Source organism: Lacerta agilis, chromosome 5, assembly GCF_009819535.1.
Source record: "Lacerta agilis isolate rLacAgi1 chromosome 5, rLacAgi1.pri, whole genome shotgun sequence".
NCBI lineage: Eukaryota > Metazoa > Chordata > Lepidosauria > Squamata > Lacertidae > Lacerta > Lacerta agilis.
Window position 1 is genome coordinate 90,190,826 of NC_046316.1, and position 72,089 is coordinate 90,262,914.

General features: G+C 42.9%; 2 protein-coding genes across 2 annotated transcripts; one reads left to right on the plus strand and one right to left on the minus strand.

The window, feature by feature from the left end:
* Positions 1-1,040: 1,040 nt before the first annotated feature.
* LOC117047556 (cytochrome P450 2J5-like) lies at positions 1,041-26,737 on the minus strand. The gene is made up of 9 exons (XM_033150832.1): positions 26,495-26,737; positions 17,539-17,695; positions 12,052-12,201; positions 11,558-11,718; positions 8,316-8,492; positions 6,872-7,013; positions 5,114-5,301; positions 4,018-4,159; positions 1,041-1,584 (listed from the first exon to the last, which is right to left on the minus strand). The coding sequence occupies exons 1-9, from the start codon at positions 26,660-26,662 to the stop codon at positions 1,397-1,399; spliced, it is 1,473 nt and encodes a 490-aa protein (XP_033006723.1). The 5' UTR covers positions 26,663-26,737; the 3' UTR covers positions 1,041-1,396.
* Positions 26,738-51,739: 25,002 nt separating this feature from the next.
* On the plus strand, positions 51,740-70,014 carry LOC117047557 (cytochrome P450 2J5-like). The gene is made up of 9 exons (XM_033150833.1): positions 51,740-51,977; positions 55,530-55,686; positions 59,681-59,830; positions 60,176-60,336; positions 62,356-62,532; positions 62,822-62,963; positions 64,538-64,725; positions 65,817-65,958; positions 69,797-70,014. Exons 1-9 carry the CDS (start codon positions 51,810-51,812, stop codon positions 69,982-69,984), a joined length of 1,473 nt encoding a protein of 490 aa, XP_033006724.1. The 5' UTR covers positions 51,740-51,809; the 3' UTR covers positions 69,985-70,014.
* The last annotated feature ends 2,075 nt before the right edge of the window (positions 70,015-72,089 follow it).

Sequence of the window (72,089 nt, forward strand, 5' to 3'; positions counted from 1 at the left end):
CTTTCAAACAGAGGATTTTAATGTGAGGTCATATGTCCATCCTGCCCATGAGGAAAGAAAACAAACTTTTTGAAGTCAAACTAAACAAACCTATCCTTTATTAGCACTAGGACAGGTAATTGCAGGATAAAATTGTACTCTTTTTTTAAGAACAAAAGAAAAGCCCACATCACCACATTTGCTTTTAAGAAATAAATCTTTCATGCTTCTTTTGAAGTTTCTGTATAAAAGCATAAACTTAGTAAACTTTTATATCCTTTAACGAATTTAAATATTTTGTGATTTGAAAAAAATAATAATTTTATTTACATATTTAGCATTTGATAAATAACCATGCCTACTTATCATACAGCAAAAGGTAGAGGAGAAGACCTTTTCCATGATAATTGTTTCTCCCTGGTGAGTGGTTCAAGTTTCTAGTATTTAGTTCCATGGGAAAGTTTTTTTCTAAGCAAGAAACAATGGGCAGGAGAGATGTTAGTTACCCAAGAAGAAGGTTAAATGTTCAGGCTACTGTTTAATTCAAACGACTTCAACTGATGGCAGTGAGAATTAAGTCATTGTCTAGGAGAGGTTGTAGATCTCTGATGATGCATTGAACTGTTTTAACTTGGGAGCTGTATGTGATCAATTGTGGTGTTCTGTTATTTTCTCTCTGGGTATCAGTCTGGCTTTGTTGATCTGTTGTTTAACTTCATCAGTCGGGTATTTTAGTTCCTAAAAGGTGTACTGTAGATCTCTTAGGTGAGAATCCCGGTGTGTAGAGTTGGAACAGATGCGGCTGTAACGTAGAACCTGACTATGTGCAACTGATTGTTTGGTATGTTTGTTATGGTAGCTGAAAGCATGTAGATATGTTTGCCAGTCAGTTGGTTTTCAGTATAAGGTGGTGTCTATGCGTCCATCCTGTATTTTTATAGTAGTGTCCAGAAAATGTATTTCTTGCATAGATTGGTCCATTGTTAGGTTGATGGTGGGGTGAAAGTTATTGAATGTCTGGTGGAAGGTGTCCAAGGTATGCTGACTATGTGTCCAGATAATAAAAATATTGTTACTGTATCGCAGGTACAAGAGAGGTAGAATAGTTGATGATTAACTATTGTTTTTGTTCTCTGCTACCTAACACGTGAGTGTTTAACCTTAGATTACTTAAGAGGTTTTGAATTACAAAATTGCCATCTTGGAAGGGTGTTGGCTGATTTTTTGATCTCATGCTTTGTGAGATTAAGGGTGCACAGCCTCAGGCAAAAGGGAGGTATGTCTTATAGGTCTGTTTAGAATTATCTTTTATTTCTAAGATGCTAGACGTTACAATATATTCTATGTGTCAGGAATGGCAAAGAGTTTGGCAAGTAGAGGAAGCATGAGTGCAGCCCCCTGGAACTTTCCTATTTTATTACGCCTTGCAGCGGGGAACAGCACAGAGTTTATAAGGATGGGGATGTGTTGTACCCCCTGGTATAGCCTCTAGATTGACTTCTTTCACTCCTTCTGGCAGCTGGAAGCGGAACATTCTCAGCAGGCTGGTCAGGAAGATGAATATTTCAATCTTTGCTAGCTGCATTCCCAAACACATGCGAGACCCTAGGAGGAGACAAGGGGAAAGCAACAAGTGAGCAATAATTTACTTTCCAGTGTCCATTTCTTTGTACTCTACATAATACTTTGGTGAACTAGACATAGTTAGGATAGGGAAATAATCAAGGCTGTTGTCAATTCCCTAGCCTGCTGAGTGCCAACATTTCATGGTTGATTATGAAAGACAAAATTTGGTCAACTGCCCTGAGCAACAGCAGGGATAAGTCACAAGCCCAGATTGAAAGAAACTGAGAGATGGGAAGGGAGGGAGTAGAAGTTGTAGTAGCCGATTACCCTGTGCTTGCAGCCCTGGTTTCGGTGTAAAGGTTTCTGGGTCTCTTTGTTTATTTGGTGCTCGACAGAAAGAGAGCTGCAAGGCTTTTTAAAAAATACTCAACTGCCTCTGCACAATCTCCAAGGGTGATGTTCTATGAACTTGATAGTCTTCTTCTAGAGTATAGCATTGTGCAAGGTCCAGCACAGGGCTAATCATTAAAAAAAAATCGTAGTTTTCTGAATTCGCTCTTCCCTCCCTCCCACACAACAGCATAAAATGTTTGGAAGGGTATATTGCTGGGAGGCAGGGACGATAAGGAAAGCACCATACAGTGGTACACCAGGTTAAGAACTTAATTCGTTCTGGAGGTCCGTTCTTAACCTGAAACTGTTCTTAACCTGAGGTACCACTTCAGCTAATGGGGCCTCCTGCTGCCGCTGCGCCGCCACTGTGCAATTTCTGTTCTCATCCTGAAGCAAAGTTCTTAACCCAAAGTACTATTTCTGGGTTAGTGGAGTCTGTAACCTGAAGCCTCTGTAACCCGAGGTACCACTGTATAATATTTGCAAATTTAATATTCCAAGGGCAGCTCATAGAACGTCTATTTGGAGCATCACAATGTCTCTGCCTGAGAGCTTCTGTGAGTCAGAGGTGACACTATAAGATTCAGTAAAATAACTCTTTGCTGTCTTATGGAAAAAGAAGAAAACTCATTACCTCTAAGATGAATACATTAGACACATGTATTTGCCTTTCAACTGTTTCATCATCATAGTCTTAGAATACGACAAGATTATAAGTGTAATATGAGAATTATGACTCAACAAAACCCAGCATTAACAATGCAGTCGAGTGTACAGTATACATGGACCCAGGTCCTTATACCCAGTGCTATTTTTCTAGAAAAAGAGGTCCTAAAACTTACCACAAATACCTTTTATAATGGCAATATCACCCACCTGACAGGGGCTGGAACTGAGTTTCTTTGAGTTCCAGCTTGAAAATAGCCCTGCTAACACCAATAATTTAGGAACTTTCAGCACTGTATCTAAGTCAAGTTTTACTGCCTGTGCAATGTTTTCTGAATGCTGTGTGGAAAAGCACAGGACTCTGACCTTTGGAGAGTTTGTATGTGAACCATTATAAACTTACCAAATGTGTGTTCTTTTTCCTCCTCTGGGGAAGAGCGAGACTTTGAAAAGAACTCACAAGGGCATATATGAAAGGTCTAGCAGCCTATATTTCCACACTTTACTTTGCTGCATGTTTTTTTATTTAAAATCTTTGCTGGGATGTTCTCACCAAAGAGTACTTGCCCCAAACCTGGATCTTGGAATTCTCCTTTCTATATACCAGGCATGTCCAACAGGTAGATCATGACACCTCTGGTAGATCACTGATAGATCACTGGCTCCCCCCAAAGAAGCTCAACAGCTTTGACCTGAACCCAAAAAAACAGGGCTTTCCTTCCTAAAAAAAACACTCAGCAACTTTGACCTGAACCCCCCAAAAGGGATCACTGCCAGTTTTTAACTCTGTGAGTAGATCGCTGTCGCTTGGGAGTTGGCCACCCCTGCTATATACCTATTTTTTTCCCTGACAACCAACCAGAAGAACCTGTAAAACCATTCTATATAATCATAAAAAAATGGCTGTCTCATCTTTACTTTAAAACATCACCATCAACAATTGAATAGGCATAATTATTTGTATAGAAAGGATAAGAGATGTTTGGAAGTTACCAATGAGAATGTCTGCTGAATTTCTGCAGGAACAATATTTTGCAGCATGCGGCAGATGATACTAAAAGCCCAGCTCCTGACAGATATATTCCTTTGTTCTTTGAAAATGGAAAACTGACACATACCCCAATCTCCTATAGAGCTCAGGATGAAAGAAATAGGAAGTGGCGTGATTTCATTGCAGACTCAGTTCTGAGTGTGGTTTCAGACCAGGCTAAATTATGTCCCAGGAAAAGATGCAGGGAAGCTTTAGCCTAAATGTGCCGCTGCCTTGCAATGTTCTGCTGCCCAGCAGCGCTACTCCTGCCAGAAGGATGTTACCTCTGCTCAGCCTCCCGTGGTGCTGCTGTTCTCATTTCCTGGAATCTCCCCAATAAGCATACCTACAAATAACATCATAGCTTGGACATTGGCATTTACCTGCACCAAATGGCAGATATTCTTCTCTAGCCACATATTGTCCGTTCTTGTCCAAAAAATGATTTGGGTTGAACTCTGTTGGTGTCTCCCATCGTGTGGGATCAAGAAGAACAGAACGCAGATCGGGAATAATAGCTGTCCCCTGCAAAGAAGAAACAATTGAATGGGAATGCACTCAGAGCAATACGTTTCCTTCACTGCCCTAGGGATAATATTTCTGAAATTGAAACTGAATTTAAACTGGGTGGGGTTTTTGTGGGGAGAGTGGCATTTCATCTCTAACTTTTTCCCATTTAAAAGCTCCCTTTTTTGGCAGTCGAGAGGACGGCCTCATTCTCTCCATCCCTCTTTTAAAAGGGAAGACCCAAAACTAGAGGAAGACTTCTGGTCTCCATATTTTCCTCCTCTTGATACAGGAATAATAGAATTTTAGAGCTGGAAGGACTTCAAAGGTCATTGAGTCCAATCACCTGCAATACAGGAATCTCAACTAAAGCTTAAATTACAGAAGACCATTCAACCTCTGCTTTGAAATCTCCAATGAAGGGAATTCCACAACAGCTCTGTCAGAAAGTTCTTCCTGATGTTTAGTTGGAATCTCCTTTCTTGTAACTTGAAGCCATTGGTTTAGGTCCTGCCCTCTAGAGCAGGAGAAAACAAGCTTTCTCCATTTTCCATGTGACAGCCCTTGAGATATTTGAAGATGACTATCATATCTTCTCTCAGCCTCCCTTTCCCCCAGGTTTTAGCATAACCAGCTTCCTCAACCATTTCTCATAAAGCTTAATTTCCATACCCTTTATAATCTTGCTCACCCTCCTCTGCAAAGGTTCCAGCTTGTCAATATCCTTCTTAAACTGTGGTGCCCAGAACAGGACACAGGAGTCCACATGTGGTCTGACCAAAGTAGAATAGAGCACTACTATTACTTCCCTTGCTCTAGACACTATACTTCTGTTGATGCAGCCTCGTATAGCATTAGCTCTTTTTGATGCTGCATCACACTGTTGACACTATACTCCACACACACAAAAATGTCCCTGTCATACTGTTTGTTCTTGGGATACAGGAGTGCAGTTGTATCATGCTTCTATACCTTGGGAATGAGGAAACCATGAATCTTCGCATCCTCTGTACATTGCCTGACAACCCCAAAAAGTAAGGCATATTTAAAGCGCTGTGTTTCATGAATCACAGCATTGATGTAGGGCAATTTCTTCTTATCTTGATAGCTGATTGAGTGAGCAGAACCTATGACATCTTCTATCTCCTTGTAGACTTTATCTGAAGAAAATGATGGAAAGATATGGTTTATTCTGAATATTGCTATGTTTTTTTATATGGGCATTTATTTCCCATGAATTTATTCCATACGATTCTGTGAATGATTCCCCATTTCTTACATTTATAGCCTACTTTTTTCTCCAAGGAGCTTATGTCAGTGTACATGGTTCTTCCCCACTCAAGATCCCAGGGGTGAAAAGGGGGAAAGTGAATCTCCTCTCAGCTGTTTCTGGTTACATGAACTGGCTGGATTTGCTGAAGGGCTGTGATCCAAGGCTTTCTGTTGTACACATTTTTGAAAAACATGCCCCCCACCCCTCAGTATTTCCTACGTTGTTTCATTAATCCTCTTCCTTACTTGATCTTGGCAAACATCAATCATGTAGTAGACCAAGGAGAAGCAGGGAGAGGGCTCTGGCACTTATTTCACAGCAGAGGCAATGATGGCATCTGCTGGGGACCTCTTGGCCAGTCCTCTGCATGGGATCCAACTGTTAGAGGTTGAGGTCCCTTTGCTCTCCCCCCCTAAAATATTTGAGGGTCCCGTACTTCCCAAAGTTGATGGATGTTACCATTCAAATTGGGGGGGGGTTGCCACATCTTGTAATCAATTATGTGGACTGGGGCTTACCTGCCCCCGAATAATTTATTCGATTTGGCACCCCTGCCTCTTTATAGCAGATAAATGAGCTTCTCTCAAAGAGAAAATCACTCGCTAAGCTGTGCAGAGGAAAAGGTGGCTTCATTGGCAATGTGTTAAACTGCCATTTATATTTCGAAAGATTCCAAAGTCCTTTTATCATGGCCAAATAAAATGCAAAGAGGGAGTGAGCGAGCCCACCAGAACTCTTCCAGGCTGAATGTTCAGCAAAGAGGGGGAGAGAGAGTAAGAAAACAGGTGGCTTGTTACTGGTCATAATCTGTGCATTGGTTAACATTTCATATTTGTTGCAGTTTTAGAAGGGGAATGGCTTGCGGGTTGTCATGAAGGTACCTGGACCTCTGGATTCATCACTATATTCACCCTGGCAAAAACAATGACCTCTTTATGCATCTTTCTTTCCCTTCTTTTGACCATGCCATTTCCCAATCTTCAAATTGTCTTCCCTCTTTTTGCACAGACATTCCTCTCCTTCAGAAAAACTTTCATTGACTCACTTAGCTTCATCCACTGCCCACAACCGCCTCCTGTTCCAACTTCTTTACACATTCAGACCCTCCATCTCTTCCTGTCCTAGTAATAATAGATTGGAAGCTTCCTTTGGGGACAGGCTATTCAGGGCATTTTACATTTCTGCTTCTGATGACCTTGATTTTAGGTTCCAGAAACTATGTAGGAAAATGTTGGAAGGGGGTCTTTCCAGATGTGTAAGTCAAAAGCATTTAACTTATTTTGATAACCCTTTGTCTTCCAAAACTTCCATCATAAACTCACTTACTTTTAACTATTTCTGTGCCTTTATGTTCCTTGTTTTAGCATCTCATTAGATATGTATGAAACCTTTAAAGAATTACAGTCCATTGTCAAGAGGTCAAGAAAAGCCCAGGCTCCCATAGCTCCCTCTCTCACCTTGGATATCTGGATGACTTGCCAGGAGGAGAAGCGCCCATTTCAAAGAAATGGTGGTTGTGTCTGACCCTGCTATAAAGAGGTCAAAGATACACTGAGCCAAGTTTTCTTCATTATAGGTAGCCTCTGGGTCATTCCTGCTCTGATGTTGAAAATAGGGAAGGTGACATGTCATTTACATGCATTAGAATCTGTCCTTCAGCACTTACTTTATCTACTTTCTCCCAGTTATTACCATAACACCAGGAAATGCCTAATAAGGGGTCAAGGGTCCCATCACACCACCTGAAGTGAAATGGGAAGATGCCACCACCACTGCCCTGATGCTGCTGCTTCCTCCCTTACCTGCATTGCACAGCAGTGCCTGCAAAGTGACAGCAGCAACAGTGGTATCCAATAAGATCCTGTGAGATTTTGATGAAATCTCAATGAAGCTGCCACCACTGCCAGCACTGCTTCTTCACCAGTGGTGGACTAGGTGGTGTGAAAAGGGATGTCTCCTGTTGGCATTCCACTGCCCAGGTCTGTTAGCAATTTCACCCCTCCCAACCTTCTTTTTAAACCTTTCTCAGTTTGTTATAATAATGTTATTGTTGTTGTTGTTGTTGTTTGAAAATAAACATTTTAAAAGCCTTAGCCCCACCCACAAAATTGCTTCAGGGATGGATCTAGAACAGGTGGTCCTGGGGGTGGCCTACAGAAAATTGGCCTGAATTGAGAGCCACAGATTGGGGCTACAAGGCAAACTGGGGGAATTGTATTCATTCCTAGGAAGGATGCACCAACATATCCTCCACTGAAGAAGAGTGAGATAAAAAATGAAATTGTTGAACCAGTCGAGCTTTTCTGTTGTCTCTGCCCATGTTTGAATGCAACATGAACACCAATCCAGAATAATTTATGCAAAGAAGCAGTGCTCCAAAGGGAAGACCCCTTACTTGACACACACAAATTTCCATGCATTCACACTCACATTGGGGGTTATGGAAATACAACGGTACCTCTGGTGAAGAACTTAATTCGTTCCGGAGATTCGTTCTTAACCTGAGACTGTTCTTAACCTGAGGTATCACTTTAGCTAATGTGGCCTCCTGCTGCTGCTGCGCTGCCACTGTGCGATTTCTGTTCTCATCCTGAAGCAAAGTTCTAAACCTGAAGTACTATTTCTGGGTTAGTGGAGTCTGTAACCTGAAGTGTCTGTAACCTGAGGTACCACTGTACCTGGCATTTCCTACCCATTTCAATACATGCTTATGGGTGGAAGTCAACCTACTTTAGCAACTAAAATGACTATGAGGGAAATTTGGGGAAACTCAATGTGCTTTTCAGCTGAGATTTGGAATAAAAATAATGGTGTCTTGGCAAGCGATTAGTATTCACATGTAAGAGGGAATATAATGACTCTTCGGATGAGCAATATTCAGGTTTCAAAGCAGGTACTTACTTTCTCCATCTCAAGCAGATAGAAATCAATGAAATCCTGTGGTTCATGCAGAGCCAGATTCTCCTTATGCTTCTCTATCTCTTCCTTTGCAAATGAAACTACCATTTCCATGCAGGACAAGGCCTTCTTGTGGGGCCCTGGGAGATGTTTCATAAGCCATGGGAATATTTCATACAGCTAGAGGAAAGATAGCAATAATGCTGTCATTACCATGAGGAAACTTGGCCACATGTTTCATGTTTTGGATTACCACTTTAATAATCTGCATAATTCTTCAGGGCTAGCATATGACTTTGAGTCTAACTGAGAAGAAGGAAGGTGTCTGCAACTTCTACTGAATCTCACAACAACTGGTTCTGGGAATTATCCGTAGCTGAAAATGTGAAAGAAAACTATTGCTCAATATATTTTCCAGCTCCCAGACTTCATTCCAAAACTGGGAATAATCCCAGGACTCCTTCTGGAACAATTGTGTAGTCTTTTTGCAGGAGGTGGGGATGGGTGGAGAATAAGTATTGGTGGGGGGTGGCATTCAAGTCAGTTCACATTTAAACATGAATTTGTCTAATATGCAAATTCAAACACAGCCATCCTTTTGAAATGTGCGCTTCTGCAATTTTTATTATTACTTATTTTATTTATTAAATTCCCCAGTTGCCCAGTCAAGTAATGCCCATCTTTCCTCTACAAAAAATCTTTTAAAAAGAAAACTTTTCCTTCTTCCTAGTTTTCGCATTAAATATCAATTGCATACCCTTTCTGAATACATTAGTCATATCTCGGGTTGCGATCGCTGCTGGTTGGGCGTTTTCAGGTTACGGATGCACCAAACCCGGATGTACCTGAATGGGTTACTTCTAGGTTTCGGCACTCATGCATGCACAGAAGCGCCAAATTGCGTCACTAAGCGTGCGCAAACGCAGTGCTGCGGGATATGGATGCTGCGGGTTGTGAACGTGCCTCCTTCACGGAGCACATTCACAACCCGAGCGTCCACTGTATGTGTATGTGTGTGTGTGTGTATACACAAACTTAAACAATAACAAAGAATGTCGTACATTTATGTCATTTGTTACAAGGGAAACAAAGCTTTTTTAAAAAAAAAAAACCTCATATATTCTAACAATAAATCTTAGTGTACATCTAACTTTCTGTCGTCTCCATACTTAGAATCATAGAGTTGGAAGAGACCACAAGGGCCATCCAGTCCAACCCCTGCCAAGCAGGAAACACCATCAAAGCATTCCTGACTTAGTATTTACTAACTTATTGCATAAACTTATCCTTTGATTTTATAATAAAGTATTATTTCTCCTATGTCCTTATTTCTTGCTTATTACAGCTACAGAGGATATTCAAAGGCTACAACAGAGTTCAAACAGCAACAACTGTTCTTAAGATACGTTTTTAAAACTTCCCATTTTTTGATACAGTGGTACCTCTGGTTATGAACTTCATTCATTCCGGATGTCTGTTCTTAAGCTGAAACCGTTCTTATCCTGAGGCACGCATTCGCTAATGACGCCTCCCGCTGCGTGCATGCCTCTGGCGCGCGGCTTCTGCTCGTATCCTGGGGCAACGTTCGCAACCAGGAGCAACTACGTCCGGATTACCGAAGCTCGTAACCCGAAGCGTGAGTAACCAGAAGCATTCGTAACCAGAGTTACCACTGTCAATATTTGTTTTGAATTATCTGTCTTTTCTTTCTTTCTTTCTTTCTTTCTTTCTTTCTTTCTTTTTGTTAATTTGGCTAGCGTATTCAACTAATTTTTGAAACCATTCTGACCTGAAAGGGATTTTATCACTCTTCCAACTAAGTCGCTATTAGGATTCTCGTGGTGATAGTGGCATATAAAAAAACTTATCTTACATTCCTCGGAACGTTTGGTCCTGTAATTCTGAGTAGAAATGCTTCTGGTTTTTTATGAATGAGACTTTAAATATTTTTTAAAGTTCTATATAGATGTCGTCCAAGAAGATCTTCAGGTCATAGAAATCTTTTGCCTTTTTTAACTTTTCTGAATACATGGAGGAACTAGAAATTGAAAGTTGGACTAATATAGGGTTGTCTGCCATGTCCCAGGTAAGTGGAAAAGGAAATACTATGGGCAGGTGTGCCTAGGAATGCATATATTGTTGAAAACAACACACAAACATGCAATTTGCTGCTTTGCAAAAATGTGAATATTAGGCAAACGTGTGCATTAAGAGAAATTAGCACTAAAATGCTGGTGAAATTTCATGAGAACTTTTTTTAAGATCAGAAATTGATGTAGAAATGAGAAGAACTGTATTTAAGGCAAGGAAAAATGAGAAAATGAAATTGACAGGTCTGCCCATACCCCCAGTTCAAAAGGGTTCAGTTGGGTCATACAGAAGGGAGCTACTTTTTGTAGTGGGAGAAACTATTTTAAAAAATCCAGGAAAGGTGGTGGCTGCAGGGGGCTCACAGAAGGCAAAATCATGACTGCCACTGCTAAATTCAACCTTCCCCCCCCCCATTCAAATCATCAAATTGATTTGCTCCCCCCCCCCCTTGGGAAAATCAGTGCACCTCTATTGAATTTAGGATTGGACTCTTCAACAGTTATTGTAGCACTCTTGAAACATGGGCATTTATGGCTCTCTTTAAATGTTTCCAAAATTAAGAGATGCTCACATGTTCCAATTGTGGGCCTTGCAGTGTAGAGCTTACAGATCCAGCCAGCCGTCCAGCCTTGCTGTCTTTCAGGATATCCCATTCTGTGCCTCCTTAGTCCCTGCTTTTCCAAGTTATTTCACCCACAGACTCTCAGGGTTCTGTGGCCATTGAATTTTGGGAGACAATATACCACATTAGGTCCCAGTGCCTCAGGAATATTTTGTCTTTCTTAAAACCTGAAGATCTTAAACGGGTCCACAATAGGGCTGCCAATATATTACCTCAGGCTCAGCACACAAGTCCCATGAGTCATGATATTCAGTGGGCAGAGAGAAAACAAATTTAATTCACTATGATGGCAACAAAACTATGTAATCCCCTTCTTGAGAAGATTATTATGCTAACCCCTGGACTCTAGATGACCTTTTTTGAAGGTCATTGTTCCATTTTTATCCCATCTTTCCCCCCAAGAGTCCCCTGTGGTTGGACATAGTCTCCTTATTCGTTTTTCCAAGCTAATGGATTCCAGAATGCTGAGTGGGGGACCTAAGACCCTGGGAGACCATACTCTGGCTCAGTAGGAATGAAAATGTCTACTCACAGAATGCTGGATGCTGCCTTGAAATTTTAGGGCAAAATCCATGGCTTCTATCAGCTTCCGGAACTGTTCATCTTCAAGAGCAAACCGGTGCCCAAAAGCCATAGCACATATCATGTTCGAGACTGAATTAGTGATGGGCATGGAGGGGTCAAGTGGTTGACCTGCAAAATAAAGTTATATTAATGTGACTTCAGCTGCTCCTGTTCATACTGAGAGTGGGATTTTATGATGGTCAAGAGAAACCGCTGTGATCTCCACCACAATGGGTCAGTGTGTCTCACAGAACGTTGGTGGTTCAAGCCCACCCAGGGACAGCTGTGTCAGGATTCCTGTATTGCAGAGGATTGGACTAGATGACTCTCTGGCTCCCTTCCAAGTCTACCATTCTGTGATTCTAAAGCATATCACTTTCCAAAATGGACAGAGGCAGTACACATAGATTTCTGCAGGCTGGAAAATAAGAAAACCCATCACCATCACCTAGGATCATGTACCCTTTGATTGTGCAATGACCTCCACAAGCTGACGGGCCTCCTCTGCTATCTTGTGCTCCATGCCTTTCTTCCCCAGTCCCAGCTTCCGCATAGTAACCACTCCAAGCCGTCTCTGTTGCTTCCAGACGTGACCATTTGATAATATAATACCTTTGGAAAATCATTGAGAAATGATTATTTACAGAAATTAATGTAAATAATTAAATTGCCAGCCTGGAAGAAACTATGTTCACTGAAGTTCATGTCCTTGAATTTAATAACTACTTGGTCTCTCTGAAGCCAAGAATTCCAAAGTGAAGGGGAATTTTCAATGAATACTCTTTGGGTTCTAGTTACAGATAGGTAGCCGTGTTGGTTTTCCCAGTAGTAATGTATGGAAGTGAGAGCTGGACCATAAAGGAGACTGATCGCCGAAGAATTGATGCTTTTGAATTATGGTGCTGGAGGAGACTCTTGAGAGTCCCATGGACTGAAAAAAGATCAAACTTATCTATCCTTAAAGAAATCAGCCCTGAGTGCTCACTGGACGGACAGATCCTGAAGTTGAGGCTCCAGTACTTTGGCCACCTCATGAGAAGAGAAGAGTCCCTAGAAAGGACCCTGATGTTGGGAAAGATGGAGGGCACAAGGAGAAGGGGACGACAGAGGATGAGATGGTTGGACAGTGTTCTCGAAGCAACTAGCATGAGTTTGGCCAAACTGCGAGAGGCAGTGAAAGATAGGCGTGCCTGGCGTGCTCTGGTCCATGGGGTCACGAAGAGTTGGACACGACTAAATGACTGAACAACAACAAAGCCGTGTTGGTCGGCCATAGTCAAAACAAAATAAAAAATAAAAAAATCCTTCTAAGCTGCTACTGGAAGGAATATTTTATTTTGTTTTGTCTTTAGGTTCTGTCAGTCATCCAGCTACAAATCCACCTAACAAGTACCTCATTCATCCCACATTTTAGCAACTTTCTTGCAATAATATAATGGGGGGGGTTGTCTTTGACTTCTGCAAATGAAATGGTCAGCAAGGCAATGGAGGAATTTGCCGGACCATACATTCTTGGCAGAGTTTGAGTTCCAATAGATATCAGGGAAATTGAAGTCTCCCATGACTCTCCTATTTGAATGTTTGGTAATCTGTTCTTGGAAGGGGAAGGTCTTTGGAAAGTGCCGAAAAGACAACAGGGGGGACACTGCCTACTATTCAAAGAGAGGGAACACAACACTAAAGGTCCCATGCCTACATTGTATGGAATGGGCCTCCCACGATGGTATCTGCAGGAGGCCCTCACCCACAGAGTGTGGTGATTGACTAGGTGTAGAAGGAATGAGATGCTCTTTTGAGTATCTGAATCCCAAGTTGTATATGCCTTTATACACCAAAACCAACATCATGAACTTATTCTGTGAGCAACTCCGAGATTTTTTGATGAAGGGCCGTATATAAATTTAATAAATAAAATAAAATAAACCCAGTAGCTAATTGGCAGCCAGTGGAAATCTTTCAACATGTTGGCTGTTCCTGCCCCCATGAGCAGTTGACCCATTGCATTATTCATCAGATGCGGCTTCTGGACTAACCTCAAGGGCAGCCCCAGATAACAAACATTGCAGTAATCCAGCCTGGAGGTTACTAGTGCATGAATGGCAGCAGTTAGGCTATCCATAAAGCACTTGCTAGAGGATTGGGTTGTATCTAGGTAAGTTTTATTCAGAGCAGACTCATGGAATTTAATAGACCTTCATTAGCCATGCACATTAATTACAATGGGTCTTCTGTAGGACTAGCATTGGCTCCCACAACCCATTTCATGCAGTTAATAGAGAAGCTTTGTTCTGATTATACAGACAGTGATTTAAATATAGGCAGGTAGCCGTGTTGGTCTGCCATAGTCAAAACAAAATAAAAAAATTCCTTCCAGTAGCACCTTAGAGACCAACTAAGTTTGTTATTTGTATGAGCCTTAGTTGTTCTCTAAGGTGCTAACACAGGTAGCGCTGTGGTCTCGAGAGGTGTGCTGTCTCCCCAGGGCCAAGATCAAAGATGTAACAGAACGGCTGCAAGGAATCATAAAACCCACTGACAAATATCCCTTCCTTTTGGTCCACGTGGGAACCAATGACACTGCAAGCCATAGCCTCCAGAAGATCAAAAGTGATTATGAAGCTCTTATCTCATCTGTCCTCCCAGTTGAATGACATGGCCCAGGGAGAGGGGGGGAAATAGGGGAAGTGAACAACTGGCTTCGCAAATGGTGCAAACAGGAACGGTTTGGATTTTTAGATCACGGTCTGCAGTTTCTTGAAGATGGACTTCTGGCAAGTGATGGGCTGCACCTCACAAGGGTTGGAAGGAATGTTTTTGCCATGAAACTATAAAACCTCATCAGGAGGGCTTTAAACTGACTTATGTGGGGGAGGGAGACAGTGGTCCTGAAGGTAAGAGTCTATCAAGTACTGAAGATGATCATCCAAATGTCAAGGACCAAATGGAGCAAACAGAACACAGACCTAGTGGTGGGAGGAAAATATCCTTAAATAAGAGCCATGGGGGAATGATCAATGGTCTTCAATGTCTGTATACTAATGCACAGAGCATGGGAATTAACAAGATGAACTTGAGCTCTTGGTACAGAAAATGAAATATGACATAATAGGCATCACGGAAACATGGTGGGATGAGTCTCATGATTGGAATGTAGTAATAGAGGGATACAATCTATTTCAGAGAAATAGACCAAACAGGAAAGGAGGAGGAGGAGCGTTATATGTCAGGGATGTGTATACCCGTGAAGAGATCCAGGATTTGAAACTCCAAAGCCAAGTTGAGAGTATCTGGGTCAAAATTAAGGGAGAGAAAAATAACAGAGATCTCACTGTGGGAGTTTACTATAGACCCCCAAGCCAAACTGAGGACACAGACGATGCCTTCCTGGAACTGATGGCCAAGCATTCAAAAGGAAGTGAGATAGTAGTACTAGGGGATTTCAACTACCCTGATATTTGTTGGATGTCAAACTCAGCCAAGAGCATAAGGTCGAACAGATTCCTCACTGGCCTTGCAGACACTTTAATTGTCCAGAAAGTGGGAGAAGCAACAAGAGGATCAGCCATTTTAGATCTGGTCCTAACCAATAGTGATGACCTGGTTAGTGGGGTAGAAGTGGCAGGATCATTAGGTGGGAGTGACCATGCTCTACTGGAGTTTATTATACAGTGGAAAGGAGCAACCAAGCATACTAAGACTCAAATTCTAGACCTTAAGAAAGCCGACTTCAGAAAACTTAGGGAAATGCTGGGTGAAATCCCATGGACAGAAATACTATAAGGGAAGGGAGTTCATGATGGTTGGGAGCTTGTTAAAAGGGTGATATTAAAAGCACAACTTCAGGCAATACCAGTGAGACGGAAACATGGAAGGTGCCTAAAGAAGCCAGGGTGGCTATCTAAAGAACTTTTAATTGAGTTAAGATTTAAAAGGGATATGTACAAAAAATGGAAAAAGGGGGAAACCACCAGAGAGGAATTCAAAAAAATAGCCAGCACATGTAGAGACAAAGTCAGAAAAGCTAAAGCACAGAATGAACTCAGGCTTGCTAGAGAGGTTAAAAACAACAAAAAGGGCTTTTTGGGGTATTTTTGTAGCAAAAAGAAGAACAAGGAAACAGTGGGGTCACTTAGAGGAGAAGATGGTGAAATGCGAACAGGAGACAGAGAAAGGGCAGAACTCCTCAATGCCTTCTTTGCCTCAGTCTTCTCCAAGAAAGAAAACAATGCCCGACCTGAAAAATATGGAACAGATGATTCAGCAGGGGAAACACAGCCCAGAATAAGTAAGGAGGTAGTACAGGAATACTTGGCTAATTTAGATGTATTCAAGTCTCCAGGGCCAGATGAACTACATCCAAGAGTATTAAAAGAACTGGCAGAGGTGATTTCAGAAGCACTGGCAGTAATCTTTGAGAATTCCTGGAGAACAGGCGAAGTGCCAGCAGACTGGAGGATTGCAAATGTGGTCCCAATTTTCAAAAAGGGGAAATAAGAGGACCCAAACAATTACCGCCCAGTCACCTTACATCAATACCAGGAAAGATTCTAGAGCAGATCATTAAGCAAACGGTCTGTGAGCACCTAGAAAGGAACACTGTGATAACTAAAAGTCAGCATGGGTTTCTGAAAAATAAGTCATGTCAGACTAACCTGATCTCATTTTTTTTACAGAATTATAAGCCTGGTAGATGAAGGGAATGCTGTGGATATAGCCTATCTTGATTTCAGCAAAGCCTTTGACAAGGTGACCCATGATATTCTTGTAAAGAAGCTGGTAAAATGTGGGCTAGACAATGCTACCATTCAGTGGATTTGTAACTGGCTGACTGACCGAACCCAAAGGGTGTTCATCAATGGCTCCTCTTCATCCTGGAGAGATGTGACTAGTGGGGTGCCACAGGGTTCTGTCTTGGGCCCAGTCTTATTCAACATCTTCATCAATGACTTGGATGATGGGCTTGAGGGCATCCTGATCAAGTTTGCAGATGACACCAAATTGGGAGGGGTGGCTAATACCCCAGAGGACACTTCAAAATGACCTTAACAGATTAGACAACTGGGCCAAAGCAAACAAGATGAATTTTAACAAGGAGAAATGTAAAGTACTACACTTGGGCAAAAATAATGAAAGGCACAAATACAGGATGGGTGACACCTGGCTTGAGAGCAGTACATGTGAAAAGGATCTAGGGGTCTTGGTAGACCACAAACTTGACATGAGTCAACAGTGTGATGCAGCAGCTAAAAAAGCCAATGCAATTCTGGGCTGCATCAATAGGAGTATAGCGTCTAGATCAAGGGAAGTAATAGTACCACTGTATTCCACTCTGGTCAGACCTCACCTGGAATACTGTGTCCAGTTCTGGGCACCACAGTTCAAGAAGGATACTGACAAGCTGGAACATGTCCAGAAGAGGGCAACCAAAATGGTCAAAGGCCTGGAACAGTGCCTTATTAGGAACGGCTTAGGGAGCTGGGTATGTTTAGCTTGGAGAAGAGAAGGTTTAGGGGTGATATGATAGCCATGTTCAAATAGATAAAAGGATGTCATATAGAGGAGGGTGAAAGGTTGTTTTCTGCTGCTCCGGAGAAGCGGACACAGAGCAATGGATTCAAACTACAAGAAAGAAGATTCCACCTGAACATTAGGAAGAACTTCCTGACAGTGAGAGCTGTTCGACAGTGGAATTTGCTACCAAGGAGTGTGGTGGAGTCTCCTTCTTTGGAGGTCTTTAAGCGGAGGCTTGACAGCCATCTGTCAGGAATGCTTTGAAGGTGTTTCCTGCTTGGCAGGGGGTTGGACTAGATGGCCCTTGTGGTCTCTTCCAACTCTATGATTCTATGATTCTATACTGGAAGGATTTATTATTATTATTTTGAGTCATTTACCGGTAAATGTTTTCTCTGGGGGAAATACCAGTAGATTGTCTCATTCTTCACCACTCACCCTTTCCTTTTGTTGTAAAGAAAGACATCACTGGTCGCTCCTCAAATTGTTCAGAGTGGTCAATGAGAGCTTCTTTCACTGCTTGGAATCCAGACAGGACTACAAAGGGTATATGTCCTGCCCAAATGGTGTAAACGTTTCCATATTCCTTTGCCATCTACCATTTGGGTCAGAAGAGAGGAGAGGAATGTTATGTTCAAAGTACACAGGAGGCTATTTCAACTTAACACATGAGCTCCAGCATTCCTTACCTCTACAGCTTCTCACAGCTTCTTTTGCCAGCATCTCCCTCCTTCCCTCCCTCCCTCCCTCCCTCCCTCCCTCCCTTCCTTCCTCCCTCCCTCCCTTCCCAACCCATTTGTTTTACTCTCTCTTGCACATTTTGTGCAGGGATGTGGAAACTGGAGCCCACCAGAGGCTGTAAAACTGCAACTCCCATCATCCCTGCCCATTGGCCATGATGGTTGGGGCAGATGGGCATTGTAGTCCAGAGGGCACCAGGTTTGCATAAGCTGGGCTAGAGCACTGGGTCAGGTTTCTGACCCACGGTGGGTCACAGCAGGACCATCGCCACCATACAAATATATGGTAAGGAATTAAAAAGAGGTCCCCCAATACATCTCTGGGCTAGAGATTATGACCAATTAGAGATGTTTTAAAAGTTATGTTCTTATCTGATGGCTAAGTAGTCTTGTATTCTTTGAATTGTTTTCTCTGAAAAAATGGCTTATAAATGGATTAAATAAACAAACAGATAAAAGAAAATATGGATTGACAAGGAGTGAATTCTTGCTGAGGAGGCAATGGAAAACTACCGGTTTTGATTTTCTCTTGTTCTATCTAGCTTAGATTGCTGCAATGTGTTATACATAAGGCTGCATCCAACGATAGTTCAGAAATTTCAGATACTGCAGAATTCAGTGGCAAGCTTGCTCATCAGGAGAAGACTGTTTGAGCATAATACGCCGATTCTGGTCTGACTGCATTGGCTGCCAATTAGTTTCTGGGCCCAATTAAAAGTGTTGGTTTTGATCTACAAAGCCTTAGGATCTCAATACCTCAAGGACTGCCTCTCCCCATATGATCTGATCAGGACCCTGCAATCATCAGCTGAGGCTCATCTTTGTGTGCCTTCTCTACAAGAGGTCTAGAGGATGGCAACACAAAAACTGGCATTTTCTGTAGTCTCTCCTTTTTGTGGAATGTTCTCCCAAGGGAGGTTCAGCTGGTGCCTTCATTATACACTTTTAGGTGTTTAAGACGAAACTCAGGGGCGTTGCTAGGGGGGCGGGGCGGCGGGCCGCCCTGGGTTCCAGGGGAGGGGGGATGACACTTGGGCCACAGCCCCACAAGCCGCCTTTTCACCTGGCAGGCTCGCAACATCACCGCAAAAGCAGTGGGGGCCCAGCCACGGAGTGCGCACGCGCAACATTTTGCGCGTGCACACTCAGTCCTGACATTGCGTCGTGACATCACAATGCAACGTCACGATGCCCCGCCCCCAGGGGGTGCCTCCTCCACGCTGCTGCCCCGGGCAGCGCGGAGCCTCCCTCCGCCCCTGACGAAACTGTTCCTATTCAACCAGTCCTCTTCCTGATTAATATCTTATACCTTTTCAAAATGTGTTTGTGGGAAGTGTTACTGGTTTGTTAGTTTTTTGTGACACACAGCGGGAATTATTTAATCAGAGTTTTCATTGAGACAAATAAAAACTTTTATTAAGTTTAAAATAAACTTCTTCATAGAAACAGATCACATATAGAATATAGGCTCTTCTCTATACTGGCACACACTCTGAGAGAAACTAGTCACCACAGTCAAGGTAAGTAACTCACAAAGCACTGACAGACAGTTACAGACTAGAATGGCAGTTACATCTTAGAATGACAGTTACAGCACTTAGGCATCAACAGCTGTTCCTGTTCTCATGCGTCTTTGTCACATGACACTCCCCCAAAGACCTAGAGAGCAGTAACATAAACATAAAAAAACAAACTTATTTATACACTTTATCCACAAGATTCAGCTTTGCAATCAATTCACCATGTTGTATCCTAGGGAACGCTTTTGTAAGTAAATCAGATAAATTATCCTGTGATTGACAATAAACTAACTTAAGCACATTATGTAGTCTTTAACACTGCAAAACTTAATTGCTACGTGTTTTGCACTTGCTGAAGTGTTCCCTGAATTAGCGATTATAATACAAGCTTGATTGTACATAGATTGTCACAGGCTGTTGCACCTTCTTAACCTAAATCATTTAATACCTGGTTGTACCATGTGACTTCGTTACACGCTTCAGATAATGCATAAAATTCTGCCTCACATGTAGATGTAGCAACAAAACCTTCCTTTTTGGATTTCCAACCAATTAGTGAATTTCTAAACATGACCACTAATCCACTGGTTGATTTTCTTGTGGATGGACAAATTGCGAAGTCACTGTCTACAAACACCTGCAAATCACTTGAATTAGATGAAGATAATTTTATACACTTATTTTGTGTACCCTTCACGTATCTCAAAATTCTCTTAACAGCAGCCCAATCATTTAAACTAGGCTTATTCACTTTTCTGCTTAGAATACCTACACAAAAAGAGATATCAGGCCTTGACCATTGGCTCAGATATAAAAGAGATCCTATTACTGATTGATATAAATCTGGTTGATCTAACAAAACATCACTTTCAGTCTTTTGAAAATCTACAGTCATAGGAGTTTGCACAGCATTACAATTCTGCATTTCTAGCTGTTCAAGCAGGCCTTTAATCTTTTGTTCTTGGCATATTAAAAAACTTCCATCTGCTTCTCTGCATATTTGAACCCCTAAATAGTGACTTATTGGTCCTAGATCTTTCACTTTGAAAAGTTTCCCCAACTGATTTGCAATCTTTTGAATTTTGCCTGTGGAACTACCTGACACCATCAAATCATCTACAAAGATCAAAACCAATATGTAATCATCGCCTGATGCTTTTGTATACAAGCAAGGATCAGCAACACTTCTTTTAAATCCAAGATTTAAGAGTTGTGTGCTTATACAATCGTTCCAGCATTCAGCACTTTGCTTAAGACGATAGACAGCTTTGTCTAATTTCCATACTAAATCATTCCCTTCCTCAAACCCTGGAGGTTGTCGCATGTATATCACCTGGTTCAGAAGAGCATTTAGATATGCAGAAGTAATATCATAATGACTCACTTTCAATTTCTTGTCAGCTTCAACAGACAAAACAAGCCTCACTGATTCTGCCTTGGCAGTGGGTGCAAAATGCTCATCATAGTGAATTCCTGGCTTTTGTGCAAAACCTTTTGCTACCAATCTAGCTTTAAAACGTGTATCACCTGATACCCGAGTCTTCCTTTTAAAGACCCACCTGCTAGAAATTAACTTTTCACCTGGTGGCAATTTGGCTAGTGTGTAAACCTTATATTCTTTGAATGATTCCAACCCTTCCTTCATGGCATCAAACCACTGTGTTTGTTCCTTAGAAGGTAGTTTCAGAACTTGAGCAAAATCCTGTGGCTCTGAACAATTAACATGACACACTTTTGTTGCACCAAACGTCAATTTATCAGGGGGAATGCCCTTGGTAGTCCTTGTGGACCTCCTAGGAATAACCACTGGACTTTCCTCCTCTTGTTGCTCCTCCAGCTCATCATTTTGCTGTTCCTCTGATTCACTGTTTGTGGCACTTTGCAAAGTGTCAGTGCCTGAGAGCAAATTTTCCCCACTTTCTAGCCTTTCCTCAGCAGCTGCCTGCCTGAGAGGCTCCTGTGGTTGTACTGATAGAGGAATTAAAATACTAGGATTGGCGTGAACCTGTTCCCACCTATCCTGTTCAGCAAATTCAGCATTTTGTGAAATGAGTACTCGGCCATGTGGCGTTATCTTCTCCTCATCCTCGTAGGACTCGTCGTTTCTCCTCCTAGGCCATCGTTTCCCACAGCCTTATCTGCTGGTTGTCAGGGGCAACAACCTTGGCACCATCTCTGACTCAACACTCGTTTTGCAAGTGGTTAGGGCTTCCGCACTTGAAACAACGCCTTGAAGCATAGGCTTTCATAGTGTCCTCAGACTTGCATGCACCCTCACTCCTGGGAGTACAGCCCATGGCTGTCTGGCCCCCTTCTTCCTCTGTCGTCATTGCTCAACAGTAGCCAAATGACCCGACAGAACATTGAGCCGATCTGGGGGCAGTGCTTCATCAGCCTCTTCTTCTGGTCCACCATGGACCCAGGCCAGCGCTTTCCACATCTCATATGCAGTAGCCAAATCACAGATGTGGTGGTGTTGGGACGCACCGACGCTCAGAGCAAGCAGCCCTCTGGCCTTCTGATCTCTGCGTCTAGCAGCAGCAGCGACAGCCTGTGCTGCACCATCTGCCCCACCCGGGGCTGGAGCTGGGGGTTGTAACGTGCCGTCCCACAACCCTTTGGCCTGTAGCCAAACTTCAACTCTCATAGCCCATTCTTGGTATTTGGCCCCATTCAGCCTTTCAAATGGAACACTATAACTCTCATGGGGTGGCTCCGCCATCTTCCCGGGTCTTAAGCTTACTCACGCATTACTCCAGGCTCCAAAGATGCAATGCCTTCACCAGCAAGGTGCCACTGCCTTTGCAGCACCTCAGAGCTGGGCTTCTCTGCTTTCAGCTCTGGCTGCAGTTTGCAAAACAGCCAAGCCTCTCAGCAGAATGCTGGCTGCTCCCACTGGCACACAAAGAGCTCCTGGGCTTTGCAACTCAGTCCCAGACCAGGGCAGCTCCTCTCAGCCTTGGCACACACGTTCTGGAAGCTTAACTCCTCTTCAGATCCAGGAAAACGTGGACGGTCCATAATCTGTACTGTTTTGAGTTGGAAAAGCCTCAAAACAAAATAGTACTTAGAAAATAGAGCCCAGCAGGCTTCTGTTGCGTACCTGCACTCCTGTGCTTCAGCAGAGTTTTGCAGACTTCTTCTGCGCAGCGGTTCGGTGTGCCTTGTGCCTCAGAGCCTTGCCAGCAATAAATTCACACAGTCCAGCTTGTTTCTAATCTACAAGCTTTATTTACAAGCAGCATAAATCACAGAAACCTCTGGGAGCTGTTTTAACCCTGTAAGCTCAGGATCCACTCACACAGCCCTTACCAAAGATGTCATGGGCTTTGAAGATGCTCAAACTCAAGACAAAAGGGAGAAATGTCATAAGAGGAAGGCACGCTTGGCAAACCCTCACTGTGATCAACTCCTGCCCAGAAACCTATGTCACCATCCTGGAAGGATGTGTGGATCCAGAATAGGCCTACACAGTCACTTACAGACTCACTGTTAAGTCCATGTTCATGGAAGACAATCTTGCTTGGCTATAAGTGATAGAAGAAGAAGAAGAAGAAGAAGAAGAAGAAGAAGAAGAAGGGAGGAGGAGAGGGGGAGGGGAGGAGCTCTTGGTGGGATTATTATCTGGAGATTAGTGTTTACTGCCAAGATCGATTAAGAATGATTTGCTGTTGTATTAAAAGTGGATTATTTACAAGCAGAGGGGATGGGCATGCAGAGGAACCATCAGAGGCAGTTTTAGAGTAGCATGACTGGTTCAGCCACACTGGGTGCCAGTGCATCAGGGGGCACCACAACAATGATGTATAACGGAGAGCAAGTGGTGGGTGGGCAGTGCTGAATTTTAGCACTGCACAGGGAGCCACTGAAATTCGAGAGCCCCAAATCCGCCTCTTCTTCCATCATTGTTCTATCAAACTTTGTTTTTTATTAACTTTATTGCATCAATACAGAAGAAAAAGGGGGAAAAACCCATTAAAATAGAAACATTAACATTAACTAAAGAAAAATAAAATTTAAAAGTAACAGATTGAATACTTCCTTAGGTAAAACTTCAAGATACATACAAATAATACAATCCAATATACCTAAATTAAAAATAATACAAAACCCACATAATAACATCCAATTCAATATTCAATATTCATATAAATCCATTTCTACTAACCTTTAGCAATACTTCTTTCTTCCGTTCTTCTGTCCATTCTTATCTATTTCTTTTATATATTATCTCCTCCTCCCTCATGGCTTCCACTTGTCATCATCCCAGGAAATCGATCTATCTCTTCTTTTTTTACTACTCTGATACTCTTTATAATCCCTCTATTCTATTTCCTTCTATCTTTCCTTTTTAACTTTTATTCACAATACAGAGTGTCTAGAAATGGAGCCAGCATTTCACAGTGGGGCATTGCTTTTTCAGGTATTCTCCAAATTTCCCCCAGTCTTCTTTGAATTTTTGATCACTACTTCCTCTAATTTTATCAGTTAATTTAGCCAGATCAATATAATTAAATAATTTTTCTTGCCAATCTTTAATTCCCGGCATTTCTTTCTTTTTCCAATATTGGGCTATCAAAGTTCTAGCCGCGGCTGTAGCGTAGTGGAAAAGTTTTTCATCTTGTTTGTTTATTTCTCCATCCAAAATTCCCAATAAAAATAATTCCAGATTTTTCTTTATATTATATTTCATCATTTTTTGAATTTCTTCTAAAACCTGGCTCCAAAATTTTTGAATCACCCCGCAATGCCACCACATGTGTAAGAAGGTCCCCTCTTCCTTTTGACATTTCCAGCAAGAGTTGCTTTTTGTTTTATACATTTTATGTATTTTACTTGGTGTCATATACCACCTGTAGAACATCTTAATCATGTTTTCCCTAATCCCCTCCGCCGCTGTAAACTTCCACGATTCTTTCCACAGTTTTTCCCATTTTTCCAATTCAATTATCTTCCCCAAGTCTCTCGCCCATTTAATCATAGTTTCTTTGACCATCTCGTCTTTGACCTCCCATTCCAGTAATATGTTGTACATGTTTGATATTACTTTGTTTCTGCTTTGTAACAGGTGTTTTTCTAATAAAGAAGGTTCATTTAAAAACCCTTTTTGTGTCCTGTCTTGATTGAATTTACTATTTATTTGATGATATTGGATCCAACCCGTTAAAAAGTGTTTGATATCATTATACTCTTTTATTTTTAATTTCCCGTCATTTTGTTCTATCAGATCTTTATATTTGCCCCAATTTCCGTTTGAATTTATTTTTTTAACTGTAATTATTTCGATTGGGGATATCCATTTAGGTGTTTTAGGTTCCAATAGTCTTTTGTGTTTTTCCAAAATTTTCAATAGAGACTTTTTAATGATATGGTTATTGAACCCTCTATGTGCTTTAGGTTTATTCTCCACCAGGTATGCATGCCAGCCAAATTTGTTCTCCAATCCCTCAAGGTCTAGCAATTCATGATTTTCTAATAATATCCACTCTTTTAGCCATAAAAAACCTGCCGCATCGTGATAGAGCTCTAAATCAGGTAGTGCCGAACGACCTCTGTCCTTGATATCAATCAATAATTTATATTTAAATCTTGCAGTCACTTCTTTCTTCCATTGTTTAAAGATGGTTGTGCATGTTCCTAGTATTGGTATCATTTGAAACAGGAACAGCATTTTTGGAAGGATGTTCATCTTTATAGTTGCAATTCTACCTAGGAGGGATAAATTTAGTCTGTTCCAAGTATCTAGTTCTTTCTTTATTTCCTTCCATGCCTTAATATAGTTGTCTTTAAATAAATTATTTGTATTGTTGGTAATCCAAATTCCCAAATATTTTGTTTTACTTATCACTTTCAATCCTACCTCTTTTTGCAATCTCTCAATTTCTTCTTTTGTCAAATTTTTGGTCAAGATATTAGTTTTGTTCTTATTTAAGCTAAGGCGAGCCAGACTTCCATATTCTTCCACTCTCTTTATACTTTGTTTAATACTTTCTATTGGTTCTTCTACCATAATAATGACATCATCAGCAAAAGCTTTGATCTTGTGAACATCTCTTCCATTCTTAATACCTTTGATTTTGTCATCATTTCACATATTTTCCAATAGAAATTCCAAACTTAATATAAAAAGTAATGGAGATAAAGGGCAACCCTGTCTGGTACCTCTTTGTATCTTTATTCCTCCCGTTATTTCACTATTTATTATAAGTTTTGCTCTTTGATTTTTATATATTGCCTCAACTGCATTTAAGAAATTTTTACCAAATCCTAATAATCCTACTGCACCTTTGAGAAATGGCCATGAAACTCTATCAAAGGCTTTCTCTGCATCCAATAATAGAAGAGCCGCTTTTTTCTCTTTCTTCACACTCAGGTACTCCAAAACATCAGTGACATTCCTCATATTGCTATGCATGTGTCTATTTGGCAGAAAGCCCGTCTGGTCCTTGTTTATCTTATCCCCCCATTATTTTCTTTAACCGATTTGCCATAATTCCAGTGAATAATTTATAATCATTATTTAAAAGGGAAATTGGTCTAAAGTTTTTAACCTGATTGTTGTCTGTTCCTTGCTTCGGGATAACTGAAATAAGTGCTTCTTCCCATGATTTTGGAATAATCCCTTTGTCATAGATTCCATTCATGACCATCCTCAAAGGTTCATTCCTTTGGTCTATCAAACTTTTAACTGCACGGCAGCTGCTGGGTCTACCTGTGTATGGCCTATATTAACATAGCAGCAATGGCAGGAATGAACAAAATCAGATTAACAGATTCACAAAATTGATTTTGTTTTGTTTTGTTTTGTTATTTATTTATGAGATTTGTTAGTTGCTTTTACTTGCCCTTATTACACCTGAAAGTAGTTTGTAAAAATTCTGGGTGACTTGAAAATGAATTAAGTTACTTTGGCAATGGAACCTTGGATGATATTTAATTAAATTCAGTTTTAATTTGAATTCAATGACTTTTAAGTGTAGGAGTTTCTTTGCATTCAATTGTGTATTAAATTGTGGCCCTTGCAGTTAGCATTTAAACCCATGGTACTGTTTAAGCTTAAATACCAGAATGGTTGGGGGGAATTGATAAAACAATTATTGACATTAGACTGAGTTATTACTAAGAAGTAAGTACCTTAATGAGAGTAGCTTCACGAAACTTCGTCCCGGATCGCCACAAACCTCCAATGAGAGGAAGCGGAAGAGGTCCTGGAGGATATTGCCTGCGTGACCAGAGTTGTTTCAGGAAGTGCAAAATCAGAAGAACCACCAGCAGAGCAATAAAAAATGCCCGTATCTCCATCCTTCTCTTGCTGTCTCTTTCACCTTGTTTCTTTCTAGGATGCCCAGTTAGGTTCAACTCTCCTTCTCCAAGAGCTTTTTGATTTCCTCCGAGACCTTGGCGTTTTTCTTTTTATATACTCCATAATGAAAAGCAATTAAGCAACAAAGCTTCTGACGTCCCACCCAAATAGCCCTGTAATGAGACCTCGAGGCACGCACCACAGCCAGACTCTATAATCATTCTTATGTGTGTCACTCAAATGTCAGGGGGTGTGTTTAATATGAATTGCAATTAGAATTCTACGTAGTGTAAGACTGATTGGTGCCACAAACATTTGGGGAAATGCATACCGTACATTCATGAAATTAAAAACATATGTGAGAAAAGGCCTGGTGGATCAGGCCAAAGTCCTATCAAGTGCAAGTGCCCATGGGAAGCCCTCAGGCACGACAAGAAGGCAATATCCCTCACTCACTATTGTTCTCCAATATTTGCAGCATCTGATCCTGGAAATCTGGCATTGTCCAAGGGTGCAATGGGAAGCCTGAACCCCCCCCCCCATATGCTGCCTCCTTGTTCATGAGGTGGTTCCCTTTTTTCTCCCTTGAAAAGAAAGGTAAAGGTACAGGGACCCCTGACCATTAGGCCCAGTTGTGTCCGACTCTGGGGTTGCAGCGCACATCTTGTGTTACTGGCAGAGGGAGACAGCGTACAGCTTTCGGGTCATGTGGCTAGCATGACAATGCCGCTTCTGGCGAAATCTGTGGTTTAAACCACAGCGCCACCCATGTCCCATCCCTTGAAAACTCCATAGGGTTAAAGGAGAAAGCTGGGACATGGAAAGTCTTTCCCACATCTTCTTTCTGCTCCATGTATAGTGGATCCAACTTTGAAGAAGAAGAAGTGTTTGGATTTGATACCCTGCTTTATCACTACCAGAAGGAGTCTCAAAGTGGTTAACATTCTCTTTTCCCTTCCTCCCCCACAACAAACACTCTGTGAGGTAAGTGGGGCTGAGAGACTTCAAAGAAGTGTGACTAGCCCAAGGTCACCCATCAGCTGCATGTAGAGGAGCGGAGACGCGAACCCGGTTCACCAGATTACGAGTCTACCGGTCTTAACCACTACACCACACTGGCTCTTTGGAAAAGCAAAGTGTGCATGAGCACATTCTCCTTCTCTCCTTCTCCTTTGGTGGTGGTGGTCTCTCCTTCTTGCTGCAACATTTGCCACACCCTCGTCTCCTGCAAGAAGAGGAGAGATGGACTCTCCCACATGGGTAATGTGGGCAACCAAATGGGGTGATTTGCCTCATAGGGGAGAAATGGAGATCAGACTATTTAAGCCCACTTTGTACCATACTGCACACTCACCTCTTCTCATTTTCTAGTGTGGGCTCTGCTGTTGACTTCTTTGAAGGGACTGAGTCGGAATATATATATGGAGGGGGGGGGGTGACACTAATTGGCCTGCATCACATCTTTTTTGCCTACTTCACATTGTTGAGTGTCATCTGTGTGACTGGAGCGGTGATTTGTTAGAATTTGGCTCCAGGTGGGTGAGCAGATTTTAGATAATATCTAACTAATATCATAGCCAGGGTAATGTTCAGGCCTCTCAGGTGCATCTGGGTGAAAGCTCACCAATGGGGCCACGTTGTGCAAGACAGGTTCATATAACAAATAAACAGGGAGCATGCAATAAACAGGGAGGGGTTTCCAAAGGTATTGAGTGGCTGGCAGCTAGCTCAGGAAGATAGGAGAGGTTAAATCCTTCCTTCAATCCACTCACCACCTGGACCTCATTGGTTTTGATTAATTTGGTTTAATTATTCCAATTGCAAATTCTATAGCTGTTATATTTTAATCCATTCCGGGAGTCCATTCAACTCCTGAAACCATTCGAAAACCAAAGAACAGCTACCAGTTGGCTGCAGGAGCTTCCTGCAGTCAAGCAAAAGTTGCATTGGACGTTCAGCTTCCCAAAAACATTCGCAAACCAGAACTTACTCCTGGGTTTGTGGCGTTCGGGAGCCAAAATGTATGAGTACCAAGGCGTCCAAGAACCAAGGTACAAATGTTCTTCAAAAGAACTGGGTATTAGTTATTTAGGAACAGCAGAATGAGGAGAGATGGTTTCAGGAAGCGGAGAAGGAATCTTGATTGGAGACCAAGATAGGCAGCATAGCAAAAAGGAGGCTGGCGATGCTACCTTAAGGCGCGTTCTGGGCTGCTGCTGCTGCTGCTGCTGCTGTGTGCCCCTCCACTGAATACTAAAGGTTGTATATATGTGTAAATTAAGCCATATATCTTAAAACACTACAGCCTCTGCCATGTCTCAACTCCCAACAGAAACATGACCCTGGGTGGGTCCCTGGAACCCTTGTGGCTGAATGATGAGGAGTGGTGGGAGGATCTAGCTGGAGAACCCCCTAGGGAAGCCTCAGAAGAGGCAAGCTTAGAGTCAGGGGAGTGGTGGTGGGACAGTGAAGACAGGTCAGAGGATGAAAGGGCAGCACAACAGTTGGATGCTGAACAAGCAACAGGCTTGAGTGAGAGATAGGAAGAGGAGACAGAAAGCACTGCAGACATAGGTCAGGCAGCTGAGGAGGACGATGAGGGGACAGAGGCTGCGACAGCTTCACAGGAGCCTGCCAGTCCTACTGTATTCCATTCTCTTCCTGTTTCCAAGGACATGGAGGGCCTTGCATGTAGCAGGGCCAATAGCACTGGGAGCACAGGACCCCCCCCCTCCCTGATGGAGTTTAAGACTGCTGGGAAAACATCCAGCCAAAGAGGAGACAGGGGGTGGAATAGGAGGCACAGTTTGTCCGTTATGGCAACTGCTTTACTGGGGCCAGTCTTGCCTGTAGGTTTTCTGTTTACATTCCGTTTCCTTGAATAAAGAATCAACTTCACTGCCGAGGGCCTTCTGGCGGTTCCCTCACTGCGAGAAGCAAAACTACAGTGAGAGCTTCCTGACAGTAAGAGCTGTTTGACAGTGGAATTTGCTGCCAAGGAGTGTGGTGGAGTCTCCTTCTTTGGAGGTCTTTAAGCGGAGGCTTGACAGCCATCTGTCAGGAATGCTTTGATGGTGTTTCCTGCTTGGCAGGGGGTTGGACTGGATGGCCCTTGTGGTCTCTTCCAACTCTATGATTCTATGATTCTATGATACAGGGAACCAGGCAGAAGGCCTTATTGGTAGTGTCGCCCGCCCTGTGGAACTCTCTCCCTGCAGATGTCAAAGAGATAGACAACTACCAGGCATTTAGAGGACATCTGAAGGCAGCCCTGTTTAGGGAAGCTTTTAATGTGTGATATTTTAATGTATTTTGATTTTTGCTGGAAGTGGCTGGGGAAATCCAGCCAGATGGGCGGGGTATAAATTATTATTATTATTATTATTATTATTATTATTATTATTATTATTATTATTATTATTATTATTATTATTATTATCTCTGAGTCTCTGTACTGACGTGCAACCGAACCAGCTCTGACATGCTGGAATCTTGCCTTCGCTTGGCAGAGATTGGGGGACTTGGCACCCAACCTTTCCAGCAACATATATACCACATCTTGGTGAAGGAGGAGTAAATAATAAGTGCATCTTTTCTGCTTTTAAACACTTAATTATAGGTGTCCCCCCCATAACTTTTAATTTATAGAGTTCCCTGGGGAATAGGATAGATTGTTAAAACTCTCTGGGAATTGTAACTCTATGAGGGAAATAGGGGACCTCTAACAACTCAAATGGACACGGGTGGCGCTGTGGTCTAAACCACTGAGTCTAGGGCTTGCTGATCAGAAGGTCAGTGGTTCAAATCCCCACAACGGGATGAGCTCCCATTGCTTGGTCCCAGCTCCTGCCAACCTAGCAGTTCGAAAGCACGTCAGAGTGCAAGTAGATAAATAGGTACCGCTCCAGGACAAAGGTAAACGGCATTTTCGTGCGCTGCTCTGGTTCGCCAGAAGTGGCTTAGTCATGCAGACAAACATTGGCTTCCTCGGCCAGTAACGCGAGATGAGCACTGCAACCCCAGAGTCGTTCACGACTGCACTTAACTGTCATGGGTCCTTTACCTTTACCTTTTTAACAACTCAACACCCTGAAGAAACTACACTTCCTATTATTCTCTGGGGGAAACCATGACTGTTGGTGCAGGTAGTGCCTGGTACTGAACTTGCACTTTATGAAGCTCATGAACCAACATTCTTCGCATGGATAAATGAGGAAGCATTTCCTTCTAGGCAGCGGAAACCAAACAGTGCGCACTTGAAGAACAATAAGTTGGTAGCATCAGATAGATAAGAAACCTGAGAATATTATAATTATACTATGATATCTGATGTGAATTGGCCTACAAATATGGCATGCAGGTAAAGCATGTTGTTAAACGCATGGATGACTCAAGACATAGCAAACCTCTCCAAACACAATGTCAGTGCAGGGTCATTGGCAGGCGCATAATGGCAGTGGCAAGTGAAGGGAGGGCCAGAATAATGAGACAGGAGAAAGGTATTGAGTTGTATTAGGCCACAACTTGATTGATTGCAGGAAAGAGTAGGTTTGGCTAAGGCACTGGGCACGTATCCTGCATAAGGCAGCCCGCCTGCTACCTGATAGGAACTTGTGTTGGGGAATCACCCCCAACATGAATTGAATGGCACAATCCCACACAGACTGCCATTGGGAGAGGTGTTTTGGTCCATTGGTCTCCCAGAGTCACCCCTCCTGGACCCCCCTAACTAGGTACCCCTATGACTAAGGGTGCAGCCCAATGCCTTCTTTGCCAAAGTTGTGAAGACCTACAAGCTGGCCAATTTGCTTGCAGGATAAAATTCCTCTCTGGCCCCAAATATGCCGACCAAATAAACCATAGCAAGGTCCATAGGCAACGTGCCCGCTTCCCCCTCAGGCAGCCCCCTAAGGACTGGGTGAGTGGAAAAATCCCACAATGATTGGCTAACAGGGCGGCCGACACCTGGCCACCCTCTTAAATAGGCTGGGGTGTGGGATGCTCACAGCCCCTGAACCCTAGCCTTCAATTGGCTGAGCAGGGCCCAATGCAGCCAGAGGTGAGCAGTGCCAGCCATCCCCTCCCCTGGCTGCGCCAGGAGATGGCAGCCTTCCTGAGCCCACCACGGCCGTGTCATGCAACAGTGGCTGCCCACCCGGAGTCTCAGGTGAGCGGATAGAATGGACTCTTGGAGACTCATTTGTCAGTTTTTTATTCAAGAATTAATGAATGAATACCAGTGTACAAATTTTATGAATACCAGTGTACAAATATTTTTAAAATATTTTTTCTTAAATAAAACATAATCATGATGAGAGTTTTCACATATTAAGTAGCCACCCCTAGGCTTGTGGATGGCAGTATCTAGAATCAGCCTACTTTGAAAGCAGTGTTTTGAGGACAAGCATGAACAATTCTAGATTGAGGGGAAATAAATAAATAAATAAAGTTTAATTAAAACATTGTTAGACCTCTGGGTCTTCTCTTGGCCCTGGGTCCCTGGCAAATGTCCCCAACTTGCCACCCTTTGAAGTTGGCCCTGGATTCTAAGGGAGCAAGATTTAAGAAGCTGCAGATCTGAGAGCCATATGTCATAAAAACCTAAAGAACTGGAATGTCAGTTTCAAATACCTGGGTATAACCTATCATTTTACTCAATAACAACTGTATGATTTTAGAAATGGTTTTATAGGGTGGTATACAAGCAAGTTTTACTCAGAAATGGCCCATTCAAATTAAGGGCCCTAAATCAGTCATGTCTATTAATTTCAATGGTTCTACTCTGAGTAAAACTTAATTGAATATCCTAGAGCAGTAATCCGCCAATGAATTTGGGATGTGGAACTGCAATGCCATGTGAGTGAGATGAATAAACACCCAGCAATAAAAGACAATGGGAGAGGATTTACCCCAGCAAATTATTTGTCAAAATTACAGATACCTAAAAACAGACGGTTGTTTACCCTTGCTATTTTCAACGTGCTGCCATCTGCCTTATTGCAGGGAAGATTCGAGGGTAAACCATATGCGGAACAAGTCTGCCCCTGCGGCTTGATGGAGGTAGAAACTGTCTCTCATACCTTCAAGTTCCAAAACGTTCCAAACACTCTGCACTTCAATCGGGAGAAACCTGCACTCGTAGAGCTCAGGTGATGCTGGATTTTGGCATCAATGTCGGCTCTTGTGGAAAGATAACTGCCTAGGTAGGAGAGGTGATTGACATTTTCCAACATTGCACCAATGAAATGGATTTATGGCACTGCATTCTTTTGTGCTTGTTGGTGCAGCTCTTTGGTTTTTTTGGAAAAGTCAAGCTTTTTGTAAGCTTCTACAAAGATATTTAGGATGGTTTGGAGGTCATCCTCTGAATGTGCACACACTACATTGTCATCAGCATACTGAAGCTCTATGATGGAAGTTATGGTAACCTTACTCTTTGCTTTTAGCCTGCTCAGATTAAAGAGCTTTCCATCTGTTCGATAAGTGATTTCTACTCCAGAGGGGAGTTTTGACAAAGTGTAGCGTGGGATCAATTTCAGTCTGTTACCTCCGAGGATGTGGACAGGCTGCTTGGACGAGTGAAACCAACCACCTGTCTCCTTGATCCTTGCCCATCCTGGCTTATAAAAGCTAGCCGGGAGGGGCTGGGCGATGGGCTGCGCGGGGTGGTGAATGCTTCCCTCTGTGAGGGAGCCTTCCCAGCCCCGCTGAAAGAGGCGGTCATTAAACCGCTTCTTAAAAAAACATCTTTAGACCCGGCCAATATGGCCAACTATCGCCCAGTCTCAAATCTACCATTCTTGGGCAAGGTGATTGAGAGGGTGGTTGCTGAACAACTCCAGGCACGCCTGGAAGAAGCGGACCATTTGGATCCCTTCCAATCGGGATTCAGGCCTCACCATGGGACTGAAACCGCCTTGGTCGCGCTGGTCGATGATCTCCGGCGGGCTAGGGACAAAGGTGAGAGCTGTTTCCTAGTTCTGCTGGATCTCTCAGCGGCCTTTGACACCATCGACCATAACATCCTTCTAGACCGGCTAGAGGGGTTGGGAGCTGGAGGCACTGTTATACAGTGGTTCCGCTCCTTCCTCCTGGGCCGTGTTCAGAAAGTGGTGGTGGGGGATGAGTGTTCAGACCCCTGGGCTCTCACTTGTGGGGTGCCTCAGGGTTCTGTCCTCTCCCCCATGCTTTTTAATATCTATATGAAGCCGCTGGGAGAGATCATCAGGGGGTTTGGGCTGGGTGTTCATCAGTATGCGGATGATACCCAGCTCTACCTCTCTTTCAAATCAGAACCAGTGAAGGCCGTGAAGGTCCTGTGTGAGTGCCTGGAGGCGGTTGGAGGATGGATGGCGGCTAACAGATTGAGGTTGAATCCTGACAAGACAGAAGTACTGTTCTTGGGGGACAGGAGGAGGGCAGGTGTGGAGGATTCCCTGGTCCTGAATGGGGTAACTGTGCCCCTGAAGGACCAGGTGCGCAGCCTGGGAGTCATTTTGGACTCACAGCTGTCCATGGAAGCGCAGGTTAATTCTGTATCCAGGGCAGCTGTCTACCAGCTCCACCTGGTACGCAGGCTGAGACCCTACCTGCCCGCGGACTGTCTCACCAAAGTGGTGCATGCTCTGGTTATCTCCCGCTTGGACTACTGCAATGCGCTCTATGTGGGGCTGCCTTTGAAGGTGACCCGGAAACTGCAATTAATCCAAAATGCGGCAGCTAGACTGGTGACTGGGAGTGGCCGCCGAGACCACATAACACCGGTCCTGAGAGATCTGCATTGGCTCCCAGTACGTTTCCGAGCACAATTCAAAGTGTTGGTGCTGACCTTTAAAGCCCTAAATGGCCTCGGTCCTGTATACCTGAAGGAGCGTCTCCACCCCCATCATTCAGCCCGGACACTGAGATCCAGCGCCGAGGGCCTTCTGTCTGTTCCCTCACTGCGAGAAGCAAAACTACAGGGAACCAGGCAGAGGGCCTTCTCGGTAGTGGCGCCCGCCCTGTGGAACGCCCTCCCATCACAGGTCAGGGAAATAAACAACTACCTGACATTCAGAAAAAACCTGAAGGCAGCCCTTTTTAGGGAAGTTTTTAATGTTTGATATTGTTGTATTTGGTTTCTGTTGGAAGCCGCCCAGAGTGGCTGGGGAAATCCAGCCAGATGGGCGGGGTACAAATAATAAATATTATTATTATTATTATTATTATAGCATCATGGCAATGAAAATAATGAATCTAGTTGGGGCAATAACACAACCCTGTTTAACACCTGATCCTACTGTGAATGGATCACCTTGAGAGCTATTGTTATCTGTGATTGTTGCTGTCATATTATCATGGAGGAGACGAATGATGTTCACAAATTTATCTGGGCAGCCACTTTTCAGAAGAACAGTCCACAGGGCATTATGATTTACAGTGTTGAAGGCCTTAGTCAGATCAATAAATGGCATATACGGGGGTTGGTTTTGCTCTCTGCATTTTTCTTGAAGCTGTTGAGCGGTGAAAATCATGTCCACTGTCCCCCTAGAAGGCCGAAAACCATTTTGGGATTCAGGAAGGGTTGCCTGAGATATTGTTAAGAGACAGTTTTTTAAAGATCTTTGCAATAATTTTGCTGGCTGCAGATAATAAAGAGAAGCCTCGAGATTGATAATTTTGGCAACCCAGTCTGCTGGGATCTCCTCTCTCTCCCAGATTTTTTCAGTGAACTTGCGAAGTTATTGTGTAATTTCATTTCCACCCACTTTGATGACTTTGGCAGGTATCCCATCAGGTCTGCTGGCCTTGTTGTTTTTCATGTGACTAATAGCTGTACACAACTCTCCCAGATTTGGAGATACTGCAATCTCATCTCCAACTTATTTTGCGGAGTTTGTGAGAGGACCTCAGCAGCTACAGGGGAGTTGCAGTTAAGGAGATGCTGGTAATATTCTTACCAGCATAGTGCAATAGCTTCTTTATCTTTTAGAAGTGTTGTACCGTCTGCTGAGCGTAGGGGGCATATGCCATGATTTATTGGCCCATAAATGGTCTTGGTGGTTTTAAAGAAACTCTGTGCATCATGAGTGTCAGCTAAGTGCTAGATCTCTTGAGTTTTTTTAATCCACCATGTGTTATTTAGTTCTCTGGTTCTTCTTTGAACCTAAGTCTTAGGGTCGCCATAGGTTTTTTATCTTAGTGGCACAGTTACTATCTCTTTGCCAGATCCAAAAGGCCTTCCTTTTCTTGTTAATAATGCCTTTAATTTCACTGTCATTTCCATCAAACCAGTCCTGGTGTTTCTTGGTTTTCTATCTAATAGTTTGTTTACAGGCTGCAATAATGAATGTTTTTAGCTTGGTCCAGTGTTCCTCAATGTTATCAAGGTATTCCAAAAGTACATGGTCCTAAAGAGTTGTTTGGAAGCTGTCCCACTTGATAGGCTCTTGAAGGACTTGAGTCTTCATTTTGCACCTTCATTTCCTTCCTTGAAGCCTGCATTGAGGTATAATCTTGATAGCCATCGTGGAATGTATTAATCAGTCCAGCAGTTGTCAGCACTTGTCATAGCTCTGGTAAGGAGCACATTATGGTGATCTTCAGATCGGAGAATTACAGTCTAAAAGGTGCCAGTGGTTTGGCCGAGGGTGCCTCCAAGATGTTTTAAATTTATTTTTTTGTTGAAAGGGTGTGCTTGTATTAACATGATTGTGCGCTGCACATATCGTCAAAATAGAACTTTAAATCTGGCAGGGAACCACCCCACCCCCTTTTACATCTGTAATATTTTGAATTTAATTCTGGGGTTTTTTCCCTGCCAGATAAATTTTGACAATATTTTTTTGCCATTCCTTGAAGCATTTCATGTTATCAACAATAGGTATAGCTTGGAATAAAAACAGGATCTTTGGCAATACATTCATCTTAATCTCAGAAATCCTACCCAGCAATGACAATTTCAGATTTGACCATATTTCTAAATCTCTTTATCTCATTCCATAATTTATTGTAATTATCTTTATACAAATTAAGGTTTTTATTTGTTATATTTACACCCAGCTACTTCACCTTTTAAACAAAATTCAGACCAGTTGCTTCTTCTAAACTTTTCTTTTCCTCAATTGATAATTTTTTGTCTAAAACCTTGGTTTTACTTTTATTTAACTTAAAACCAGCAACCTGCCCAAACTCTTGTATTATCTCCAGTGCCCTTATAGCACTGGATTCTGGATCCTGTAAAGTCAACACCAAGTCATCAGCAAAGGCTTTTAGTTTATATTGTTTTGATCCCACTGTTATGCCTTCCACCCCACCCCCAATCATTCCTTAACTTATTCAGCAACACCTCCAGGACCGAAATAAAAAGTAGGGGGGAAAGTGGGCACCCTTGCCTGGTTCCTTTTTCAATTTTTATTTCCTCTGAAACCACATTGTTAATTATTAATTTGGCTTTCTGCTCAGAATATATTCCTTTAATACCATTTATAAAACTATTCCCCATCTCCATATTCTCAAAATTCTTCTTCATAAAATTCCAGGAAACATTGTCAAAGGCTTTCTCTACATTTATAAACATTAAAATAGCTTTGCAATTCATTTTAGTTTGTAGTCTTTCCAAAATATCCACTACATTTCTTATATTATCTTTCATATGTCTCGCTGGCAGAAACCCTGCCTGATCTTTGTGTATATATTCATTCAGTACCTTCTTCAATCTAGATGCCAATATAATTGCAAAATTTTTATAATCCACATTCAATAGGGAGATGGATCTATAATTCTTTACATTGGATCTATCCTGATCTGATTTTGGAAGCAGAGTTATATAGGCTTCTTTCCAGGTTTCAGGTGCTTTGTCCCCCTTTAATATCTTGTTGCAAACTTCCATCAAAGGTTGTATAAGCCCCTCTTTTAAAACTTTGTAGTATTTTGCTGATAAACCATCTGGTCCTGGGGCCTTGCTGATTTGCATTTGGCTTATTGCCATCTCCACTTCTTGTGAGGTGATTGGTACATCCAGTATAATCTTTTTGTTGTCAAGGATTTTATGCAGTCCATTTGATTTCACATATTGTTCTATTTTGTCCATATTCTCTTTTTCTCTTTTATAAAGCTGTTTATAATATTTCTGGAAGCATCTTATCTCTGCTGGGTTCTCCACAGATTTCCCATCAGTCACAATATTAGTAATCGTATTTTGCTTCTGTCTCTTCTTTAACTGCCATGCCAATAATTTGCCACATTTATTTGCAGACTCAAAATTTCTTTGTTTCATCATCTTGATCTTCCACTCTATTTCTTGATTTATCACTTAAGAAAATTGTATTTGTAGAGCCTTAATTTCCTTCTGAATCTGCTGACTTTTGGGTTTAGATCATAATTCATTTTCTTTTTCTTTCAATTGAGACATTTTCCCCCCTTTCTTCATTCTGTGCCTTTCTTATTGAATTTTGTTGTATGAGGAACCCTCTCATCACCACTTTGCTTGCATCCCATACCACTCTTGTTTCCATTTCCAAATTCATATTTGTTACAAAATAGTCCTTTAAAGTGATTTGGGCTTTATTTATTATCTGTTGGTTCCTCAACAAACCATCATTCATTCTCCATCTGTAGGTTCCCTGTAGAGATAATTTTAGTTCCATCAGCACAGCATTAAGATCTGAGCAAGTCCTTGGACATATCTCTGACTTCATCACTCTGGGTACAAAGTCTCTGGGTATCCATAAATAATCTAGGCAGGAAAATGATTGATTAGCATCTGAATAAAATGTGAAGTCTCTTTCAGTTGGATTTCTTAATCTTCAGATGTCCATTAAATCAGTTATCAACCATTTAAAAAAAAAAAAAAAAAGTCTTAGGTAATCTCCCATCATTGGAAAATTTTTGTCTTTGAGATCTGTCCATAAATGTTGATGAGACTCCATTCAAATCCCCCATCAATATTATTTTGTAATACAAATATCCCAGAAGCTTTGTCTCCAAGTTCTTGAAGAATTCTTTTTTTGAGTCATTTGGAGCATAAATTCCCACCAGCAACATTTTCTCGCCTTCTGCTGTTATTTCTATAGCAATGTACCTTCCCTGCTCACCTTCAAACATCATTTTGGGATTCCATTTTTCTTTCACATAAAAAACCACGCCTCTTTTCTTTGCTTTATCCAATGAAATAAATTCCTGGCCAAGTCTTTTATTTTGTAAAATTTTCCTATGAACTCTTGTAACGTGTTTCTTGCAAGCAAATTATATCCAAATTTTCTTTTAATAGTACATGGTGCACTTGGTTTCTCTTCAGGCATGCGTTCAAGCTGTTCACATTCCATGAATATATCCTCAACGCGAGCTTGTTATATTATTATACTCATGCTCCTGCTCATGCTCCTGGTTTTGGTCCGGTTCTGTAGTCCAACTCCTTGGCGTACTTCTCCAGGAATCTTGTCTTCTCTTCCACCGTTCTTATACGTTCTTTCCTTCCTTGGAACTTGAATGAGAGGCCTTCTGAGAATTCCAACAGCTGCATGTGGAGGAGCGGAGACGCAAACCCGGTTCACCAGATTAAGCACTGACAACTGAGAAACACTGGCCTGCAAACGCTCCAATTGGAGAACAGCGTTTACCAAAGATGTCATGGGCTTTGAAGACAATGGAACTCAGGAAAAAAGGGAGAAACGTGCTAAGAGAAAGGCATGCTTGGTAAACCCTTACCGTCATTGAATCCCTTCTGGAAACCTACCATACTTTTCAATTTAGAAGGATAAAGGAAACCTGTGCCATCCAAGAAGGCCTGTAGCTGGTGCACAATACCTTAAATCAATATAGCAGATTATAATCTGATCTATAATATGTGAGGTCAGATGAACGAGGTGTAATAACATTATAAAAGCCTCTTTCAATTGCGGAAGTGCCACTTCACAGTAAAGCAGTACCGGTAATCATAGGCAAATCATAATAATCTTATTGACACTTACTGAACCACAAAGGGGAATGAGTCAAGCACATATGATGGGCACGAGTCCCTATGCCAGAGATTAACGAGGGTTTCAATGGCATAGCTGAATACGTCAGCCAGGCACTTACAAGGGCAGGTCTTAGCCACCTATACCCATGTAAATCAGCTTGGGCTTGAAGATGGCCTTAGAACCCCCAAGGCTTAGATGTTCTGCTCTCTAGTCTACACCACTAAGGTCAATCAGATTCATGAGTTTCAGTGACAAACGACCTTTTCAGTGGTGGCCCTCCGCTTGACTTACTTTCTTGCTACCCTTAAACAATCCTTGAAAACTGTTTTATCCCAGTAATCTTTAACAACAACAACAACAACAACAATAATTTATTTGTACCCTGCCCATCTGGCTGGGTTTCCCCAGCTACTCTGGGCGGCTTACAAAGAAGATTAAAAATACATTAAAATGCCAGGCATTAAAAACTTCCCTAAACAGGGCTGCCTTCAGATGTCTTCTAAACGTCAGATAGTTGTTTATCTCTTTGACATCTGATGGGAGGACGTTCCACAGGGTGGGCACCACTACTGAGAAGGCCCTCTGCCTGGTTCCCTGTAACTTCACTTCTCGCAGTGAGGGAACCGCCAGAAGGCCCTCGGTGCTGGACCTCAGTGTCTGGGCTGAATGATGGGGGTGGAGACGCTCCTTCAGGTATAATCAGTTTCATTCCCTTTATATGGTTTTATTTGATGCTGCTCTTCAATTTGTGTTTCTTCACTTGTTTTATTTTCAACATTTTTAGAGGCTGCCCAGAATCAGAAACTCTATCAAGGTTCCTGGTTGCAAGTGTCAGGACATTTTTCTGGATGCTGAAACAGATTATAATAGACAATTACACTTCCGACAATCACAGTTATAGCTTATTCCTTTCAATAAAATTCCAGTCCTTCAGGTTTTATTCAAGCCTTCCTCTTTCTCCATGTTGCACACCCCCAGTCACAGTTCTGCATTCCAGCAACTTACCCAGTCCCCACCCATAGTAGGGCGGAAGTTGGCGAATTTCCAACATATTTGAGCCAGAGCCTCAGTACCAGAGCTGCGTAACGCAAAGGCCTGGCTCATTATTTCCTTTCTGCTGCTGCAGCACAAAGCAGCTTTCAAATACACACTCAGTTATCAGAACAATTCCTAAAATATCATTAAGAAATATCATTAAGAAACTTAGTTGGTCTCTAAGGTGCTACTGGAAGGAATTTTTTTTATTTTGTTTGGACTACGGCAGACCAAAACGGCTACCTACCTGTATTAAGAAAGGACAAAACAACAGCATTTCAAAAAGCAATGACAAAACTTTCAAGAAGGATCTGTACACAGGCCCAAATCAGTACACAATATAACCGTTAACTGCCCCGTTTCTTCCTTGGCAGCCACAGAAACTGTTTAGCAACCATGCTTTCACAATATGTCCCACCAAATCCCAATGTTTCGAAGCAGGGCAATGTGATGTTACTGGAGACAAGACCTTCCTTGCTGCCTTTCCAACGCCAATAAAACACAATGGGTGGAAGGGTAAAAAGGTTTGTTTGATCCTGCAGCATACAAACTTGGTAGGATGTTTCCCAAAGACTGAGTGCTGACCTTTAATTTTTTTTTTTTATAAGATTTTATTATTTTCTATTAAAACAAAGGGAGAACATAACATAAACAACAACATTCACAATATAAAAATACAAAATACAATACATAAACACAATACAAAAACATAATCAAACAATCACAATAAAAAGAAACATATACAAACCTTTAAACTAACATTTATCCTCTTACTTTTCTTGTTACTATCTTCTCTATTTTGAGGGACTTCCCCCATTCCCTCCACTGTCTTCAAAATCATATATATCTTCAAGGTAGCTTTGTATCTTGTTCTATTCACATTAACTCAATTTTTAATACACTTTACTTTGCTTAATCATATCTTAACTTTAACACCAAATCTTAACACAATTCCTAACAATTAAATTTTTCACACAAAAAATATCTTACCAACAATTTTATCTAACATATATCTACTAAAGCCGCTATTCTATTTAATTCTGCTCAGATATTCAATTTTACTGTTTTGACTAAATAATCCTTAAATTTCTTCCAATCCCTTGACACCTTCTCCTCCCTCTGGTCTCGGATTCTGGCGGTCAGCTCTGCGAGTTCCATATATTCCATCATCTTCATCTGCCATTCTTCCACCGTTGGTATCTCTTCGCCTTTCCATGTTCTTGCCAATAAGATTCTAGCTGCTGTTGTGGCATACATAAAAAACACTCTATCCTGACTGGGTATCTCTTCATTGGTTATGCTCAGGAGAAATGCCTCTGGTTTCTTACAAAAGGTAACCTTCATTACCTTCTTGAGTTCGTTATAAATCTTATCCCAGAAAGCATTTACCGCTGGGCACAACCACCACATATGAAAAAAGGTACCTTTCGCATGTTTACATTTCCAACATACATCTGACATTTTGGTATTCATCCTGGCTATCTTAACTGGTGTCAAATACCATCTATAAACCATTTTCATTATGTTTTCTCTTAAACTATGACAAGCAGTAAATTTAATACCTTTTTGCCACAATCCCTCCCAGTCATCCATCATAATATTGTGTCCTATATCTTTCGCCCAATTTATCATTGACGATTTAACCAATTCATCTTTCGTATGCCACTCTAGCAAAAGATTATACATTTTGGAAAGGTTTTTAAAGTTCGATTCTATCAGTTCTGTTTCCAGTTTTGATTTTTCTACTTGAAAACCAACTTTTTTGTCCATTTTGAATGTTGACCTTTAAAGCCCTAAACAGCCTTTGTCCTGTATACCTGAAGGAGCGTCTCCACTCCCATCGTTCTACCCAGACACTGAGGTCCAGCACCAAGGGTCTTCTGTCAGTTCCCTCACTGTGAGCAGCGAAGTTTCAGGGAACCAGGCAGAGGACTTTCTCGGTAGTGGCGCCTGCCCTGTGGAACACCCTCCCATCAGATGTCAAAGAAATAAACAACTATATGACATTTAGAAGACATCTGAAGGCAGCCCTGTTTAGGGAAGTTTTTAATGACTGATGTTTTAATGTAATTTTAACCTTCTGTTGGAAGCCACCCAGAGTGGCTGGGGAAACCCAGCCAGATGGGCAGGGGAGAAAAAATAAATTATTATATTATTATTATGAAGACACAAAATACAAAAGCATTTATACTATCCTAGCAAGTGCACAAAAGCATAGTTTCTTCCTAATGGAACAGTGTTGAAGCAATGATTCTTCAACATCAACTTCGTTGGACTGGTCATGTTGTGCGGATGCTAATTTCAGGAAACGGCCTCTACTCACAAGTAGAACCCTGGCAGAGACACATGCCCGTCTGGCATGTTCCCTCCTTCCTGGGCAATCATTCAGGAGCTTCTCAGCTTCTTCTGCCCCCAGACATCTGCAGAGTTTTGCGCAGTTGCGTAATAGACCACAGCAACTCAGCATGTTGGCTAACCTACTTTATTACATATATACACAGTCGGAGCACTTCAGCATGGCTCCCTTTCTCTCTAGCATCAGACAGCAAAGAGATAGAACAATGGACAACAGTCCCACTTAAGGGACCACAGTAAGACACAACATCCTGTCTTCCGTCACTTCCCACTCCCCACTCCGTGGAAACAAAACACATACCCAGTCATGTGATAAACAATAAACCCATGACTGCACATGGGGAAATGAATCTCCCAACAACCTCCCCCGATTCATGCAATGTGCTGCAGTCAGCAGTCAGCAGTGTAACTGCAACAACCATACAGACATCATACACACAGTATACCTTTGTATCACCCGTTCCACCTTTGGAACTACCTGCAACTGGATTGGCCTTGGGCCTTACCATCTTGCACTTCTGACTAGTCTTGGTGTCATAACCCTTCTGACTGGGGAGACCCGGCCAGATGGGCGGGGTATAAATAATAAATTATCATTATTATTATTATTATTATTATTATTATTATGACTATCAGGAAATCTCACATCTGGCTTTATTGGGACTCGAACCCTAGCCCCGTTCCTCTCTGAGGAATCAGTGTTGGCACACATGGCCTCTGGACATGGTCCAGCTTCCTTCTCCAAGGAAACAGTGTCTACCCTCACAGCCTTTGGGCGTCGTTTTCTTCCCTCTTGGACAAACCCTGTAACTCTTTCAAGACTCTGGGTTTCAAGACCTTTGTCGAGCCACTAACCACAGTGAAAACATTAACAGCTGTGTTAGCAAACTCCTGAGCATACCTGGTGAGCCTTTCACCCTTTGTAGCTCCTCCTGAGTTGTGCCCCTGACTCATCTCCTCCACTGTATCAGCGGAACTCACCTCAGTGCACCTGCTGTTTATAACAGCAACAGACTTACTATCCAAGTCTCTGGCAACGGGGTTGCCTAGGAAAACACACAGATTTCCTCCCATTCTGCACTGCACTCAACATCCCTTGTGAGTAAAATCAGTTCAGTATGAGGCCTTAGTACTCTGTACATGCCTCCATACCACAGGAAGAAGTTACGCTTCCTGCCTCGTGACATCTCAACCCACATGTCAGACCCATCCAATGGCATCTTGGCTTTTTCTGGGTTTATCTTGTCACTGTCCCTATCCAGGGAAAAACCTTGCAAACTATGTTTGACAAGCGTAACGCTCTGTGACTTTGGAACCCACATGTCAGATCCAATCACTAGCATCTTGACTTTTTCTGGGTTCACTCTGTCACTGTGAACATCACAATCACCAAGAGAGTACCTGTGTGAGATACCCATCTCACCTCCCCTTTCTGCCTTGTCCTGAACACATTGGTACACCTGACCATCTTCGTGTCAGACATCAGACATCTGGGAGCTTCATACTTACAACCTGCATGGAAATGGTTAACAGACAAAACATCACATGTGTCTGCAATCTTCCCACCACCCCCCATGTTTACATAACAACATGGTAAAGAACAAGCCATTCATAATGTCGCCTCTCTTCTTTTCCTGAATGGTAGTGTTCTGTTTACAGCCTGAAACAGAACAAACACTTCGCGTTGGCTGGAAATCCATCAGCACGCTGCGAATCCGACCTGGAATGAAAAACACGTTAAACAACACAACGTTACAGCTTTTCCGTTCCACTGGTCCCAGGTGCTATACACCCCAAGGAGCGTCCACCCACTGGTGGATCAGTTCCTTGTGTCACAAAACTGTGCTCTTAGCAAAAGTTCCCTTGCTGAAACTCTGCTTCTCTGCTGCCAGTGCTTCTTGACATGCTGCAGCTGTCCAAACTTCCCAGGACAAACTTTCCACTGCTTCGACTTCAGCAGTGCCACCTGCAGGTTGCAGTGACGATTGAGATGACGTCACAAGTCAGTTCCGCTTCCGTTCTGTAGAGTCCTCCCCTCAAAACAGGAAACAGTTCTGTCTTCTTCCAAAATGCCTCCAAACACGGGTGGAGCCCTTGGCACGGGAACCTTGCCTCCCACCTCACGTGGGCGTCAGAAAGAGCAAAGTCCAGCCCTCCAATTTTCTCCGGCTTCCTAGGTAGCTTTTCACCATCTTGGAAAGTCCAAGCGTGTTGCAGATGAAATTCCTGCCGAAACACACACTGCGGCTGTCAGCCTCTCAGCACAGCAAACAAACTGGGAACAAAAAAGCACAGCTCCCCCCACATTCCCAGACTCATAGGGAACAACTCAGAAGAATCCTCTGTCTTCTTAAAGTGTGTGCCTGCTGCTTCTTGCAGCGTGGGGGGGGGGGGGGATAAACGCTAATAAATCAAGCTAGCTACACAGTCCTGGCACACAGCCTTGCCGCGGCTTAGAGCCAACTTTCGCTTTCACCGCTTTCAGCCTGCTCACAGGAAAAACGCTCCACAGGCATCAGGAAAAAGTCCTCCCTTCCGTAGCACACATAAATCAAGGCTACACTCCCGCATCGTAACTGCTCTCCTCCTTCCAAAACTCTTCTCCCAGCCGGTCCCTCCATGCAAACCTAGGGAAATCCATTCCTGCTCAATCTCTCCATTTCAGAGGTTACTCTGAGCTAGGAATCTTCCAGAAGAAACCATAAATCTTAGCTTCTGCGTCCAAGCGTCTTGGCAGCTTTACGCAAACATTCCAGACTGCCTTAGCTTACTTTCGCTTTTAGGCAGACAGTGTAATCACCGAGTCTCCGCAGCCTTTTCTCCCATCTCAGAAGAGCTGGCTCCACGCAGCACGCAGCCGATTCCAGGAGACTCCAACCTGTACAAAAACAACCAGGTCCCTCCTCTGCTGGCACTGGGTCTGTGGCCCCAATCCCTGGGCCCATAAGCGATGTCAGGAAACGGCCTCTACTCACAAGTAGAACCCTGTCAGAGGGTTCGTCGCAACTTTGGCGGTTTCATATTTCCTTGGGCGGAATATGCCAGCCAGGCTTCTATTCCTCCAGAGCCACTTTACCTGTGTAGGTGGGGGAAATGCCACCGTAAAGCAGGGAAAAGGAAATACTGGGGCAAGCTGTCACCTGGAAAAGAGCTTCCTAGGTGCTTCTCTCCGCTCCCTAGCAACAGCTTTACTTCTGCTTTAACCTACAAGTTTCCCTATCTCCCTGCCTGACAAGTGCGTTTAGTTTGGAATGATTCTAAAGGAGCAAGATTTAAGAAGCTGCAGATCTGAGAGCCATATGTCATAAAACCTGAAGGACTGGAATGTCAGTTTTAAATACCTGGGTATTTTACTCAACAACTGTATAATTTTAGAAAAGGTTTTATAGGGTGGTATAGAAGTAAGTTTTACGCAGAAATAGCCCATTCAAATTAAGGACCCTAATTCAGGCATGTCTATTAATTTCAATCGTTCTACTCTGAGTATAACTTAATTGAATATCGAGGGCCAACTTCAGAGGGTGGCAAGTTGGGGACATTTGCCAGGGACCCAGGGCCAAGAGAGGACCCAGAGGTCTAACAATGTTTTATTTAAACTTTATTTATTTAATATGTTTTCCCTCAAACCAGACTTGTTCATGCTTGTCATCAACACATTGCTTTCAAAGTAGGCTGATTCTAGATCCTGCCATCCACAAGCCTAGGGGTGGCTACTTAATATATGAAAACCCTCCTCCATGATGATGTTTTATTTAAGAAAAATATTTTTAAAAATATTTGTACACTGGTATTCATAAAATTTGCTGGTATTCATTCATTCATTCTTGAATAAAAAAAACCTGAATTATAAGTCTCCAAGTCTCCATTCTATCCGCTCACCTGAGACTCCGGGTGGGCAGCCACTGTCGCATGCACAGCCGTGGTGGGGTCAGGAAGGCTGCCATCTTCTGGCGCAGCCAGGGGAGGGGATGGCTGACACTGCTCACCTCTGGCTTCGTTGGGCCCTCAGGTAAGGTCGGGCATTGCCTGCTCAGCCAATTGAAGGCTAGGGTTCAGGGGCTGTGAGCATCCCACACCCCAGCCTATTTAAGGGGGTAGCCAGGTGTCGACCACCCTGTTAGCCAATCATTGTGGGATTTTTCCACCCACCCAGTCCTTAGGGGGCTGCCTGAGGGGGAAGCGGGCACGTTGCCTATGGACCTTGCTATGGTTTATTTGGTCGGCATATTTGGGGCCAGGGAGGAATTTTATCCTACAAGCAAATTGGGCAGCTTGTAGGTCTTCACAACTTTGGCAAAGAAGGCATTGGGCTGCACCCTTAGTCATAGGGGTACGTACCTAGTTAGAGGGGTCCAGGAGGGGTGACTCTGGGAGACCAATGGACCAAAACACCTCTCCCAATGGCAGCATGTGTGGGATTGTGCCATTCAATTCATGTTGGGGGTGACTCCCCAACACAAGTTCCTATCAGGTAGCAGGCGGGCTGCCTTATGCAGGATACGTGCCCAGTGCCTTAGCCAAACCTACTCTTTCCTGCAATCAATCAAGTTGTGGCCTAATACAACCCAATACCTTTCTCCTGTCTCATTATTCTGGCCCTCCCTTCACTTGCCACTGCCATTATGCGCCTGCCAATGACCCTGCACTGACATTGTGTTTGGAGAGGTTTGCTAGGTCTTGAGTCATCCATGCGTTTAACAACATGCTTTACCTGCATGCCATATTTGTAGGCCAATTCACATCAGATATCATAGTATAATTATAATATTCCCAGGTTTCTTATCTATCTGATGCTACCAACTTATTATTCTTCAAGTGCGCACTGTTTGGTTTCCGCTGCATAGAAGGAAATGCTTCCTTATTTATCTATGTGAAAGATGTTGGTTCATGAGCTGCATAAAGTGCAAGTTCAGTACCAGGCACTACCTGCACCAACAGTCATGGTTTCCCCCAGAGAATAATAGGAAGTGTAGTTTCTTCAGGTTGTTGAGTTGTTAAAAAGGTACAGGACCCATGACAGTTAAGTGCAGTCGTGAACAACTCTGGGGTTGCGGTGCTCATCTCGCGTTACTGGCCGAGGAATCATAGAATCATAGAGTTGGAAGAGACCACAAGGGCCATCCAGTCCGACCCCTTGCCAAGCAGGAAGCCAATGTTTGTCTGCATGACTAAGCCGCTTCTGGCGAACCAGAGCAGCGCACAAAAATGCCGTTTACCTTCCTCCTGGAGCGGTACCTATTTATCTACTTGCACTCTGACGTGCTTTCAAAGTGCTAGGTTGGCAGGAGCTGGGACCAAGCAATGGGAGTTCACCCCGTTGTGGGGATTTGAACCACTGACCTTCCAATCAGCAAGCCCTAGACTCAGTGGTTTAGACCACAGCGCCACCCGTGTCCATTTGAGTTGTTAGAGGTCCCCTATTTCCCACACAGAGTTACAATTCCCAGAGAGTTTTAACAATCTATCGTATTCCCCAGGGAACTCTATAAATTAAAAGTTATGGGGGGATGACACCTATAATTAAGTTTTTAAAAGCAGAAAAGATGCACTTATTTATTTACTCCTCCTTCACAAAGATGTGTTCTATATGTTGCTGCAAAGGTTGGGTGCCAAGTCCCCCAATCTCTGCCAAGCGAAGGCAAGATTCCAGCATGTCAGAGCTGGTTCGGTTGCAGGTCAGTACAGAGACTCAGAGATGAGCAGTGGAGTTGATTCTTTATTCAAGGAAACAGAATATAAACAGAAAACCTACAGGCAAGACTGGCCCCAGTAAAGCAGTTGCCGTAACTGACAAACTGTGCCTCCTATTTCCCCCCGTCTCCTCTTTGGCTGGATGTTTTCCCAGCAGTCTTAAACTCCATCAGGGAGGTGGGGGTCCTGTGCTCCCAGTGCTATTGGCCCTGCTACATGCAAAGCCCTCCATGTCATTGGAGACAACAGAGGAAGGGAATGAAATAGAGTAGGATTGCCAGGCTCCTGTGAAGCTGTCGCAGCCTCTGTCCCCTCATCGTCCTCCTCAGCTGCCTGACCGATGTCTGCAGTGCTTTCTGCCCCTTCTTTGTCTCTCTCACTCAAGCCTGTTGCTTTTTCAGCATCCAACTGTTCTGCTGCCCTTTTATCCTCTGACCTGTCTTCAGTGTCCCACCACCACTCCCCTGACTCTAAGCTTGCCTCTTCTGAGGCTTCCCTAGGGGGTTCTCCAGCTAGATCATCCCACCACTCCTCATCATTCAACCACAAGGGTTCCAGGGACCCACCCAGGGTCATGTTTCTGTTGGGAGTTGAGACATGGAGGAGGCTATAGTGTTTTAAGATATATGGCAGATCCTGAAGCTGAGGCTCCAGTACTTTGGCCACCTCATGAGAAGAGAAGACTCCCTAGAAAAGACCCTGATGTTGGGAAAGATGGAGGGCACAAGGAGAAGGGGACGACAGAGGATGAGATGCTTGGACAGTGTTCTCGAAGCTACTAACATGAGTTTGGCCAAACTGCGAGAGGCAGTGAAGGATAGGTGTGCCTGGCGTGCTCTGGTCCATGGGGTCACGAAGAGTCGGACACGACTGAACGACTGAACAACAACAACAACAATGAGGTCCAGGTGGTGAGTGGGTTGAAGGAAGGATTTAACCTCTCCCATCTTCCTGAGCTAGCTGCCAGCCGCTCAAGACCTTTGGAACCCCTCCCTGTTTATTGCATGCTCCCTGTTTATTTGTTATATGAACCTGTCTTGCACAACGTGGCCCCATTGGTGACCCAGATGCACCTGAGAGGCCTGAACATTACCCTGGCTATGATATTAGTTAGATATTATCTAAAATCTGCTCACCCACCTGGAGCCAAATTCTAACAAATCACCGCTCCAGTCACACAGATGACACTCAACAATGTGAAATAGGCAAAAAAAGATGTGATGTAGGCCAATTAGTGTCACACACACACCCATATATATATATTCCTACTCAGTCCCCTCAAAGAAGTCAACAGCAGAGCCCACACTTGAAAATGAGAAGAGGTGAGTGTGCAGTATGGTACAAAGTGGGCTTAAATAGTCTGATCTCCATTTCTCCCCTATGAGGCAAATCACCCCATTTGGTTGCCCACATTACCCATGTGGGAGAGTCCATCTCTCCTCATCTTGCAGGAGACGAGGGTGTGGCAAATGTTGCAGCAAGAAGGAGAGATCCCTGGCTTCTTCAGCAGCCTCCTTCATCTCTGCCTCTTGACCCTCCTCCTTTCCAGCCTCCACTTCTGCCTTCTGGACTGCTCCCTGCCATAGACCCCTTCCATTTCCTGTCCAGCTGTGTGCTGATGCCTCCTCTTCCCCATCTGCTCCCTTTTCTTCCTCTGCCCACTCATTGTAACCCACCACCAATCCCCTGACTCTCAGCCTTCTTTCCTTGAGGGTTCCCCAGCTGGTGCCTCCCACCACTCCTCTGCTTCCAGCCAGTCCATGACAGGTAAGATCTCGGCGATTTTTGCTGAGATCTCAGTCAAAAATCACCGAGATCCCAATGAAGATCTTATCCTTATGTCAGCACCACTTCTCTGCCATTGGCATGGGGGCGCCACCTCAAGGGCTTCCACCATCTGAGGAAATGGCCTCACCCCACCTAAAGGCTGTGCCAGCCCTGCCTGTATGCACTGTTTGGAAAACCAAGGCTATATGACAGGTACCTCAGACTTCCCTGAGCATTTGAGAGATGAAGCAGAGAAATCCATGGAAATAAAAAAGAAAGAAAGAAAACATTCACACAACCATGATGTTACCAATTTAAATGGCTTTAAAGGGATATTAGACAAGTTCGTGAAGGATATGCTACTAATGGACATCATTCATGATGATTCTCTTCCACTTCAGGAGGGATCACAAACCATTTTAGGCCCATGGACACCTTGGGAATTTGGGATTAGTGCTATGAGCACCATGCACTTGGCTCACTCTCCCAGATGAGCCCCACCACCACCAAAGGAGAAAGAGAGAAGGAGAATGTGCTCATGCACACTTTGCTTTTCCAAAGAGCCAGTGCTCTATAGTGGTTAAGAGCAGTAGACTCGTAATCTGGTGAACCGGGTTTGTGTCTCCACTCCGCCACATGCAGCTGCTGGGTGACCTTGGGATTGTCACACTTCTCTGAAGTCTCTTAGCCCCACTTACATCAGAGAAAGGAAAATGTTAGCAGCTTTGAGACTCCTTCGGGTAGTGATAAAGTGGGATGTCAAATCCAAACTCTTATACTGTCCATGTCCCAGCTTCCTCCTTTAGCTCTATGTACTTTTGAAGGGAGAAAAAAGGGAACCACCTCATGAACAAGGAGGCAGCAAGTTTGTGTGCGGGGGGGGGGGGGGGCTCGGGATTCCCATTGCACCCTTGGACAATGCCAGATTTCCAGGATCAGATGCTGCAACTACTGGAGAACCATAGTTTACATGATCCAGCAGGCATTTTCTCACATACGCTTTTAATTTCATGAATATATGGTATGCATTTCCCAAAATGTTTCTGGCACAAATCAGTCTTACCCTACCTAGAATTCTAATTGGAATTCATATTAAACACACCCCCTGACATTTGAGTGACACACATAAGAATGATTATAGAGTCCGTCTGTGGTGAGTGCCTTGAGGTCTCATTACAGGGCTATTTGGATGGGACGTCAAAACCTTTGTTGCTTAATTGCTTTTCATAATGGAGTATATAAAAAGGGAGAGGAATGCCGAGGTCTCTGAGGAAATAGAAAAGCTCTTGAAGAAGGAGAGTTGAACCTAACCAGGCATCCTAGAAAGAAACAAGGTGAAAGAGACAGCAAGAGAAGGATGGAGATACTGGCATTTTTGATTGCTCTGCTGGTGGTTCTTCTGATTCTGCACTTCCTGAAACAACTCCGGTCACGCAGGCAATATCCTCCAGGACCTTTTCCGCTTCCTCTCATTGGAGGTTTGTGGCGATCCGGGACGAAACTTCATGAAGATACTCTCATTAAGGTACTTACTTCTTTGTAGTAACTCAGTCTAATGTCAATAATTGTTTTATCAATTCCCCCCAACCATTCTGGTATTTAAGCTTAAAAAGTACCATGGGTTTAAATGCTAACTGCAAGGGCCACAATTTAATGCGCAATTGAATGCGAAGAAACTCCTACACTTAAAAGTCATTGAATTAAAATTAAAACTGAATTTAATTAAAAATCACCCAAGGTTCCATTGCCAAAGTAACTTAATTCATTTTCAAGTCACCCAGAATTTTTACAAACTACTTTCAGGTGTAATAAGGGCAAGTAACAGCAACTAACAAATTTAATAAATAAATAACAAAACAAAACAAAATCAATTCAGAGATTTTGGAATTAATTTAGTGAATCTGTTAATCTGATTTTGTTCATTCCTGCCATTGCTGCTGTGTTATATAGGCCATACACTGGAAGACCTAGCAACTGTCATGCAGATAAAGGTTTGATAGAACAATGATGAAAGAAGAGGCGGATTTGGGGCTCTTGAATTTCAGTGGCTCCCTGTGCAGCGCTAAAATTCAGCACTGCCCACCCACCACTTGCTCTCCATTATACATCATTGTTGTGGTACCCCCTGAGGCATTGGCACCCACAGTGCCCGAACCGGTCATGCTACCCAAAAACTGCCTCTGATGATTCCTCTGCATGTCCATCCCCTCTGCTTGTGCAGAACCTTTGGCCCTCCAGCCACTGCAGAACACAACTCCCAACTTCCATGGCCATCAGCTGATGGAAATTGTAGTTTATCAACTTCTGGAGGGCCACACTTAATGTAGTGGGTGTTGTAAGCAAGAAGAGGGGCAAAGCACCAAGGACAGTTGAACACAGCCAAGACAAGCTCTTGGTGCTTGAGGAGACTCTTGAGAGTCCCATGGACTGCAAAAAGATCAAACATAATGAAAATAAAAGCATCATCTCCCCACCCCACCCTCCCCTATCCGACCCACCTCCTTCCCCCTTCTCTCCCTAATGTCTCAACAACCAAAACTGATCTGTAAAAATGTTATATGGGAGGGGGGGGGAACGAGAGACATTACACACACTTCTGTAAACCAAGAAAATCTTTAATAAAAAAAAATGTTGTTGTTGTTCAGTCGTTCAGTCGTGTCCGACTCTTCGTGACCCCATGGACCAGAGCACGCCAGGCACGCCTATCCTTATGGAGAAAGCTAGAGAGTTCCAGAAAAACATCTACTTCTGCTTCATTGACTACGCAAAAGCATTTGACTGTGTCGACCACAGCAAACAATGGCAAGTTCTTAAAGAAATGGGAGTGCCGGATCACCTCATTTGTCTCCTGAGAAATCTCTATGGGGGACAAGAAGCTACAGTAAGAACTGGATATGGAACAACTGATTAGTTCAAAATTGGGAAAGGAGTACGACAAGGCTGTATATTGTCTCCCTGCTTATTTAATTTATATGCAGAATTCATCATGCAAAAGGCTGGACTGGATGAATCCCAAACCGGAATTAAGATTGCCGGAAAAAATATCAACAACCTCAGATATGCTGATGATACTACCTTGATGGCAGAAAGTGAGGAGGAATTAAAGAACCTTTTAATGAGGGTGAAAGAGGAAAGCGCAAGATATGGTCTGAAGCTCAACATCAAAAAAACTAAGATCATGGCCACTGGTCCCATCACCTCCTGGCAAATAGAAGGGGAAGAAATGGAGGCAGTGAGAGATTTCACTTTCTTGGGTTCCATGATCACTGCAGATGGTAACAGCAGTCACGAAATTAGAAGACGCCTGCTTCTTGGGAGAAAAGCAATGACAAACCTAGACAGCATCTTAAAAAGCAAAGACATCACCTTGCCGACAAAGGTCCGTATAGTTAAAGCTATGGTTTTCCCAGTTGTAATGTACGGAAGTGAGAGCTGGACCATAAAGAAGGCTGATCACCGTAGAATTGATGCTTTTGAATTATGGTGCTGGAGGAGACTCTTGAGAGTCCCATGGACTGCAAGAAGATCAAACCTATCCATTCTCAAAGAAATCAGCCCTGAGTGCTCACTAGAAGGACAGATCCTGAAGTTGAGGCTCCAGTACTTTGGCTACCTCATGAGAAGAGAAGACTCCCTAGAAAAGACCCTGATGTTGGGAAAGATGGAGGGCACAAGGAGAAGGGGACGACAGAGGATGAGATGGTTGGACAGTGTTCTCGAAGCTACTAACATGAGTTTGGCCAAACTGCGAGAGGCAGTGAAGGATAGGCGTGCCTGGCGTGCTCTGGTCCATGGGGTCACGAAGAGTCGGACACGACTGAACGACTGAACAACAACAACAACTAGGAGGTCGCAAGTGCTTGCAGATACATCTGTGAGGCACTTATTCATCCAAACGACTCACGCATCCTTCAGATTCAGCCTGGCGGACAACCCTCTTCACGGCGCGGTGTGAGCTGGGCTCCGGAATTACCGGCCGTCCTGTCCGCAGGCTTGGCCGGTGCCCGTGCAAGGACGCACATGAGGCGCTGGCCACAGATCCCCCAGCAACTGGTATCCCGTGTGCAGTTGACCTTGCCCTGCACGCGGGAAGCTCCAGCGAAGAATCCCCGCAAGCCCCCACAGGTTTAAATCTCAATATTGATTTTAGTCCTTATTTGTAAGCTGGGGAAACCTTTGTATACTAATTTGCTGTTATTTATACAAATCTATCATATATTTATATAGTCCCTGACAGCAATCATGATGCTCGGCCTATACAAGAATCTCTATAGGATTTCTAATAACCTTTTTATAAAGAAGTTGTTGAAAGTCTGTATATCATGTACTGATGTTTTTAATGGAGCTATATCTTTGAATGGAACTATATCTTTAAATATTTACATCAAGCATAGTAACAATAGTAATCTGCTCCTTTAAATGTTAGCCTGCCTGTAAGTATTTAACCTGGAGAAAGTTTGAGTCCGCATTAGCTATATTGGAATGATATAAGTCTGAGTCACTTTGAATAGCTTAGCTATGTTTAATATCCTAGTTCTGATTTGATGGTGAGTACATGAATCTTTATTAAGCCTTTTTATTGTATAATTGAACTCATATCTCTAGAAAAGTTGATGGTTTGTACTGTTGTTATCAAAGATAAAGTCTAGACCTTGACCAAACTGCTGGTGAAACGGGAAGATTTGAAGCTGGCCACCCGTCGGGAGGACATACCCACACATCTGAATGACTTTGTATAACCTCCAACGTTGGGAAGATAGACCCATACGCCTTATAGACTTTTGCATAACCATCTTTAACATTATATTGCACTTTGTATATTGCACTTTGAATCAGCACTTTGATGTTTTAAAGCATATATAGGCTTTGTCTCTGAGGAAATATCTATGTATACTTTTTGTACGATGATATTGTCAGTTTAGTTGCAATTAATACATTTCTATCCAGAGATATACACGGTTTTGTATTTTATCTGAGGTAGAGGTAAGGAAGGCTGGAGCTCGTGTGTTAAGTCAAAATAGCCAACTGTTTACTTTGAACATAACATTCCTCTACTCTCTTTTGACCCAAATGGTAGATGGCAAAGGAATATGGCAACGTTTACACCAATTGGGCAGGACATATACCCTTTGTGATGTTGTGTGGATTCCAAGCAGTGAAAGAAGCTCTCATTGACCAGTCTGAACAATTTGAGGAGCGACCAGTGATGTCTTTCTTTACAACAAAAGGAAAGGGTGAGTAGTGAAGAATGAGACAATCTACTGGTATTTCCCCCAGAGAAAACATTTACATGACTCAAAATAATAATAAATAATAAATCCTTCCAGTAGCACCTTAGAGACCAACTAAAGCTCATACCAATAACTTTTTTTTTTTTTTTTGTTTTGACTATGGCCGAACAACACGGCTACCTACCTATATTTAAATGACTGTCTGGATAAACAGAAAAAGCTTCTCTATTAACTGCAGGAAATGGGTTGTTGGAGCCAATGCTAGTCCTACAGAAGACCCATTGTAATTAATGTGCATGGCTAATGAAGGTCTATTAAATTCCTTGAGTCTACTCTGAGTAAAACTTACATAGATACAACCCAATCCTCTAGCAAGTGCTTTATGGATAGCCTAACTGCTGCCATTCATGCACTAGTAACCTCCAGGCTGGATTACTGCAATGTTTGTTATCTAGGGCTGCCCTTGAGGTTTGTCCAGAAGCCACATCTGGGTCAATTGCTCATGGGGTGAAATGCTCATGGGGGGCAGGAACAATGGGTCAAATGCTCATGGGGGCAGGAACACCCAACAAGTTACGCCACTGTTGAAAGAATTCCACTGGCTGCCAATTAGCTACTGGGTTTATTTTATTTTATTTATTAAATTTATATACGGCCCTTCATCAAAAAATCTCAGAGTTGTTCACAGAATAAGTTCATGATGTTGGTTTTGGTGTATAAAGGCATATTCAACTTGGGATTCAGATACTCAAAAGAGCATCTCATTCCTTATACACCTAGTCAATCACCACACTCTGTGGGTGAGGGCCTCCTGCAGATACCATCGTGGGAGGCCCATTCCATACAATGTAGGCATGGGCATAGTGTTGTGTTCCCTGCCCTTTGGAATTCCCTCCCTTTGAATAGTAGACAGGTGTCCCCTCTGTTGTCTTTTCAGCACTTTCCAAAGACCTTCCCCTTCCAAGAAGCATTGGAGAACTTTCCCAGTCTGCATCTGTATTTGAATTTTTAAAAAGATTTATTGTTATTGTGTTGCTTGTTGTTTGCAGTTGTGGATTCCTTTGGGAGAAAGAATGGGGTATAAATGTACTAATAAATGATTTTAAAAGTCATTAAATTTATGATGATGAGGGGTTTCAATAGCAAATCTTACTGGCTTGAAATCAGCAGGGTGCCAGATGACAGGTGCAGAATTTGAAAAGTAATGAGAGACAATAGCAGGGAAACTGAGGGGAGTATTTAAGAGGCACATAGGTATTTGTGTATAGCATAGTAACAGCTAAGCCATATTGCACCACATACAAGAATTCAAGTACATGTGGAAGGAGTATAGAGAGCAGCTGAGTTTGGTAGTACTGAACAACAATCCTACTTACGGTTGACCCAGTGGGCAGTCACCACCATCGTCACGTATTAATTTATTATTTATAAGATTTTTTATTTTTTGGCATAAGGAAAGAAAAACAATGCACATACACAAATACACATTAAAAAGAAAACATAACAAACAATTAAACAGAAAAATACAATAAACAAAAGAAAACTTATACCTACCTAAATAAACAAAAACATACATTAATCCTTATCTCTTCTAGTTTCGATCTTCTTTAACCGGGGACCTCCCCCGCACACTCGGCTGCATTCAAAATCAATATACTTTGGTAACTTTGTATCTTTTTTCCGTAAACATTAACCAAACTTCTTAAAATCTTTGGGGCAATTAATCACTTATAATTCTTCACTTAAACTACACATCCTAAAATTCTTAAACAATTAAATCGTTCATGACAATATTTCTTATACACAATTTTATCTAACATCATCTAGCTAAAGCCAATTCATCTAGCTAATTCTGCTCAAATATTCAATTTTACACACTTCTTTAAATAGTCTTTAAAGTTCCATAAAGTCCATCAGCTTCATCTGCCATTCTTCCACTGTTGGGATCTCTTCACCTTTCCAATTTCTTGCAAGTAGAATTCTAGCGGCTGTTGTGGCATACATAAAAAACACTCTATCCTGGCTGGGTATCTCACCATTAACCATGCTCAAAAGAAAAGCCTCTGGTTTCTTAATAAAGGTAACTTTCATTACCTTCTTGAGTTCATTATAAATCTTCTCCCAGAAGGCCTTTACCTTTGGACATGTCCACCACATGTGGTGGAAGGTACCTTCCACAGATTTACATTTCCAACACACATTGCTTGCTGCGGGATATATCTTAGCTATCTTAACTTGTGTCAGATACCACCTGTATATCATTTTCATAATGTTTTCTCTTAATACACTACAAGCAGTAAATTTAACACCTTCCTTCCACAACCTCTCCCAGTCCTCCATCATGATATTATGTCCCGTCACGTATTAATTTATTAATTGCCTTCTGCATGAATGTCTCACAGCAACTTAGACATATAAAAGTAGCTAAAATGGTTTTAAAACAGTGCAGAAACAACAACTAAATATGAGTCAAAAACAACAAAAAATATACACCTGTTGAAGAGACCTTGTGCAAGGAAAGCAGATTGAGACTATATGGGTAAAAATTGTGTGAGAGAGAAACATCAGTGACCTTACTGTGGGACTCTCCTATAGATTGCCAAACAAGACTGAAGACTTAGATGCTGCCTCCCTAGAACAGATTACAAAACATTCAAAAAGGAGAGTCATGGGAGACTTCCATTTCCCTGATATCTGTTGGAGCTCAAACTCTGCCAGGAATGTAAGGTCAGGCAAATTCCTCCATTTCCTCGCTGACAATTTCATATGCAGAAGTCAAAGACAAAACCTCCCATTATATTCTTGCAAGGAAGTTGCTAAAATGTGGGATGAATGATGTACTTGTTAGGTGGATTTGTAGCTGGATGGCTGACAGAACCCAAAGAGTATTCATTAATAGTTCCTCATCACTTTGGAAAGGGGGGGGGACAAGGGGGTGCCACAAGGTTCTGTCCTGGGCATTTTGTTCAGCCTATTTATAAATGACTTGGATGGAGGAATTGAGGGAATTCTAATCAAATTTGCAGATGACACCTGTCAGGGAAAGAGGGACTACTCAGGAGGAGCAGGGAGAGAGAGAGGAGCAAGCTAGAGCTGGGAGAGAAGATAGTGATTCATCCAGGAAGGGAGGGGGGTCGCTGGGTTATAGAGAACAGCCACCCATAATCTCTACAGATTCATCCTCCTCCTCCAGTCCCTGTCAGGAAATGTCTCTGGAAGAGAGTGAGATGCCAGGCTTGGGGATGACGGAACAGAGGCCCAGCACCGTCAGGCACAGACAGAAAGATGAGCCGGGGGGGGGGGAGAGATGCAGACGTCATTTTAGAGTGCCAAGCCGTTGGTTGTGTTGGTGGGCGTGAGAAGGCCCGCCACTGCGAGAAACTGAAACTGAGCAGTCATGGCTGCAGAGACTCTGAAATTACAACATGGACAATAAATAGTTTTAGCTTACCTAAAGGCTTGTCGTTACTCATGAGCAACATCCAAGGGAAGGAGCAACCCCTGACAACACCAATCTGGAAGGGATAGCGAATGCCACAGAAGGAGTTGGGTTTATCTTTATCAACACTGGTAGTTTGTGCAACAAAGACTGAACTTGCAGGTATCACCTGAGTTTTCCATAATTTTAAACGCCAGACAAAATCCCCCATTGTAGATACCACATGTCTGGAGAGCTCACATTTTTCTAATACTGTAAAGTGCAGGGACTTCTGGGACCACCTGCTTTCTGTTCTATTATCACACAATAATGAATAATGAATTTCTGAATGATGAAAGGCAATAGAACGTGAGGTTTTGTTATGCCAATATCGTAGAGATTCCCATATAATACTCTGAGAAGGATTCTGCATCATCTTCTAATTCTTGACTTCAGAGAGACCAAGTAGTTCTTAAATTCAAGGACATGAACTTCAGTGAACATAGTTTCTTCCAGGCTGGCAACTTAATTATTTACATTAATTTCTGTAAATAGTAATTTCTCAATGATTTTCCATAGGTATTATATTGTCAAATGGTCACGTCTGGAAGCAACAGAGACGGCTTGGAGTGATTACTATGCGGAAGCTGGGGCTGGGGAAGAAAGGCATGGAGCACAAGATAGCAGAGGAGGCCCGTCAGCTTGTGGAGGTCATTGCACAATCAAAGGGTACATGATCCTAGGTGATGGTGATGGTGATGGGTTTTCTTATTTTCCAGCCTGCAGAAATCTATGTGTACTGCCTCTGTCCATTTTGGAAGGGAATGTGATATGCTTTAGAATCACAGAATGGTAGACTTGGAAGGGGAGCCAGAGAGTCATCTAGTCCAATCCTATGCACTACAGGAATCCTGACACAGCTGTCCCTGGGTGGGCTTGAACCACCAACCTTCTGTGAGACACACTGACCCATTGTGGTGGAGATCACAGCGGTTTCTCTTGACAATCATAAAATCCCACTCTTAGTATGAACAGGAGCAGCTGAACTCACATTAGTATAACTTTATTTTGCAGGACAACCACTTGACCCCTCCATGCCCATCACTAATTCAGTCTCCAATGTGATATGTGCTATGGCTTTTGGGCACCGGTTTGCTCTTGAAGATGAACAGTTCCAGAAGCTGATAGAAGCCATGGATTTTGTCCTAAAATTCCAAGGCAGCATCCAGCATTCTGTGAGTAGACATTTTCATTCCTACTGAGCCAGAGTATGGTCTCCCAGGGGTTTTAGGTACCCCACTCAGCATTCTGGAATCCATTATGATAGAGGATAGAGTGTTAGAGAAGATAGATTAGGTTTAAATCTAATCTAAGATAAGGGCTATTTATGATCTCATAGCATAAATCATTTCTCAAGATTATTATAAAGATTGGAAAAACGAATAAGGAGACTATGTCGAACCACAAGGGACTCTTTGGAGGAAAGATGGCGTAAAAATGGAACAATGACCTTCAAAACAGACAAAAATGGGAAATGGCAGATAACCCTACATTAGTCCAACTTTCAATTTCTAGTTCCTCCATGTATTTAGAAAAGTTAAAAAAGGCGAAAAATTTATACGATCTGAAGATCTTCTGAGACTACATCTATATAGAACTTTAAAAATGTTTAAGTCTCATTCATAAAAAACCAGAAGCATTTCTACTCAGAATTACAGGACCAGACATTCCTAGGAATGTAAGAGAAGTTTTTTTTATATGCCATGAGAATCCTAATAGCGTCTAACTGGAAGAGTGATAAAATCCCTTTCAGATCAGATTGGTTACAAAAATTAGCTGAATATGCTAGCCAAATTAACCAAAAAAAGAAAAGAAAGATAATTCAAAACAAGTATTTACAGTGGTAACTCTGGTTATGAATGTTTCTGGTTACGAGCTCCGCTAATCCGGAAGTAGTTGCTCCTGGCTGTGAACTTCCCCAGGATACGAGTGGAAGTCGCACGCCAGAGACATGCGCACAGCGGGAGGTGGCATTAGCGAAAGCATATCTCAGGATAAGAATGGTTTCAGCTTAACAACGGACCTCTGGAATGAATTAAATTCATAACCAGAGGTACCACTGTATCGCAAAATTGGAAGTTTTAAAAAACATATCTTAAGAACAGTTGTTGCAGTTTGAACTCGGTCATAGCCTTTGAATATCCGCTGTAGCTGTATTAAGCAAGAAATAAGGACATAGGAGAAATAATACTTTATTATAAAATCAATGGATAAGTTTATGGAGACGATGGAAAGTTTGATGTACACTAAGAAGATTTATTGTTAGAATATATGAGGGTTTTTGTGAACTTTGTTTCCCTTGTAACAAACGACAAAAATGTACAACTTTTTTGTTATTGTTTAACATTTGTTTAAGTTTAAGTTTAAGTTTATATATATATATTGGTCACGGGTGGCGCTGTGGGTTAAACCACAGAGCCTAGGACATGCCGATCAGAAGGCTGGCGGTTCGAATCCCTGCGGCAGGGTGAGCTCCCGTGTGCTGCTCTGGTTTGCCAGAACTTGAAGTGGCTTAATCATGCTGGCCACATGACTTGGAAGCTGTACGTCGGCTCCCTTGGCCATAAAGCAAGATGAGCACCGCAACCCCAGAGTTGTCCGCACACACACAAACACACACACACACACATCAGAAAACTTATGCAATTGATCTTTAATGTGAAAACTAGGAAGGAGGAATAGTTTTCTATCTAAAAGATTTTTTTGTAGAGGAAAGATGGGCATTACTTGACTGGGCAACTAGGGAATTTAATAAAAATTGCAGAAGTGCACATTTCAAAGGATGGCTGTATTTGAATTTGCATATTAGACAAATTCATGTTTAAATGTGAACTGACTTGAATGCCCCCCCACCAATATTTATTCTCCACCCACCCCCACCTCCTGCGAAAAGACAACTCACTTGTTCCAGGAGGAGTCCTGGGATTATTCCCTGTTTTGGAATGAAGTCTGGGAGTTGGAAAATATATTGAGCAATAGTTTTCTTTCACATTTTCACCTAGGGATAATTCCCAGAACCAGTCGTTGTGAGATTCAGGAGAAGCTGCAGACACCTTCCTTCTTCTCAGTTAGACTCAAAGTCATATGCTAGCCCTGAAGAATTATGCAGATTATTAAAGTGCTAATCCAAAATATGAAACATGTGACCAAGCTTCTTCATGTTAATGACAGCATTTCTTCTATCTTTCCTTTAGCTTTATGAAATGTTCCCGTGGCTCATGAAACATCTTCCAGGGCGCCACAAGAAGGCCTTGTCCTGCATGGAGATGATGCTTTCATTTGCAAAGGAGGAGATAGAGAAGCATAAGGAGAATCTGGCTCTGCATGAACCACAGGATTTCATTGATTTCTATCTACTTCAGATGGAGAAAGTAAGTACCTGCTTTGAAACTGAATATTGCTCATCCAAAGAGTCATTTTATTCCCTCTTACATGTGAATACTAATCCCAAATTTGAGTGTGAATGAGTGGAAATTTGTGTGTGTCAAGTAAGGGGTCTTCTCTTTGGAGCATTGCTTCTGTGCATAAATTAATCTGGATTGGTTTTCATATCGCATTCAAACGTGGGCAGAGACAACAGAAAAGCTCGAAAAGTAAGTGCTGAAGGACAGATTGTAATGCATGTAAATGACATGTCACCTTCCCTATTTTCAACATCAGAGCAGGAATGACTCAGAGGCAACCTATAATGAAGAAAACTTGGCTCAGTGTATCTTTGACCTCTTTATAGCAGGGTCAGACACAACCACCATTTCTTTGAAATGGGCGCTTCTCCTCCTGGCAAGTCATCCAGATATCCAAGGTGAGAGAGGGAGCTATGGGAGCCTGGGCTTCTCTTGACCTCTTGACAGTGGACTGTAATTCTTTAAAGGTTTCATACATATCTGATGAGATGCTAAAACAAGGAACCTAAAGGCATGGAAATAGTTAAAAGTAAGTGAGTTTATGGTGGAAGTTTTGGAAGACAAAGGGTTATCAAAATAAGTTAAATGCATTTGACTTACACATCTAGAAAGAACCCTTTTCCCCACCAACATTTTCCTTCATAGTTTCTGGAACCTAAAATCAAGGTCATCAGAAGCAGAAATGTAAAATGCCCTGAATAGCCTGTCCCCATAGGAAGCTTCCAATCTATTATTACTAGGACAGGAAGAGATGGAGGGTCTGAATGCGTAAAGAAGTTGGAAGAGGAGGTGGTTGTTGGCAGTGGATGAAGCTAAGCGAGTCAATGAAAGTTTTTCTGAAGGGGAGTAATGGCTGTGCAAATAGAGGGAAGATAATTTGAAGACTGGGAAATAGCATGGTCAAAAGAAGGGAAATAAAGATGCATAAAGGGGTCATTTTTTTGCCAGGGTGAATATAGTGATGAATCCAGAGGTCCAGGTACCTTCATGACAACCCGCAAGCCATTCCCCTTCTAAAACTGCAACAAATATGAAATGTTAACCAATGCACAGATTATGACCAGTAACAAGCCACCTGTTTTCTGACTCTCTCTCCCCCTCTTTGCTGAACATTCAGCCTGGAAGAGTTCTGGTGGGCTCACTCACTCCCTCTTTGCATTTTATTTGGCCATGATAAAAGGACTTTGGAATCTTTCGAAATATAAATGGCAGTTTAACACATGGCCAATGAAGCCACCTTTTCCTCTGCACAGCTTAGCGAGTGATTTTCTCTTTGAGAGAAGCTCATTTATCTGCTATAAAGAGGCACGGGTGCCAAATCGAATAAATTATTCGGGGGCAGGTAAGCCCCAGTCCACATAATTGATTACAAGATGTGGCACCCCCCCCCCATTTGAATGGTAACATCCATCAACTTTGGGAAGTCTAGGACCCTCAAATATTTTAGGGGGGGAGAGCAAAGGGACCTCAACTCTAACAGTTGGATCCCATGCAGAGGACTGGCCAAGAGGTCCCCAGCAGATGCCATCATTGCCTCTGCTGTGAAATAAGTGCCTGAGCTCCCTCCCTGCCTATCCTTGGTCTACTACCGGTACATGATTGATGTTTGCCAAGATCAAGTAAGGAAGAGGATTAATGAAACAACGTAGGAAATATTGAGGGGTGGGGAATATGTTTTTTCACAAATGTGTACAACAGACAGCCTTGGATCACAGCCCTTCAGCAAATCCAGCCAGCTCATGTAACCAGAAACAGCTGAGAGGAGATTCACTTTCCCCCTTTTCACCCCTGGGATCTAGAGTGGGGAAGAACCACTGACATGAGCTCCTTGGAGGAAAAGGTGTGCTATAAATGTAAGAAGCGGGGAATCATTCTCAGAATCTTATGGAATAAATTCATGGGAAATAAATGTCCATCTGAAAAAACAATGCAATATTCAGAATAAACCATATCTTTCCATCATTTTCTTCAGATAAAGTCTACAAGGAGATAGAAGATGTCATAGGTTCTGCTCACTCAATCAGCTATCAAGATAAGAAGAAATTGCCCTACATCAATGCTGTGATTCATGAAACACAGCGCTTTAAATATGCCCTACTTTTGGGGGTTATCAGGCAATGTACAGAGGATGTGAAGATTCATGGTTTCCTCATTCCCAAGGTATAGAAGCATGATACAACTGCACTCCTGTATCCCAAGAACAAAGAGCATCACTGGGCTGCAGCGTATTGAGTGTTGCAGGCAGCCATTCAGGAGCTTGTGTTGTCTAAAACCCGAAGAGCAAGAAAACCACACAAGAGCAGGAGCTCCATCTGCAGACTTGTTTCACCATCAGCTAGTGCCATTCCATGGGACATTTTCTTTGTCAGGAGTATAGTGTCAACAGTTTGATGCAGCATCAAAAAAAAGCTAATGCTATACGAGGCTGCATCAACAGAAGTATAGTGTCCAGAGCAAGGGAAGTAATAGTAGTTCTCTATTCTACTTTGGTCAGACCACATGGGGAGTCCTGTGTCCTGTTCTGGGCACCACACAGTTTAAGAAGGATATTGACAAGCTGGAACCTTTGCAGAGGAGGGTGAGCAAGATTATAAAGGGTATGGAAATTAAGCTTTATGAGGAATGGTTGAGGAAGCTGGTTATGCTAAAACCTGGGGGAAAGGGAGGCTGAGAGAAGATATGATAGTCATTTTCAAATATCTCAAGGGCTGTCAAATGGAAAATGAAGAAAGCTTGTTTTGTCCTGCTCTAGAGGGCAGGGCCTAAACCAATGGCTTCAAGTTACAAGAAAGGAGATTCCAACTAAACATCAGGAAGAACTTTCTGACAGAGCTGTTGTGGAATTCCCGTCATTGGAGATTTCAAAGCAGAGGTTGAATGGTCTTCTGCAATTTAAGCTTTAGTTGAGATTCCTGAACTGCAGGTGATTGGACTCGATGATCTTTGAAGTCCTTCCAGCTCTAGAATTCTATTATTCATGTATCAAGAGGAGGAAAATATGGAGACCAGAAGTCTTCCTCTAGTTTTGGGTCTTCCCTTTTAAAAGAGGGATGGAGAGAATGAGGCCGTCCTCTCCCCTGCCCATACAGGCAGCTTTTAAATGGGAAAAAGTCAGAGATGAAATGCCACTCTCCCCACAAAAACCCCACCCAGTTTTAATTCAGTTTCAATTTCAGAAATATTAGCCCTAGGGCAGTGAAGGAAATGTATAGCTCTGAGTGCATTCCCATTCAATTGTTTTTTCTTTGCAGGGGACAGCTATTATTCCCGATCTGCGTTCTGTTCTTCTTGATCCGACACGATGGGAGACACCAACAGAGTTCAACCCAAATCATTTTTTGGACAAGAACGGACAATATGTGGCTAGAGAAGAATATCTGCCATTTGGTGCAGGTAAATGCCAATGTCCAAGCTATGTTGTTATTTGTACGCATGCTTATTGGGGAGATTCCAGGAAATGAGAACAGCAGCACCAAGGGAGGCAGAGCAGAAGTAACATCCTTCTGGCAGGAGTAGCGCTGCTGGGCAGCAGAACATCGCAAGGCAGCGGCACGTTTAGGCGAAAGCTTCCCTGCATCTTTTCCTGGGACATAATTTAGCCTGGTCTGAAACCACACTCAGAACTGAGTCGGCAATGAAATCACCCCACTTCCTATTTCTTTCATCCTGAGCTCTATAGGAGATTGGGGTATGTGTCAGTTTTCCATTTTCAAAAAACCAAGGAATATTTTTGTCCCATATCTCTCAGGAGCTGGGCTTTTAGTATCATCTGCCGCATGCTGCAAAGTATTGTTCCTGTAGAAATTCAGCAGACATTCTCGTTGCTAACTTCCAAACATCTCTTATCCTTTCTATACAAATAATTATGCCTATTCAATTGTTGATGGTGATGTTTTAAAGTAAAGATGAGACAGCCATTTTTGTATGATTATATAGCATGGTTTTACAGGTTCTTCTGGTTGGTTGTCAGGGAAAAAAATAGGTATATAGCAGGGGTGGCCAAATCCCAAGCGACAGCGATCTATTCACAGAATTAAAAACTGGCAGTGATCCCTTTTGGGGGGTTCAGGTCAAAGTTGCTGAGTGTTTTTTAGGAAGGAAAGCCCTGTTTTTTGGGGTTCAGGTCAAAGCTGTTGAGCTTCTTTGGGGGGAGCCAGTGATCTATCAGTGATCTACCAGAGGTGTCATGATCTACCTGTTGGACATGCCTGGTATATAGAAAGGAGAATTCCAAGATCCTGGTTTGGGGCAAGTACTCTTTGGTGAGAACATCCCAGCAAAGATTTTAAATAAAAAAACATGCAGCAAAGTAAAGTGTGGAAATATAGGCTGCTAGACCTTTCATATATGCCCTTGTGAGTTCTTTTCAAAGTTTCCTTCTTCCCCAGAGGAGGAAAAAACACACATTTGGTAAGTTTATAATGGTCCACATACAAACTCTCCAAAGGTCAGAGTCCTGTGTTTTTCCACACAGCATTCAGAAAACATTGCACAGGCAGTAAAACTTGACTTAGTTACAGTGCTGAAAGTTCCTACATTATTGGTGTTAGCAGGGCTATTTTCCAGCTGGAACTCAAAGGAACTCAGTTCCGGCCCCTGTCAGGTGGGTGCCATTGCCATTATAAAAGGTGTTTGTGGTAAGTTTTAGCACCTCTTTTTCTAGAAAAATAGCACTGGGTATAAGGACTTTAAAATGGCCTGTAAGAGCCATGCAGTTTGAGCTTGGAGCACCAGTTCAGACCTCTTTTACACTGAACTTCTCAGGTGGGCTGGCAGAGAACAATAGGCCTGATTACCTGGGTCGATGTATACTGTACACTCGACTGCAATGTTAATGCTGGGTTTTGTTGAGTCATAATTCTCATATTACACTTAGAATCTCGTTGTATTCTAAGACTATGATGATAAAACAGTTGAAAGGCAAATTCATGTGCCTAATGCATTCATCTTAGAGATAATGAGTTTTCTTCTTTTTCAATAAGACAGCAAAGAGTTCATTTAATGAGTCTTATAGTGTCACCTCTGACTCACAGAAGCTCTCTGGCACAGACTTTATGACCCTACAAATAGACGTTCTATGAGCTGCCCTTGGAATATTAAATTTGCAAATATTATAAAGTGGTACTTCGGGTTACAGACGCCTCAGGTTACAGACTCAGAAATAGTACTTCGGGTTAAGAACTTTGCTTCAGGATGAGAACAGAAATCGCACAGTGGCGGCGCAGCAGCAGCAGGAGGCCCCATTAACTGAAGTGGTACCTCAGGTTAAGAACAGTTTCAGGTTAAGAACGGACCTCCAGAACGAATCTTAACCTGAGGTACCACTGTATGGCACTTTCCTTATCGTCCCTGCCTCCCAGCAATATACCCTTCCAAACATTTTATGTTGTTGGGTGAGAGGGAGGGAAGAGCGAATTCAGAATATGATTATTATTTTTTATGATTAGCCCTGTGCTGGACCTTGCACAATGCTATACGCTAGAAGAAGACTATCAATCTCATACAACATCACCCTTGGAGATTGTGCAGAGGCAGTTGAGTATTTTTTTTAAAAAGCCTTGCAGCTCTCTTTCTGTCGAGCACCAAATAAACAAAGAGACCCAGAAACCTTCACACTGAAACCAGGGGTGCAAGCACAGGGTAATCGGCTACTACAACCTCTACTCCCTCCCTTCCCATCTCTCAGTTTCTTTCAATCTGGGCTTGTGACTTATCCCCGCTGTTGCTCAGGGCAGTTGACCAAAGTTTGTCTTTCATAATCAACCATGAAATGTTGGCACTCAGCAGGCTAGGGAATTGACAACAGCCTTGATTATTTCCCTATCCTAACTATGTCTAGTTCACCAAAGTATTATGTAGAGCAGTGTTTTTCAACCACTGTTCCGCGGCACACTAGTGTGCCGCGAGATGTTGCCTGGTGTGCCGTGGGAAAAACGTCCCGGCCGTTGTTGTTGCCTTCCTTCAGCCAATCAGGGTCAGCCCGCGCGTTTGTACACAGAGCCGAAAAGAGACGCCCGCCTTGCCCCAGCAGCGCCGAGGCTGCATTGCACGGCCCTGGACGCGGCAGCCGGGCCGGCCGCCTCAAAAGCGCCTCCCTCCCTCCTTCGCCCTCCCGCCGGCCAATCGTCAGGCCAATCGTCGGAGTTCCCTGTCTCCTCGGCTGTCGGCGTGGCCCTGAAGGGGTCCTGCGCGCTGCGCGCCGCGCGCCCCTTGTCGCGAGTGGGGTTCCGAGGCCAATGTAGGTGCGCACATCTTAGAAGTGGGAGGGGGGTGGAAAGAGCGGGCCGGAGATGAGGAGGAGGGAGCCGGCGGTGGGCGTGGGTGGGGGCTTGGAAATGGCGCGCGAGAGGCGGAGGCCGGGGGGGGGGGGAGATAGAGAGAGGATTCAGTACCAAATCGGATGCAAAACCGCATCTATAACCTCTCAAGGGAAACGTTTCCCAAAGTGCAGTCATCTCCAACCTACATAAATTAAGAATTCTTTTGCTGTTTGGAGGAAATAACAAGCCTGGCTCCTTTCAGCTGGGTGAGAGCACTTTGCTAATAAATGATGAATAATTAGGATGTGTAGGTTTCCTTTTGCATTTATTTTGCACTTGCTGGTTCAACCTCTTTGAACTTCCCAAAGCACAAGATCATCACAAAAAAGGGAATCACCACATTGGCTGGGCTCTCAAGTGTGGCATGGCAGTTAATTATATCATGTCAGGATGTTCAGGAGCTTCTCCACTCATGTCTTTGTCACAAAAAGTCACTCAGGTACAAGACTAGAGTCCCTCAGACCTTACTTGGGGCTGGACTATATTTTGAAAAAAATATGAACAAATTCCTATGTCCCACAAATAACCCAGAGATGCATTTTAAATAAAAGGACAGGTTCCAATTCTGTAAAAACACGCTGATTCCTGGACCATCCACGGGCAGCATTTAGAAGGTGATTGGGCCACATCCGACCCCCGGGGACCCCTGCTCTTAAGTCCAAGAATTATAAAATACTTTCTTTGTGTTTATTTGATTCCTATTCAAGAGAATTACTTTATATATAGTCAATATAGGCATAGAGTTAAATTTTTTAACATTTTCTAATGGTGGTGTGCCTCGTGATTTTTTTCATGAAACAAGTGTGCCTTTGCCCCCAAAAGGTTGAAAAACACTGATGTAGAGTACAAAGAAATGGACACTGGAAAGTAAATAATTGCTCACTTGTTGCTTTCCCCTTGTCTCCTCCTAGTGTCTCGCTTGTGTTTGGGAATGCAGCTAGCAAAGATCGAAATATTCATCTTCCTGACCAGCCTGCTGAGAATGTTCCGCTTCCAGCTGCCAGAAGGAGTGAAAGAACTCAATCTAGAGGCTGTACCAGGGGGTACAACACATCCCCATCCTTATAAACTCTGTGCTGTTCCCCGCTGCAAGGCGTAATAACATAGGAAAGTTCCAGGGGGCTGCACTCATGCCATTCCTGACACATTAACCCCCTGGGGTTTCCCCTTCCCATCTCATGCAACTGCTGAGGTCTCTTCTTTCTGCAGCTCTGCTTTGCACCCATTTTCACCTTCAATCCATCTCCTGTTTTCAGGCCCTTTCATGCCCCTGCTTTCATCTTCAACCCTATCCCCAGCCCTCCTACTCCCTCCTTTTTCCAACTTACTTTCCATCCCCATTCTTACTCTTACTCCCTTTTTCCCTCCACTCTCCTTGTCACTTTCCTCAACTCTCTCCTACACACAGATCACTCCTCTTTCTGCACTTCCTTTTCTCTCCTGATTTGGCCACCCCATTTCAACCCCCTCCATACTGATCATAGAACCAAAGAATTGTAGTGTTGGAAGGGACCCCGAGGGTCATCTGGGCTATCCATTCCACTGGCGCAGCTTCACTGAGGGATTGGTTTGTGTGCAGGGAGGGTGGTGCACAAAAGGACGAGGCCTGGACAGGGGACATGAAAGTGAATACTGGGGTGCAAAACAAAGCTGCGGAACAGAAGAGACAAGTGGCCTCAGTAATGAGGTTGGGACAGGCATCCAATCCTATATGTAGCATGCAGTCCCCCCCCCCCCCCCGCAAACATCCCGGGGCAATCCCCCAAATTAACTTTTCCGTGATAAATACATGTTAGGTATGTGAAACACACAAGCAGGTCTTGTAACAGGGGCTGGGGAACTCGCTGAGTGGAAGGTGCATTGTTGTTTGTGTGCAGGGAGGGCCAAGGTGTTACTGGGGGTGTCCCCCTCAACACCACTGCATTGGCTTCCTCCGTGCCTGAGTTGCAATGAGGGATGTCCCTGTCCCTGTAACAACCTGTAAAAGGCAGACAACACTTGTGTTTCCATGGATGCTGGGGGTTCTGCTCTCTAGCATGCTTTCCCTCATCTTGTCCAGGGCTGGGCAAGTTCACCTCAACTCTCAAGTAACTTGAGAGTAGATTGTTTATTCCCTTTGGAATAAGGTGGGGACAAGTCCAGTTCTTTCAGCTGGATTGAAACACTATATTTAACATTCTTAAGGACCACAAGTAGGATTGCAATCTGTACAAAGTGAAATACACCCCGAGAACAACCGGTAATTACCGGTAAATACTGTGTGATGCAATAAATATTACCACATCCGTCTTCAGTGTGGACAATATAAAAGGCTGTTGGTGAATGAACAGAGACAAGTGACAATATATTTGAAGGGAAGCAACATTCTATTGGGAAAACTACGTTCCAGTGCATGCAGCTGTACTAGCAAAATAAATTGGCAGAGAAAAGAAAACAACAGGAGGATGGCTGGGATCTTGGAAATTTTGGTTTTGTGCTGGTGGCTCTTCTGATTCTGCACTTCCTGAGACAGCTCTGGTCATATAGATGCTACCCTCCTGGACCTTTCCCACTTCCTGTCATTGGAGGCCTGTGGCAGATTGGGGGAATGTTTTCACCAGATATTTTCCTGAAGGTACATCCACTAGTTGAGTAAGAAGCTGGTTTAATAGAACTGCAGGTTATTTTATTTTTACAGAGATTGGGGAGTAAAGTGTTGTGTTGGTAAAACCTCCTGTAAAATGGAAGTGTGACATTCAGTGCAACTTGACAATTGGCTTAATGGAAATTGTTAGTTAAATATTTGTTCCTCTGTTCATCAAAATTGCAATTTATTGCAATTTGTTCTACAGGTATTCTGCATACTAATGGTAAAGGTAAAAGGTAAAGGACCCCTGGACACTTAAGTCCAGTTGAATTCGACTGGTGTGTGGCACTCATCTCCGCTTTCAGGCTGAGGGAGCCAGCGTTTGTCCACAGACAGTTTTCTGGGTCATGTGGCCAGCATGACTACACCGCTTCTGGCACAACGGGATACCATGATGGAAGCCAGAACGCACAGAAACGCCGTTTACCTTCCCGCCACAGTGGTACCTATATATCTACTTGCGCTGGTATGCTTTCAAACTACAAGGTTGGCAGGAGCTGGAACAAAGCAACGGGAGCTCACCCTGTCATTGGCCCTTGATCAGCAAACCCAAGAGTCTCGGTGCTTTAGATAATTGG

Coding starts and splice junctions, on each gene's coding strand:
- LOC117047556 (XM_033150832.1), bottom strand. CDS start 26,662: ATGGAGATACGGGCATTTTTTATTGCTCTGCTGGTGGTTCTTCTGATT. Junction 17,696..26,494: donor GTGAAGCTACTCTCATTAAG/GTACTTACTTCT, acceptor CCCAAATGGTAG/ATGGCAAAGGAATATGGAAA. Junction 5,302..6,871: donor AAGTCATCCAGATATCCAAG/GTGAGAGAGGGA, acceptor CATTTTCTTCAG/ATAAAGTCTACAAGGAGATA.
- LOC117047557 (XM_033150833.1), top strand. CDS start 51,810: ATGGAGATACTGGCATTTTTGATTGCTCTGCTGGTGGTTCTTCTGATT. Junction 62,533..62,821: donor ATCTACTTCAGATGGAGAAA/GTAAGTACCTGC, acceptor TTTCAACATCAG/AGCAGGAATGACTCAGAGGC. Junction 62,964..64,537: donor AAGTCATCCAGATATCCAAG/GTGAGAGAGGGA, acceptor CATTTTCTTCAG/ATAAAGTCTACAAGGAGATA.